General features: G+C 42.5%; 2 protein-coding genes across 2 annotated transcripts in view; both read left to right on the top strand.

The window, feature by feature from the left end:
• Positions 1–34,281: 34,281 nt before the first annotated feature.
• On the top strand, positions 34,282–55,664 carry LOC132321044 (ATPase family AAA domain-containing protein 2-like; the record flags this gene model as incomplete). The annotated part of the gene is made up of 15 exons (XM_059834651.1): positions 34,282–34,390; positions 34,614–34,729; positions 36,524–36,698; positions 37,338–37,426; positions 37,773–37,932; positions 39,276–39,366; positions 39,796–40,105; positions 42,972–43,155; positions 44,703–44,888; positions 46,162–46,294; positions 46,441–46,637; positions 47,899–48,058; positions 48,418–48,540; positions 49,355–49,420; positions 55,558–55,664. Coding segments are annotated over 15 exons (2,206 nt in total), but the record flags the coding sequence as incomplete, so codon positions are not given.
• A 15,079-nt stretch (positions 55,665–70,743) lies between these two features.
• Positions 70,744–72,089, top strand: part of LOC132321043 (syntabulin-like) — a 13,965-nt gene continuing 12,619 nt past the window's right edge. The window contains 1 exon segment of the mRNA XM_059834650.1: positions 70,744–70,749. Within this exon segment, the coding sequence (XP_059690633.1) occupies positions 70,744–70,749 (6 nt within the window).

Here is a 72,089-nt window from a genome sequence, read left to right as displayed (position 1 = left end):
TTTACTCTGGATGAACTCCTCTGTCCTGAGAAACTGCACAATCTTTTTCACTCTTTACTGCCTTTTTCTTTTTTATATTGTTCTGGGCCTTTGTATTCTGGTGAACTCCAATATGGTATTTTTAAAAGTTCTCAAATTAATGGTGGAATTGTAATTAGCTTATTAACTCCCAGTCTCTGTCTTAAAACTCATTATTAATTATAGTAATGTCTTTTATACCTCTGAAATAGCTAATCTGTTATTTCCCTCCACCCACCCACCCCACCCCCACCCCCCCAGGAAATAATATGGGCTATGCACGTGGCTTTTGACAGTTGCTGGAGGACTGGTGTTGCTGCTTGTGTCTCTGAAGACCTTTTTCCCATCTTTCTGGGAAGATCTGATCTACTTCTTGAGGCGCAAGAGCTTAAAAGCAAGAGCAAGAAGTGGGCAAGCAGTGGAATTCTCTCCATAATTGACCTTTTCATGCAGAGAGTGGGAAAGATTCCCCACAAGCTGTTCCTCATCTCCGAAGGGAAGGTGAACACCTACCAGGATGTGGACAGGAGGATCAGCAGGGTAGCGCAGGTCTTCCTACACTCTGGGAATCTGAAAAAAGGCGACACAGTGGCCCTGCTGATGGGTAATGGACCTGACTTCATCTACGTCTGCTTCGGGCTGGCCAAGCTGGGCTGTGTGGTGGCTTTTCTCAGCTTCAGCATCCACCCTAGATCTCTCCTGCACTGCGTTAACACACGTGCAGCAAAAGCAGCGGTGATAGGAGAAGGTAAGTTCTGTACTGTGTTTGACTTACTACTGACTTTCTACTGCTTCATGCTTTTGCTCAAAAACAGGAAATCAGAGCCATGCCAAGCTGCAAGCAGCTTCCTAGAGACATACACATATGCCGGATAAAAAAGATGGAAAGCGATAGTCTTGTTTAAATTTCAAATGCATAAGCACCAAAAATATGTGGAATTAATTAGTGTAATAAAGGACTCAGATCCGAAACTCTCCAATGTACCAGCAGAAACAATCATGCATCAGCAAGAGAACAGCCTGGCAGATGCTTCAGCATCATCTCCTTGCCGTTTCTATTTATTGGCTTAGGTAGCTACAACTCCACTGACTACAGGGAGACTCAGATTCCCTTTGTTAGTGGTGATTTCCTTCAGCTCAAGTATTTTCCACATACAAATTTATGGTTACTTCAGAACTCTTTTAAAGTGGTGGTCCCAAGGTAGCGCTGCTTGGTCGAGAGCAAAGAGTACAGCATGTTGAGCTGCAATTTTGGCCCTCTTAACTGGCGTATTAGGTAATACTGGGCAATTTATTCAACCTTTCTACTCCTCTTTTCCCATCTTTCATACAGGGTTGGCAATACTTCCATAACTCCATATGAACCCATGAGGGCTCATTAGTTGGTATGTGTACCAAGACATAAAAACAAATGTTCTAACATACCGACTAAATGAAATCCTGTATATTAGCATCACCAAGTAGGAACAGGGAGTTCCTCAGGACACATACCAGGATGTATGACACAGGTGCAGTTTCTGCTACTAAGGAAATGGACTGAAATCTAGGACTGCTAGGAAAGACCCGTAACCATATTACGCTCTAGGATAAATGTTTTCTCTCTCTTCTGCTGATCCTGTCGTTTTTATTTCAGCTGAGACTGTTCAGTCTTCTTGACCTCACTTTGTGCGTACTTCCCAGTGTTGTCCTTGCCTTCAAGGACAGAAAAACCCACCTTTAAAATACATTCCTTCACAAGGGAACAGCAACAGCAAAATCACACATCTCTACTTCCGTTATTAGAAATAAACCAAACCGTTCCTCTGCCTGACCCTCCTCCTAGCCATTAGCTTCCTGTTTTTCTTGCTCTCTGACAGGCCATTCATGGTTTCAGACAACCTACTCCATAGTCATGTGGGTCTCCTTACAGCTTCTTTAATCTTTCCTCCAGTCAGGGTGAGAGTCCAATCCTTCCATAATGTGCCAATGTACCATACGACCGGCCCAGAATTATGTCCTCCAAAACACAGCAAATGAAATGAAATATTTAGTATGTGAACGGAACAAAGTCTCTAAGCTTAATTAATATATTCTAATCAGGTGACATAATGTAATCTGTTAATTAGTCAGTAAAATGAATTGTAGGGAAAAAAGTAATGGCCTACAGCTTTTCTAAAATCCAAACACCATCATTATGCCTCAGAGAACATTCATACAGTGATAGAAGATACTTCTTATGAAAAATTAAATAGTACACAAACAGGAATGCAGCACACCCATGTGTATTTAGCAACCTTTTTCAAAAGCTGTTCAGCTTGTGATTTTGACTTTTAGAAATGAAAGGGCTTAGTCCATGTGATTTAAGTTGTTAGCCAACAGTGTATATGCCTTCCTGTATTCATGTAGTATTGCCTACTTCTTCAACCCATTAGGCAGCCAGTGGCATGTAGTATAGTGTCCTTTTTCAGCATTTACAGTCTGTAACAAGACTGTCCTCCAAGGTTTGTATGACTAAGCTTAAAAAATGTGTTTGTCAGAAAATACTCTTCCACCTAATGAGGCCTTTGTACCTACTGCAGAGAACATACGACAATGTGAGAGAAATGCTATGGAAACATTTGCTGTATACTGAATGTATTGGACTTAGGAGTACACAGCAACATCACTACACTTCTTCCATTACACTGAAACAGTCGTTTCAACAGAGTAGTCCCTTTCCTTTGGTACAACGCCCTGCCTTGCTGCTTATGGTCCTCTTAAGCATATAAACTAACAGAGCGTAATTGACTGCTTTCGCTTTTAACAATTCACTCTCATACAGCCAGCAAACACACTGCGTTCTAAGGTGCAACGTCCGATTCCCTTTCAGACAGATGCTTGAAGATAGCTGCAAAGCTGAGGAACTACAGAACAGGAGACCTGGGACATCCAGGAGACAGTGAGACAGAAAGGAGGCTTCAGCTGTATGTGTGGGCATGCAGTCACCAGTGAAACACTACGGGTGTGGAGCTTCAGGAGAGCATCTGCTTGGATAAAATGAGTATGTTCAGAGTACCCACGCAACCTTCCTATGAGTGATGCACAGGGGCAGAAAGGATCTAACCGAATACAGGACACTAATCAAAGTACAAAATCAAAAAGTTGGTAAGAAAATATCTGTTTACTTATCATTCAGATGCTGGAAAAAGCACTGGTTATACACTTAGCTAAATTATAATGTTCTCATGTCTTTTATAGGTAATTTCTCAGTACTTACACAGAACAACGTCCACTGTATGTAGCTGAAGTCAGATTAGATTCATTCCTTTCTTTGCTTGCCTTACACTTCTCTGAAGCTGTCTTCTGTGCCTCTCTGCCTTAATCAGATAAACTTCTTAACCTATTCCTATTAACGAGACAGTAGGGTGAGCTTCAAAACGGAACTTTTGCTGCCTGCTGATTAGATTGCTTTTAGCAAGGGTAGCATGTTGTGTAACTGAAAAAGCTGGCAGATGACTTGGAAAACAGAATCTTCACTTGAATTCTTAGTGAATGTTTGGGCTCACTGTGTTTGGAAAGCCTTCCTGTTTGTCATTAGTCCTGTGGTTGCCTAAATACTGGAAGATAGTTAATTGTGCATTTCGATGCCGTTGACTACTGTCTTAGCCTTTTGTGTTTTACTTCAAGCTCAGGCTCTGAACACCCAGAGATGCTTAAGAATCTCAGTTTTCATTACGAGGAAATGTTTTTGATCCTTGTGACTGCAGAGGAAAAGCTGAAAAGAAACAAAGAGGAGCAAAGCAGAGAGAGTAAGTAAACAAAACTCCGGGTTTCCCCACTTTCTGACTCTATAGCACCAAAAAAACCCCGACAAACCAAAGCCAGGGAGTTTGGTGACCAATTTTCTTGAATTCAATTGCAATTTTGCAAATTTTGCAACTTGCAATTTGCAAATTTTCCAAATTTCAGAGCAGAGGTTATGTAGCACCTGTTCAAAACACGAAGGCTATTAAAAGGCTATTAAAAGGCTAGCTCTATCCTGAAAATTTTTTTTCCCACAAGTGGACATTTGGGCAGCCTGATGGATCACTATTCAAAGTCTGCATGAGAGATCCTTGGTCTTGTACGCACTTCTAGGCTCGTTGTAATACTAACTACATGGGCAATTACCTAAAGGCTATGTACCTCAGGTATCTCAGGGACATCTCAGGTACCTCAGAGAAGTAGGACATGAACTTGACGTCGGGGCCAACACACACAGGGCTGTTTACATTTCCCTGGGACTGCAGAACATTTCTGGAGAGTCTTACCTGCTCTTTTACCCACACAACTTTACCTATGCTTTATGGTACATACAAGACCCTGCCTGCGGCAAAAAATCCACAAGTTAGTATAGTCACGGAACGTTGTTAAAAATGTAAGCAAGCTTGATGAACATACCAAAAGTCCAGCTTGTCAGTAAAATATTTCTAAACTGCAGAGTGGAGGCCACATCATTTAGAAAAGAGTCCCAGACTGCTCAAGTGTTCCTGAATCCTAGATTGTCACACAAGGTGTTTCAAGTATTTGTAGTAATCATGGCTGAAACTTCAAAAAGGAGCCCGGTCGATGTTACGCACGTCAGATTGTAGGGATCTTGTGTGATCTTCACAAGTCCTCCTCGATGACCGTTTCAAAAGATGGCAATTACTGGTTGCCTGAAATACGCTAACAAAGTTAATAACACTGACGCTAGAAAGGTTTTTTTCCAAATCATGCTTGTGCATGATGTTGTTTGAGACTTCAGGGTGCTGTTCTAAATACTGAAAAGATGATAAATAATGCAAAGTTATGAATCACCATGTATTGCAAATGCCAGAAAATCCTGAGGTGAAACCTGGCTATCTGAGAAGGTACACAGTGTAGTATTGCCTGAAATGTGTGCATGTTCATCAGACTGCTCAAACCTGTGGAGGATTAGATGATGGTCTCAAATTCCATGGGACCACAAAAACAACGCAGGCAGCGAAGAAGAGCATGTTGGGCGCATCTTACAGATGCACAATACTTAGCATACATCCATAATACACATACGATACCATACGAATTAACTGTTTGTTTCCAACTTTTTGGGGATTTGCCAGGGTACAAAAACAATCTAGACAAAATTATGACTCCAAGTTTAAAAAAAAAAAAGTGTCAAATTGCTTCCTGAATTCGTTTTGTTTCATTTGGGTTTTGGATCCTTTTTACATTTCTAAACTTCCAACTTGTTTTTAATTGCCAGTGTCTTTTTCATTCTACTGTCACCCTGGCCACATTCTTTACTCTGGATGAACTCCTCTGTCCTGAGAAACTGCACAATCTTTTTCACTCTTTACTGCCTTTTTCTTTTTTATATTGTTCTGGGCCTTTGTATTCTGGTGAACTCCAATATGGTATTTTTAAAAGTTCTCAAATTAAATGGTGGAATTGTAATTAGCTTATTAACTCCCAGTCTCTGTCTTAAAACTCATTATTAATTATAGTAATGTCTTTTATACCTCTGAAATAGCTAATCTGTTATTTCCCTCCACCCACCCACCCCACCCCCACCCCCCCAGGAAATAATATGGGCTATGCACGTGGCTTTTGACAGTTGCTGGAGGACTGGTGTTGCTGCTTGTGTCTCTGAAGACCTTTTTCCCATCTTTCTGGGAAGATCTGATCTACTTCTTGAGGCGCAAGAGCTTAAAAGCAAGAGCAAAGAAGTGGGCAAGCAGTGGAATTCTCTCCATAATTGACCTTTTCATGCAGAGAGTGGGAAAGATTCCCCACAAGCTGTTCCTCATCTCCGAAGGGAAGGTGAACACCTACCAGGATGTGGACAGGAGGATCAGCAGGGTAGCGCAGGTCTTCCTACACTCTGGGAATCTGAAAAAAGGCGACACAGTGGCCCTGCTGATGGGTAATGGACCTGACTTCATCTACGTCTGCTTCGGGCTGGCCAAGCTGGGCTGTGTGGTGGCTTTTCTCAGCTTCAGCATCCACCCTAGATCTCTCCTGCACTGCGTTAACACACGTGCAGCAAAAGCAGCGGTGATAGGAGAAGGTAAGTTCTGTACTGTGTTTGACTTACTACTGACTTTCTACTGCTTCATGCTTTTGCTCAAAAACAGGAAATCAGAGCCATGCCAAGCTGCAAGCACTTCCTAGAGACATACACATATGCCGGATAAAAAAGATGGAAAGCGATAGTCTTGTTTAAATTTCAAATGCATAAGCACCAAAAATATGTGGAATTAATTAGTGTAATAAAGGACTCAGATCCGAAACTCTCCAATGTACCAGCAGAAACAATCATGCATCAGCAAGAGAACAGCCTGGGCAGATGCTTCAGCATCATCTCCTTGCCGTTTCTATTTATTGGCTTAGGTAGCTACAACTCCACTGACTACAGGGAGACTCAGATTCCCTTTGTTAGTGGTGATTTCCTTCAGCTCAATATTTTCACATACAAATTTATGGTTACTTCAGAACTCTTTTAAAGTGGTGGTCCAAGGTAGCGCTGCTTGGAGCAAAGAGTACAGCATGTTGAGCTGCAATTTTGGCCCTCTTACTGGCGTATTAGGTAATACTGGGCAATTTATTCAACCTTTCTACTCCTCTTTTCCCATCTTTCATACAGGTTGGCAATACTTCCATAACTCCATATGAACCCATGAGGGCTCATTAGTTGGTATGTGTACCAAGACATAAAACAAATGTTCTAACATACCGACTAAATGAAATCCTGTATATTAGCATCACCAAGTAGGAACAGGGAGTTCCTCAGGACACATACCAGGATGTATGACACAGGTGCAGTTTCTGCTACTAAGGAAATGGACTGAAATCTAGGACTGCTAGGAAAGACCCGTAACCATATTACGCTCTAGGATAAATGTTTTCTCTCTCTTCTGCTGATCCTGTCGTTTTTATTTCAGCTGAGACTGTTCAGTCTTCTTGACCTCACTTTGTGCGTACTTCCCAGTGTTGTCCTTGCCTTCAAGGACAGAAAAACCCACCTTTAAAATACATTCTTCACAAGGGAACAGCAACAGCAAAATCACACATCTCTACTTCCGTTATTAGAAATAAACCAAACCGTTCCTCTGCCTGACCCTCCCTCCTAGCCATTAGCTTCCTGTTTTTCTTGCTCTCTGACAGGCCATTCATGGTTTCAGACAACCTACTCCATAGTCATGTGGTCTCCTTTACAGCTTCTTTAATCTTTTCCTCCAGTCAGGGTGAGAGTCCAATCCTTCCATAATGTGCCAATGTACCATACGACCGGCCCAGAATTATGTCCTCCAAACACAGCAAATGAAATGAAATATTTAGTATGTGAACGGAACAAAGTCTCTAAGCTTAATTAATATATTCTAATCAGGTGACATAATGTAATCTGTTAATTAGTCAGTAAAATGAATTGTAGGGAAAAAAGTAATGGCCTACAGCTTTTCTAAAATCCAAACACCATCATTATGCCTCAGAGAACATTCATACAGTGATAGAAGATACTTCTTATGAAAAATTAAATAGTACACAAACAGGAATGCAGCACACCCATGTGTATTTAGCAACCTTTTTCAAAAGCTGTTCAGCTTGTGATTTTGACTTTTAGAAATGAAAGGCTTAGTCCATGTGATTTAAGTTGTTAGCCAACAGTGTATATGCCTTCCTGTATTCATGTAGTATTGCCTACTTCTTCAACCCATTAGGCAGCCAGTGGCATGTAGTATAGTGTCCTTTTTCAGCATTTACAGTCTGTAACAAGACTGTCCTCCGAGGTTTGTATGACTAAGCTTAAAAAATGTGTTTGTCAGAAAATACTCTTCCACCTAATGAGGCCTTTGTACCTACTGCAGAGAACATACGACAATGTGAGAGAAATGCTATGGAAACATTTGCTGTATACTGAATGTATTGGACTTAGGAGTACACAGCAACATCACTACACTTCTTCCATTACACTGAAACAGTCGTTTCAACAGAGTAGTCCTTTCCTTTGGTACAACGCCCTGCCTTGCTGCTTATGGTCCTCTTAAGCATATAAACTAACAGAGCGTAATTGACTGCTTTCGCTTTTAACAATTCACTCTCCATACAGCCAGCAAACACACTGCGTTCTAAGGTGCAACGTCCGATTCCCTTTCAGTCAGATGCTTGAAGATAGCTGCAAAGCTGAGGAACTACAGAACAGGAGACCTGGGACATCCAGGAGACAGAAAGGAGGCTTCAGCTGTATGTGTGGGCATGCAGTCACCAGTGAAACACTACGGGTGTGGAGCTTCAGGAGAGCATCTGCTTGGATAAAATGAGTATGTTCAGATTACCCACGCAACCTTCCTATGAGTGATGCACAGGGGCAGAAAGGATCTAACCGAATACAGGACACTAATCAAAGTACAAAATCAAAAAGTTGGTAAGAAAATATCTGTTTACTTATCATTCAGATGCTGGAAAAAGCACTGGTTATACACTTAGCTAAATTATAATGTTCTCATGTCTTTTATAGGTAATTTCTCAGTACTTACACAGAACAACGTCCACTGTATGTAGCTGAAGTCAGATTAGATTCATTCCTTTCTTTGCTTGCCTTACACTTCTCTGAAGCTGTCTTCTGTGCCTCTCTGCCTTAATCAGATAAACTTCTTAACCTATTCCTATTAACGAGACAGTAGGGTGAGCTTCAAAACGGAACTTTTGCTGCCTGCTGATTAGATTGCTTTTAGCAAGGGTAGCATGTTGTGTAACTGAAAAAGCTGGCAGATGACTTGGAAAACAGAATCTTCACTTGAATTCTTAGTGAATGTTTGGGCTCACTGTGTTTGGAAAGCCTTCCTGTTTGTCATTAGTCCTGTGGTTGCCTAAATACTGGAAGATAGTTAATTGTGCATTTCGATGCCGTTGACTACTGTCTTAGCCTTTTGTGTTTTACTTCAAGCTCAGGCTCTGAACACCCAGAGATGCTTAAGAATCTCAGTTTTCATTACGAGGAAATGTTTTTGATCCTTGTGACTGCAGAGGAAAAGCTGAAAAGAAACAAAGAGGAGCAAAGCAGAGAGAGTAAGTAAACAAAACTCCGGGTTTCCCCACTTTCTGACTCTATAGCACCAAAAAACCCCGACAAACCAAAGCCAGGGAGTTTGGTGACCAATTTTCTTGAATTCAATTGCAATTTTGCAAATTTTGCAACTTGCAATTTGCAAATTTTCCAAATTTCAGAGCAGAGGTTATGTAGCACCTGTTCAAAACACGAAGGCTATTAAAAGGCTATTAAAAGGCTAGCTCTATCCTGAAAATTTTTTTTTCCCACAGTGGACATTTGGGCAGCCTGATGGATCACTATTCAAAGTCTGCATGAGAGATCCTTGGTCTTGTACGCACTTCTAGGCTCGTTGTAATACTAACTACATGGGCAATTACCTAAAGGCTATGTACCTCAGGTATCTCAGGGACATCTCAGGTACCTCAGAGAAGTAGGACATGAACTTGACGTCGGGGCCAACACACACAGGGCTGTTTACATTTCCCTGGGACTGCAGAACATTTCTGGAGAGTCTTACCTGCTCTTTTACCCACACAACTTTACCTATGCTTTATGGTACATACAAGACCCTGCCTGCGGCAAAAAAATCCACAAGTTAGTATAGTCACGGAACGTTGTTAAAAATGTAAGCAAGCTTGATGAACATACCAAAAGTCCAGCTTGTCAGTAAAATATTTCTAAACTGCAGAGTGGAGGCCACATCATTTAGAAAAGAGTCCCAGACTGCTCAAGTGTTCCTGAATCCTAGATTGTCACACAAGGTGTTTCAAGTATTTGTAGTAATCATGGCTGAAACTTCAAAAAGGAGCCCGGTCGATGTTACGCACGTCAGATTGTAGGGATCTTGTGTGATCTTCACAAGTCCTCCTCGATGACCGTTTCAAAAGATGGCAATTACTGGTTGCCTGAAATACGCTAACAAAGTTAATAACACTGACGCTAGAAAGGTTTTTTTCCAAATCATGCTTGTGCATGATGTTGTTTGAGACTTCAGGGTGCTGTTCTAAATACTGAAAAGATGATAAATAATGCAAAGTTATGAATCACCATGTATTGCAAATGCCAGAAAATCCTGAGGTGAAACCTGGCTATCTGAGAAGGTACACAGTGTAGTATTGCCTGAAATGTGTGCATGTTCATCAGACTGCTCAAACCTGTGGAGGATTAGATGATGGTCTCAAATTCCATGGGACCACAAAAACAACGCAGGCAGCGAAGAAGAGCATGTTGGGCGCATCTTACAGATGCACAATACTTAGCATACATCCATAATACACATACGATACCATACGAATTAACTGTTTGTTTCCAACTTTTTGGGGATTTGCCAGGGTACAAAAAACAATCTAGACAAAATTATGACTCCAAGTTTAAAAAAAAAAAAGTGTCAAATTGCTTCCTGAATTCGTTTTGTTTCATTTGGGTTTTGGATCCTTTTTACATTTCTAAACTTCCAACTTGTTTTTAATTGCCAGTGTCTTTTTCATTCTACTGTCACCCTGGCCACATTCTTTACTCTGGATGAACTCCTCTGTCCTGAGAAACTGCACAATCTTTTTCACTCTTTACTGCCTTTTTCTTTTTTATATTGTTCTGGGCCTTTGTATTCTGGTGAACTCCAATATGGTATTTTTAAAAGTTCTCAAATTAAATGGTGGAATTGTAATTAGCTTATTAACTCCCAGTCTCTGTCTTAAAACTCATTATTAATTATAGTAATGTCTTTTATACCTCTGAAATAGCTAATCTGTTATTTCCCTCCACCCACCCACCCCACCCCCACCCCCCCAGGAAATAATATGGGCTATGCACGTGGCTTTTGACAGTTGCTGGAGGACTGGTGTTGCTGCTTGTGTCTCTGAAGACCTTTTTCCCATCTTTCTGGGAAGATCTGATCTACTTCTTGAGGCGCAAGAGCTTAAAAGCAAGAGCAAAGAAGTGGGCAAGCAGTGGAATTCTCTCCATAATTGACCTTTTCATGCAGAGAGTGGGAAAGATTCCCCACAAGCTGTTCCTCATCTCCGAAGGGAAGGTGAACACCTACCAGGATGTGGACAGGAGGATCAGCAGGGTAGCGCAGGTCTTCCTACACTCTGGGAATCTGAAAAAAGGCGACACAGTGGCCCTGCTGATGGGTAATGGACCTGACTTCATCTACGTCTGCTTCGGGCTGGCCAAGCTGGGCTGTGTGGTGGCTTTTCTCAGCTTCAGCATCCACCCTAGATCTCTCCTGCACTGCGTTAACACACGTGCAGCAAAAGCAGCGGTGATAGGAGAAGGTAAGTTCTGTACTGTGTTTGACTTACTACTGACTTTCTACTGCTTCATGCTTTTGCTCAAAAACAGGAAATCAGAGCCATGCCAAGCTGCAAGCACTTCCTAGAGACATACACATATGCCGGATAAAAAAGATGGAAAGCGATAGTCTTGTTTAAATTTCAAATGCATAAGCACCAAAAATATGTGGAATTAATTAGTGTAATAAAGGACTCAGATCCGAAACTCTCCAATGTACCAGCAGAAACAATCATGCATCAGCAAGAGAACAGCCTGGGCAGATGCTTCAGCATCATCTCCTTGCCGTTTCTATTTATTGGCTTAGGTAGCTACAACTCCACTGACTACAGGGAGACTCAGATTCCCTTTGTTAGTGGTGATTTCCTTCAGCTCAATATTTTCACATACAAATTTATGGTTACTTCAGAACTCTTTTAAAGTGGTGGTCCCAAGGTAGCGCTGCTTGGAGCAAAGAGTACAGCATGTTGAGCTGCAATTTTGGCCCTCTTACTGGCGTATTAGGTAATACTGGGCAATTTATTCAACCTTTCTACTCCTCTTTTCCCATCTTTCATACAGGTTGGCAATACTTCCATAACTCCATATGAACCCATGAGGGCTCATTAGTTGGTATGTGTACCAAGACATAAAACAAATGTTCTAACATACCGACTAAATGAAATCCTGTATATTAGCATCACCAAGTAGGAACAGGGAGTTCCTCAGGACACATACCAGGATGTATGACACAGGTGCAGTTTCTGCTACTAAGGAAATGGACTGAAATCTAGGACTGCTAGGAAAGACCCGTAACCATATTACGCTCTAGGATAAATGTTTTCTCTCTCTTCTGCTGATCCTGTCGTTTTTATTTCAGCTGAGACTGTTCAGTCTTCTTGACCTCACTTTGTGCGTACTTCCCAGTGTTGTCCTTGCCTTCAAGGACAGAAAAACCCACCTTTAAAATACATTCTTCACAAGGGAACAGCAACAGCAAAATCACACATCTCTACTTCCGTTATTAGAAATAAACCAAACCGTTCCTCTGCCTGACCCTCCCTCCTAGCCATTAGCTTCCTGTTTTTCTTGCTCTCTGACAGGCCATTCATGGTTTCAGACAACCTACTCCATAGTCATGTGGTCTCCTTTACAGCTTCTTTAATCTTTTCCTCCAGTCAGGGTGAGAGTCCAATCCTTCCATAATGTGCCAATGTACCATACGACCGGCCCAGAATTATGTCCTCCAAACACAGCAAATGAAATGAAATATTTAGTATGTGAACGGAACAAAGTCTCTAAGCTTAATTAATATATTCTAATCAGGTGACATAATGTAATCTGTTAATTAGTCAGTAAAATGAATTGTAGGGAAAAAAGTAATGGCCTACAGCTTTTCTAAAATCCAAACACCATCATTATGCCTCAGAGAACATTCATACAGTGATAGAAGATACTTCTTATGAAAAATTAAATAGTACACAAACAGGAATGCAGCACACCCATGTGTATTTAGCAACCTTTTTCAAAAGCTGTTCAGCTTGTGATTTTGACTTTTAGAAATGAAAGGCTTAGTCCATGTGATTTAAGTTGTTAGCCAACAGTGTATATGCCTTCCTGTATTCATGTAGTATTGCCTACTTCTTCAACCCATTAGGCAGCCAGTGGCATGTAGTATAGTGTCCTTTTTCAGCATTTACAGTCTGTAACAAGACTGTCCTCCAAGGTTTGTATGACTAAGCTTAAAAAATGTGTTTGTCAGAAAATACTCTTCCACCTAATGAGGCCTTTGTACCTACTGCAGAGAACATACGACAATGTGAGAGAAATGCTATGGAAACATTTGCTGTATACTGAATGTATTGGACTTAGGAGTACACAGCAACATCACTACACTTCTTCCATTACACTGAAACAGTCGTTTCAACAGAGTAGTCCTTTCCTTTGGTACAACGCCCTGCCTTGCTGCTTATGGTCCTCTTAAGCATATAAACTAACAGAGCGTAATTGACTGCTTTCGCTTTTAACAATTCACTCTCCATACAGCCAGCAAACACACTGCGTTCTAAGGTGCAACGTCCGATTCCCTTTCAGTCAGATGCTTGAAGATAGCTGCAAAGCTGAGGAACTACAGAACAGGAGACCTGGGACATCCAGGAGACAGAAAGGAGGCTTCAGCTGTATGTGTGGGCATGCAGTCACCAGTGAAACACTACGGGTGTGGAGCTTCAGGAGAGCATCTGCTTGGATAAAATGAGTATGTTCAGAGTACCCACGCAACCTTCCTATGAGTGATGCACAGGGGCAGAAAGGATCTAACCGAATACAGGACACTAATCAAAGTACAAAATCAAAAAGTTGGTAAGAAAATATCTGTTTACTTATCATTCAGATGCTGGAAAAAGCACTGGTTATACACTTAGCTAAATTATAATGTTCTCATGTCTTTTATAGGTAATTTCTCAGTACTTACACAGAACAACGTCCACTGTATGTAGCTGAAGTCAGATTAGATTCATTCCTTTCTTTGCTTGCCTTACACTTCTCTGAAGCTGTCTTCTGTGCCTCTCTGCCTTAATCAGATAAACTTCTTAACCTATTCCTATTAACGAGACAGTAGGGTGAGCTTCAAAACGGAACTTTTGCTGCCTGCTGATTAGATTGCTTTTAGCAAGGGTAGCATGTTGTGTAACTGAAAAAGCTGGCAGATGACTTGGAAAACAGAATCTTCACTTGAATTCTTAGTGAATGTTTGGGCTCACTGTGTTTGGAAAGCCTTCCTGTTTGTCATTAGTCCTGTGGTTGCCTAAATACTGGAAGATAGTTAATTGTGCATTTCGATGCCGTTGACTACTGTCTTAGCCTTTTGTGTTTTACTTCAAGCTCAGGCTCTGAACACCCAGAGATGCTTAAGAATCTCAGTTTTCATTACGAGGAAATGTTTTTGATCCTTGTGACTGCAGAGGAAAAGCTGAAAAGAAACAAAGAGGAGCAAAGCAGAGAGAGTAAGTAAACAAAACTCCGGGTTTCCCCACTTTCTGACTCTATAGCACCAAAAAACCCCGACAAACCAAAGCCAGGGAGTTTGGTGACCAATTTTCTTGAATTCAATTGCAATTTTGCAAATTTTGCAACTTGCAATTTGCAAATTTTCCAAATTTCAGAGCAGAGGTTATGTAGCACCTGTTCAAAACACGAAGGCTATTAAAAGGCTATTAAAAGGCTAGCTCTATCCTGAAAATTTTTTTTTCCCACAGTGGACATTTGGGCAGCCTGATGGATCACTATTCAAAGTCTGCATGAGAGATCCTTGGTCTTGTACGCACTTCTAGGCTCGTTGTAATACTAACTACATGGGCAATTACCTAAAGGCTATGTACCTCAGGTATCTCAGGGACATCTCAGGTACCTCAGAGAAGTAGGACATGAACTTGACGTCGGGGCCAACACACACAGGGCTGTTTACATTTCCCTGGGACTGCAGAACATTTCTGGAGAGTCTTACCTGCTCTTTTACCCACACAACTTTACCTATGCTTTATGGTACATACAAGACCCTGCCTGCGGCAAAAAAATCCACAAGTTAGTATAGTCACGGAACGTTGTTAAAAATGTAAGCAAGCTTGATGAACATACCAAAAGTCCAGCTTGTCAGTAAAATATTTCTAAACTGCAGAGTGGAGGCCACATCATTTAGAAAAGAGTCCCAGACTGCTCAAGTGTTCCTGAATCCTAGATTGTCACACAAGGTGTTTCAAGTATTTGTAGTAATCATGGCTGAAACTTCAAAAAGGAGCCCGGTCGATGTTACGCACGTCAGATTGTAGGGATCTTGTGTGATCTTCACAAGTCCTCCTCGATGACCGTTTCAAAAGATGGCAATTACTGGTTGCCTGAAATACGCTAACAAAGTTAATAACACTGACGCTAGAAAGGTTTTTTTCCAAATCATGCTTGTGCATGATGTTGTTTGAGACTTCAGGGTGCTGTTCTAAATACTGAAAAGATGATAAATAATGCAAAGTTATGAATCACCATGTATTGCAAATGCCAGAAAATCCTGAGGTGAAACCTGGCTATCTGAGAAGGTACACAGTGTAGTATTGCCTGAAATGTGTGCATGTTCATCAGACTGCTCAAACCTGTGGAGGATTAGATGATGGTCTCAAATTCCATGGGACCACAAAAACAACGCAGGCAGCGAAGAAGAGCATGTTGGGCGCATCTTACAGATGCACAATACTTAGCATACATCCATAATACACATACGATACCATACGAATTAACTGTTTGTTTCCAACTTTTTGGGGATTTGCCAGGGTACAAAAAACAATCTAGACAAAATTATGACTCCAAGTTTAAAAAAAAAAAAAGTGTCAAATTGCTTCCTGAATTCGTTTTGTTTCATTTGGGTTTTGGATCCTTTTTACATTTCTAAACTTCCAACTTGTTTTTAATTGCCAGTGTCTTTTTCATTCTACTGTCACCCTGGCCACATTCTTTACTCTGGATGAACTCCTCTGTCCTGAGAAACTGCACAATCTTTTTCACTCTTTACTGCCTTTTTCTTTTTTATATTGTTCTGGGCCTTTGTATTCTGGTGAACTCCAATATGGTATTTTTAAAAGTTCTCAAATTAAATGGTGGAATTGTAATTAGCTTATTAACTCCCAGTCTCTGTCTTAAAACTCATTATTAATTATAGTAATGTCTTTTATACCTCTGAAATAGCTAATCTGTTATTTCCCTCCACCCACCCACCCCACCCCCACCCCCCCAGGAAATAATATGGGCTATGCACGTGGCTTTTGACAGTTGCTGGAGGACTGGTGTTGCTGCTTGTGTCTCTGAAGACCTTTTTCCCATCTTTCTGGGAAGATCTGATCTACTTCTTGAGGCGCAAGAGCTTAAAAGCAAGAGCAAAGAAGTGGGCAAGCAGTGGAATTCTCTCCATAATTGACCTTTTCATGCAGAGAGTGGGAAAGATTCCCCACAAGCTGTTCCTCATCTCCGAAGGGAAGGTGAACACCTACCAGGATGTGGACAGGAGGATCAGCAGGGTAGCGCAGGTCTTCCTACACTCTGGGAATCTGAAAAAAGGCGACACAGTGGCCCTGCTGATGGGTAATGGACCTGACTTCATCTACGTCTGCTTCGGGCTGGCCAAGCTGGGCTGTGTGGTGGCTTTTCTCAGCTTCAGCATCCACCCTAGATCTCTCCTGCACTGCGTTAACACACGTGCAGCAAAAGCAGCGGTGATAGGAGAAGGTAAGTTCTGTACTGTGTTTGACTTACTACTGACTTTCTACTGCTTCATGCTTTTGCTCAAAAACAGGAAATCAGAGCCATGCCAAGCTGCAAGCACTTCCTAGAGACATACACATATGCCGGATAAAAAAGATGGAAAGCGATAGTCTTGTTTAAATTTCAAATGCATAAGCACCAAAAATATGTGGAATTAATTAGTGTAATAAAGGACTCAGATCCGAAACTCTCCAATGTACCAGCAGAAACAATCATGCATCAGCAAGAGAACAGCCTGGGCAGATGCTTCAGCATCATCTCCTTGCCGTTTCTATTTATTGGCTTAGGTAGCTACAACTCCACTGACTACAGGGAGACTCAGATTCCCTTTGTTAGTGGTGATTTCCTTCAGCTCAATATTTTCACATACAAATTTATGGTTACTTCAGAACTCTTTTAAAGTGGTGGTCCCAAGGTAGCGCTGCTTGGAGCAAAGAGTACAGCATGTTGAGCTGCAATTTTGGCCCTCTTACTGGCGTATTAGGTAATACTGGGCAATTTATTCAACCTTTCTACTCCTCTTTTCCCATCTTTCATACAGGTTGGCAATACTTCCATAACTCCATATGAACCCATGAGGGCTCATTAGTTGGTATGTGTACCAAGACATAAAACAAATGTTCTAACATACCGACTAAATGAAATCCTGTATATTAGCATCACCAAGTAGGAACAGGGAGTTCCTCAGGACACATACCAGGATGTATGACACAGGTGCAGTTTCTGCTACTAAGGAAATGGACTGAAATCTAGGACTGCTAGGAAAGACCCGTAACCATATTACGCTCTAGGATAAATGTTTTCTCTCTCTTCTGCTGATCCTGTCGTTTTTATTTCAGCTGAGACTGTTCAGTCTTCTTGACCTCACTTTGTGCGTACTTCCCAGTGTTGTCCTTGCCTTCAAGGACAGAAAAACCCACCTTTAAAATACATTCTTCACAAGGGAACAGCAACAGCAAAATCACACATCTCTACTTCCGTTATTAGAAATAAACCAAACCGTTCCTCTGCCTGACCCTCCCTCCTAGCCATTAGCTTCCTGTTTTTCTTGCTCTCTGACAGGCCATTCATGGTTTCAGACAACCTACTCCATAGTCATGTGGTCTCCTTTACAGCTTCTTTAATCTTTTCCTCCAGTCAGGGTGAGAGTCCAATCCTTCCATAATGTGCCAATGTACCATACGACCGGCCCAGAATTATGTCCTCCAAACACAGCAAATGAAATGAAATATTTAGTATGTGAACGGAACAAAGTCTCTAAGCTTAATTAATATATTCTAATCAGGTGACATAATGTAATCTGTTAATTAGTCAGTAAAATGAATTGTAGGGAAAAAAGTAATGGCCTACAGCTTTTCTAAAATCCAAACACCATCATTATGCCTCAGAGAACATTCATACAGTGATAGAAGATACTTCTTATGAAAAATTAAATAGTACACAAACAGGAATGCAGCACACCCATGTGTATTTAGCAACCTTTTTCAAAAGCTGTTCAGCTTGTGATTTTGACTTTTAGAAATGAAAGGCTTAGTCCATGTGATTTAAGTTGTTAGCCAACAGTGTATATGCCTTCCTGTATTCATGTAGTATTGCCTACTTCTTCAACCCATTAGGCAGCCAGTGGCATGTAGTATAGTGTCCTTTTTCAGCATTTACAGTCTGTAACAAGACTGTCCTCCGAGGTTTGTATGACTAAGCTTAAAAAATGTGTTTGTCAGAAAATACTCTTCCACCTAATGAGGCCTTTGTACCTACTGCAGAGAACATACGACAATGTGAGAGAAATGCTATGGAAACATTTGCTGTATACTGAATGTATTGGACTTAGGAGTACACAGCAACATCACTACACTTCTTCCATTACACTGAAACAGTCGTTTCAACAGAGTAGTCCTTTCCTTTGGTACAACGCCCTGCCTTGCTGCTTATGGTCCTCTTAAGCATATAAACTAACAGAGCGTAATTGACTGCTTTCGCTTTTAACAATTCACTCTCCATACAGCCAGCAAACACACTGCGTTCTAAGGTGCAACGTCCGATTCCCTTTCAGTCAGATGCTTGAAGATAGCTGCAAAGCTGAGGAACTACAGAACAGGAGACCTGGGACATCCAGGAGACAGAAAGGAGGCTTCAGCTGTATGTGTGGGCATGCAGTCACCAGTGAAACACTACGGGTGTGGAGCTTCAGGAGAGCATCTGCTTGGATAAAATGAGTATGTTCAGATTACCCACGCAACCTTCCTATGAGTGATGCACAGGGGCAGAAAGGATCTAACCGAATACAGGACACTAATCAAAGTACAAAATCAAAAAGTTGGTAAGAAAATATCTGTTTACTTATCATTCAGATGCTGGAAAAAGCACTGGTTATACACTTAGCTAAATTATAATGTTCTCATGTCTTTTATAGGTAATTTCTCAGTACTTACACAGAACAACGTCCACTGTATGTAGCTGAAGTCAGATTAGATTCATTCCTTTCTTTGCTTGCCTTACACTTCTCTGAAGCTGTCTTCTGTGCCTCTCTGCCTTAATCAGATAAACTTCTTAACCTATTCCTATTAACGAGACAGTAGGGTGAGCTTCAAAACGGAACTTTTGCTGCCTGCTGATTAGATTGCTTTTAGCAAGGGTAGCATGTTGTGTAACTGAAAAAGCTGGCAGATGACTTGGAAAACAGAATCTTCACTTGAATTCTTAGTGAATGTTTGGGCTCACTGTGTTTGGAAAGCCTTCCTGTTTGTCATTAGTCCTGTGGTTGCCTAAATACTGGAAGATAGTTAATTGTGCATTTCGATGCCGTTGACTACTGTCTTAGCCTTTTGTGTTTTACTTCAAGCTCAGGCTCTGAACACCCAGAGATGCTTAAGAATCTCAGTTTTCATTACGAGGAAATGTTTTTGATCCTTGTGACTGCAGAGGAAAAGCTGAAAAGAAACAAAGAGGAGCAAAGCAGAGAGAGTAAGTAAACAAAACTCCGGGTTTCCCCACTTTCTGACTCTATAGCACCAAAAAACCCCGACAAACCAAAGCCAGGGAGTTTGGTGACCAATTTTCTTGAATTCAATTGCAATTTTGCAAATTTTGCAACTTGCAATTTGCAAATTTTCCAAATTTCAGAGCAGAGGTTATGTAGCACCTGTTCAAAACACGAAGGCTATTAAAAGGTTATTAAAAGGCTAGCTCTACCCTGAAAATTTTTTTTTCCCACAGTAGACATTTGGGCAGCCTGATGGATCACTATTCAAAGTCTGCATGAGAGATCCTTATTCTTGTACGCACTTCTAGGCTCGTTGTAATACTAACTACATGGGCAATTACCTAAAGGCTATGTACCTCAGGTATCTCAGGGACATCTCAGATACCTCAGAGAAGTAGGACATGAACTTGACGTCGGGGCCAACACACACAGGGCTGTTTACATTTCCCTAGGACTGCAGAACATTTCTGGAGAGTCTTACCTGCTCTTTAACTGACTGAATGCTTCATGTGTTCTTTCTCTCTCCAGGACTTCCCCTGCCTCCCTGCCTTCAGGGAAAGTACACCAGAGTCTACCGACTCATTGGAACAAGTAAGTTTATTTCTGACCACGCAGAGATACAAATCTGGATACACGTGCAGCAAAATGCCCCTTTGTGAAACCTGGTGAAAAGAACGCAAAGGAGAAGTAACACAGTCACATTGCAAGCAGTTACCTCTTACTTTGACAGAGGGCCTTGGCAAAAAAAACCCAAACCAAACCATGCCAAAACTTCACCGTTAGTCGATACTGTAAGAAGAATACAAAGGCTTTGCTGAGACTGCCAATTAAGCATGCACTGGGTAAGATGGGGAACAACTGAGTTGTATGCATTTACAGCTAAATCCCAAGTTATTCATCAGTGTATGAATAATTATTTTCTCCAGCGTGCCTTGAGTTTGTCTAGATTTAAGAAAATGCTTCACTGTCCTGAGCAGCTCCTTCTTATGGAGTGTGTTATAAATTCCTGGGCACGTAGCCTTTGTGAATGTTTTGGAGAATCCTGAAGTCCAGTAATCAGAAGCAAGCGAGGTGGTACCGCCAGGATACTGCAGCCAAAAGCAGGTATCAAGCTTGTCATTCCAGGCATAGGGGAGGTCATGGCAGTATGGCTTCTGGACTGCAGCTGACTGTATGCCTGTAGTCTCACTCAGAGAGACGCATACTCTTTCTTAGGAGTCACTCTTTCCTAATATTCCCTCCTTTTCTTCTCCATCTATATATCCTACGTTTTTCCTTTCATCTCCTCTGTTTAGCTTGTATTTAATGTTTCTGCCCCATAGACAGTACCTCGCTCAAACAATTCTGAAACAAGGAATTGGTGGGCCTTCCTGTGCACATTCAAGTGTGAAAAGGGTGAACCTAAATTAATCCTGAAACAACTCTGAAGACCAAAACTCTTTCATGTAGCCTGCTTTAGTCTTTTGTCTGTTTTAGAACAGGGAGTTTTACTTACTACAATTAAATCCACAAGATAAATAGAGGGACATTAAACCATGATTTTTTTTTTCCACTGTCGAATAGATGGGTTAGTTCTGCTGTACGCAGGTTCACTGTACGCAGCAGTAGTGTCTATCATTCCAATGCAGCTTATCGGGTCTGTAGTTGTTCTTATTTTAATAATAAGCATATAAATTCTTTAACTTGGCAGATTGTTTGGGATCAACAGAGAAAGACTTTCTTTTTCATCTCTTGGAAAATAATGTTGCTGTCTGGCTGATGAGCACTAGCTCTCCTTTCCAGCATCTTCACACTACGCCAGACAAATTAGACAAGGTGCCAGATCACCCCGTTCCATCTCACCGTAAAGTTTTCAGTAACACAAGAAACACTGCTTCATGTATCTTCACATCGGGAAGTACAGGTGAGGATGTGTGCTAACAAAGTACAACTGCAGCTCTCTGAAAATTTAGCTGGTATAAATTTAGCAACAAAACAGGCGCACAAAAAGACAGAACTTGAATTTTTAAGCCAAGATAGGGAGGAATTCATTTAGTTAAAAGCATAGTACACTTTAAACCATTTTTGTCTTGGCATAACAAGGGCGTAATTCCAGTTAGTGACCTTTCACATAGCTATTCCATGGCTGAACTTTATTTCTTAAACATAAGGCAAATAAAGTCAGTCTCTAACAGCTGCTCAGATTCCATAGTGACAGAATTTCACAGGTCTATACTAAAAAGAAATATGGGCAGTACAAGTGCTTGGGCCTTGGGAGAAAAGTGTTCCTCTGAGACTGACCTGAATAATGAAGCTTCACCTTACTTCCCTGGGAAGCAAAGGGGAATCCTTCCTCTTGTCAAGCCAATCAACTTTGTAAAAGTTTTTCCTATTGCAAATAGCAGCCGAGCAGCACAGCGGCTCTTCAGAAGCTTTCCCATTCTCGCTTTGTGGCGAGGGAACACTGTGTGCGTGGTCGGTCTGCACTCGCCTGTGAAGGGTATGGACTTTCTCCCACAGACACAGCAGATGAGAGGATTTAATAGACTTACAGGCAGAAAGACTAAAGAAGCTGAGAGACTAAGGAGATGTACTCATGAGGTAAAGACTAAAGGACGGGACAGACAAAGACTCAGAAGAAAAGACAATTCTCCCTCTACCTTCCAAACATAATTCTGTTTGCAGCAAAATTATTAATGCAAGCAGTACATTTATAATTATTTGCTTTTCTCCCATTGACAGGTTTCCCAAAAGCCGCTATCATCACTCATCTAAGAGCTCTATCTGCCTGCTTAGCATTTACTCAGTGTGATGCAGTTTCTCAGCATATTCTGAAGCTCACTCTTCCCTTGTACCACATGAGTGCTTCTCGGCATCAGTGGATGCACTGAATTAGGCAATCTTTGCCTTCTAGTGAATTTTCATTAACTTGAGAATGCTGTAACATTCTGTTGTTTGGCAAGTATCTCCGTTTGGTGAGTAACTCAAATATTATGTCTACCAATAGACTTGTGTCATTTTCTCATTTTTATCACCTTCTACGGTCTGCAAACAATATCTAAGATACATGCCTAGTTTTTGAAGCTTAGAACAGATGCCAATCGTTACATAGATCCACCATAACATGACTTGAGGTCTGCGTATTGCTCATACCACTGCGTATGTTCTGCAGGTTTAACTTAGAATCATATTTGTATCCTGTACCAAAAGTCTAAAAGGGCATTCACATAGGCATCTCGGCAGTCAGGCTTGATTTTTAGTGTCAGAAGGGACAAATGCATTGCGGAAGCTTTAACCAACCTTCAGAAGAAGGTCAACTAAATCTGTGTTGGAGCTTTTTGAGTCACATATTTGAGTAACACCTACAGAATTGGATTCTTTATATTAAAGGGAAGGAAAGGAAGAACGACGGAGCCTCCCCTTTTGATTCTGCTAAGGGGGGTTATTTGTAGAGAGCTAGCAACCAGGTGTTTTTTCAGGTATGTCCTCCTGTCCTGTCCTTAGAGTCTTGCCCAGATGCTGGTTTTTGGTATGCTAAGTATACACCTGGACTGTTTTAAAAGCCATTTCAGTGCTTTGTTTCTTAGGGAACAGCATGGGCAGGCATGCTGGGCTACAGCAACTGATCCCAAGACTGCTGCTGCCTAACCAAAACACAAAAGGGATAGGAAAAGGCACCTTAAAAGTGCAAGGAATACACCCCTCGTGTACTCCCCACAGGATGACCTTCTGCAACAGGTCAGGAGAGTATCATCTGCAGAGAGCAGGAAAGGGCCCCACATTACATCTTCTGAAAGTTTGAGCAGACTGTTTTGTGCTGTTAGGGGATGCCGAGAGGCATTCGGCAGTTTTGCCTCTCCCTAAATACTGACAAATTGCCTGAAAGGCACAAATTTGACTGCGAACAAGATGGGAACCTAACGGAGAAAGCACACAGAGAGAGTATACATTTAGAGAGAAGTGTAATTTTTAGATAGTTTAAAGAATTGAGGAAAGCTATTTTTTCACTAATAGGTTACTGTACTAAGTAAATGTATCTTCAAATGCAGTTAGCATAGGTTATCTACGGTGCCTCAGGACAGCAGTGCCCTCTTCTCGGAAAAACCTTTGGAACAGACTTATCTTTATGGTTCCATTAGATGGAGAAAATCTATATGGAGCTCTAGGGCCTATATATGTGGAACCGATTAAACCTGTTTGCATTGATGTGTTCTCTGACTAAAGCTTTTTTTAGCTAGCTTACTACCAAAGATACTATCACTACTAACTGATGAACATCTACACATGTGTAAATTCTTATTAAAGCAGATAAAAGCAATCTTAGGAAAAACCCTCAAAATTACAAAAAAACATATCGTTACTTTAAAAAACATCTTAGGGGAGGATAATAGGATGAATGCTGAACTCACAATTTTCTGAGTGGACAGATAATTCAGTCCCTTCTGAAAAAACCAGATGTGTCTTGAGAAAGAGTTCATCCTAATCAAGAGTGACAAACAAAAATATGAAATTCTCCTGCAAAATTGGATTTAAGATCAAATCAATCTTGAAAATTTTTCAGCAGTCCATACGTAGGCTCTTTCTAATATAACTTGCAACCATGGTTGACTGATTTTGTGAAAACCAGACAGGCTGAGAGTTGTTCTTCTCAACCTCCCTGACTTGACTCTAGAAGAAGAGCAGGGGCCCAGGGACAATGATGCATAGAACCAGTGTACTCCGAGGCTCTGAGATAGTAGGTTTTTCACTTGACTTTTGCTAGCTTTATTTCTTGTTTGCAGAAGGATATTAGGAAGAGGTTTCTAAGAGCATGCAGGGAGTGATTTCAGTTTTGCATTATTTGTGCTCTGGTTTGGTTTGAGGTTTTTAGGGGTTTTTTGGTTTTGTTTTTTTTTTTTTTTTCCAAAACTCGTCTTTCCTTGTAGAAAAATCTGACTTTATTAAAATAATATCAAGGGATCATTTAAACAGAAAATCTCAGCAATCTGTATTCATAACACACATTTAAAATATTTAGTACCTGTCTTTATTGAACTTTTAATCTTATCATTACAACTTTTTAAATAATTACCAAGACACATTCATGCTAGCTATTCAGTTTGAAGCAATCCCACCTGGTAATGACTGAACATTATTACCATCTGGCAGCTATTCGGTGCCTGTGTGAAATGACTTGGTGGTCTAAGCGTGGATCCTGTCCTAAGTGCTGCCAAAAGAGAGAAGGAGCTGGCAAACTTATTAGCAGTCTCAGCTCAGAAGCCAAAGACTAAATGATCTGGGAGCTGTGGAAATGGAGTAGCAGTGTGAAGAGGAAATCAGGCATGTTACAGATCATGTTACAGATCAAGACGGAAAAACAAGAACTGAAAAGTGGCCTGTTTCAGCAAGAGAAGTGAAAGAAAATGTTGGCTACATTGAAAACACCGTACAAGTAATAACAGTGCTTGAGAACAGTGTGTTTTGAGCTTTTCCCTTAATGTAAGCCACCTTTTAAATGAGATTATTTTATATACCACTTCTGCTCTCGTACACTGACTATCGTGTGTAGACCAACTTGTTCATGAATTGGCATTTGAGTCACTGCTGCACAGCAAATGCTTACACAGAAAAATAACACAGGAAGGCGTTTAGCATATTTGTATTTAATGTCTTTAAATGAAGTTTAACAGCTGGAAATGAGAGGAGAGCCAGTACCATAAAATCAGCCAGCTCTCTGCAGAGCATCGCCAAGTGTCCCATGAACTAGAGATTTTGTGATCAGCTGCACCAATGAAAGTTAAAGAAAATTCTTATTTTGAAACAGAAACTTCCAAGCTCGCATGTGGCTTTGATAGAGAAATGAGTAAGAAATAAATGCTGCATTTAGGCTGAGATTTCACTGTACCTGTGAATCAGATCATTCTGTCTAACTGAAGACATTCCATAGTAAAATGGTATGATTCATTTTACTCAGTAATTGCATCCAATTTTCACTGACACAGGCTGAAATGGAACATTGCATTTTACTTGAATTACTTCTTTGTTAGGATGTTATGCAAATCACTGCAACTTTCAAGCATCAGAAAATGCATCTGGTGAATGAAGGATTTAATCCAGAAATTATAGCTGAACCTCTGTACTTTATGCATCAGCCTGCACATTCCGATATTCCTTGGACAAGAGAGCTATACAAGAATGTGGTTTCCGGTGAAATACGTTTATAAAGCATACGTGTGGATGTGGCATTGTGGCATGTAGCTTGATGGACATGGTGCTGTGTGGTGTTGGGTGGGTTGGTTTTTGGTGTGTTGTGGCTTGTTGTTGTTGTGTGGTGGTTGGCTTTTTTTTTTTTTTTTTTTTTTTTCCAGGTTGGACTTGATGATCTTACAGGTCTTTTCCAACCGTAGTGATTCTGTGATTCTGTGAAATAAAACTACAATACAGAAAGTAAATGTCAAGTATACTCCTGCAATCATTTCAACAAAAGCCAGGATGCACTATTTGTTCTAAAAACACAAGATAATTTGTTCTAAAAACACAAGATAATCAAATTAGTCTTAATGTGATAGAATTTACCTCTTCATAAGACAGAGCCACAATAGTTACGTGCATTGTGTAAGCTGCGCTGCATCTGCTCATATTACTTCCAGTGCTCACACATGCAAATTTTTATTTTACACTTCTCACCGATTCAAATTATTTTTGCCTAAGCCACCAGTATCTTACCTTAGCTGAATATTTCACTCCTTTAGATCATCATACTGATTCTGCTTTTAGAACGCATAAATGAGTAGATGAATAATGTCATAGGCAATAATAAAATATAAAATGGGCAGTCAGAAACAGAAGCAAAATACTGCGCAAGCACTGCATGTAGACTTCAGTTCAATGTCTGTTAATTATATTATGTAATATTTATCGCAATATTTTATGTGATGCTCAATTTCAGATTTTTATGGAAAATAAACATTCTGTGTCAAAATACAGTTGTAGTAGTGGTCGTGATTTTTCACAACTTACACCACAACTAACACAGATTAAAGTCTCCCCAAAAATTCATCCCCGCTGACACATGACCTCTTCCTTTACTTGTCAATTGTCATATTCCTGAAATAGAGTTCTCATGAAAACAGGGCAGAAATGACTATAACTTCCAGCTTTTGCTGGAAGTGAACACCCAGAACCTGTTACAAGGTGAGGTGACCCCTGAGGCCTCTCCTGCCCACGCCCCTGGGGGGTCCCTCACCCTGGAGCCAGGCCTTGGGCTGACCCATGGCCTTGTGAGGAGTGGGGCCCGGCTGTTCCCCCCGCGCTGAGTTACCGGGGTGCCTCTGCCCGCCAGTGCTTCGCTGCTTTTTGTTTGTGCAGATTAGCCTTTAATCACGTCACCTAACATTCTAGGTAGTTCCCAGGCGTGCCTGTAGATTTTATAGGATGATAGAAAAGCCATAGTCATACCAGCTGTAGGAATACTATTGAGTGTGTTTGCAGGTAAGAGAACATCATTATTTCTTGGTCTAGGTTTTTTTTTCTAGTTGTCTCAGTGATGAACGCTGAACGTATTGGTTTAAGTCTTTATATGCTCCTGTGTGTGAGTGTGCACAAAGCCCTGCCTTCTTCAAATAAACCTAGGGCTCTGTCAAATTGAAACATAGTTGAAAGGCTTTCTGTTATGATTTCTTTCTTAAACCTTTGAGAGGAAAAATGTTAAGGGTGACTCTGACATATCAGACTGCCTCTTGTTAAGCTTTAGGTCTTGTTACATCCATCTGTGCTGGATCTGAGAAGCAGAAAATGTCTTCAGGGGTTTCATCTCAGATGCCCCAATTCAAAAGCCAGTTACGGGAGGCGTCTCATGAGGCCTTGCTCCACCAGCCCGGAGGACTGCTGGAAGGGAGGTGCTCCTTAAAACGAGCCATGAAGGAAAGGTGATGGAAATCCTCCTCGTGCAAAAGGTCTGTCTTATCATGAGAAGTTGTCAGGTGAACGGTGGGGATGACTTGTTCAAGGTTGACTGAGGAGAAGACCGTCAGACAGTTACAGGATTGCCCAGCTCTGTGGCTCAGGGCTGACCCCTCAGCAGCAGGTGGCCACAGCTCTCATTGCATGGCCCTGCATGGGCCTTACGCATGCATCACTGCCCTCCTGTAGTGACATTCTTCACGCTTCTGTCACCATTTCCATCAACTACTAATGGAAGTACCTCTTGGTAAAGTTAGTGTCAAGAAGTAGAAGAATCTGGTCGTTTTTCTGCCTTTTTCAGTGTGAGATGTAGTTTGGGGTATTCCTAATGAAACCTTGGGTTGTAAATTGAACAAGCCACCTCTCATGGTCATCACAGCTTTCCTCACATAGTAGAAGTGATAGTACTCATCCTCCTTGCAGAAATACCAATGTGAACAAGATCAATGGTAATAAAAGAAGTGTATCTTGAGTTCCCTTTGGCTTCCTGTGGATAAATGCCATCCTCCTGAAGGAAATCTTTTAATATCCCTCCAAATGAGGTCACAAATGGAACGGAAAGAGGAGAAAAACTCTCCTAACTAGATTTTAATCCCAGGACATGCAAGGTCAAGCTTGGCTGCTTCTCTGAACCAATGTTGAAATAAAAGGTGGGGGTTTTTTCATGAAACTCTAAGTTTATCTGAAAGGTTTTGCCGCAATAATTTTTTCAAAGGCTATTAAGCTCAAGTTGTCCACAAGAAAAGTGTGGCGGAGAGGAGCTTTAGCTTTGAAAGCTGGTTGGCTGGGTTTTTTTTTCTGAGGGCTACTTCTTGGTGCCGAAGTGGTTCAAGGCTTACCTGCCATGAGTTGCACCACTATCAAGTCATGAGACTTACAGAATAAACTTGCCTAAAGGAGGGAGAATTCCCTTCTTAGCTCAACATACATGGTTCAGATTAATATGTTCTTATTTCCTTCTTTCTTTCCCTAGGAATTTTCCTCTGGCAAAATTGAATGCTTCAGTGGACACTGTTTGAAATCAATGAGAAAAAACATGCCGCCCTGTTCAGACTCTAGCTTTGACAAAAGCATGGAAATATTAAGTGAAAATGTCAATCGAAGACACTTTACGAGGTATTGTATTTCTAGATGTCCAATCCCTGTTCAATTCATAGAATTAAAAGGAAAAGTGAAAGCATGCACAATGAGTCATGTCATGATAAATCTACAGCTAAAAATCTGCGGGGCAGTATGATTATGTTAATGTCAGTGTCAGTGTCTTAGAACGAGAATCACTCTTCTTAGTAAAAGTCTTCTGCTTGTATAAAAAACGTGCATCTTTTCCCAACTCTTTTGAGATCTCTCCTCCGCTTTGGTTACTGAGATGTTATTTGCACTATTGAGACTTGAAGATTAGCCGGTTAGGAAAGTTGCGTCCTTACCGAACTGTCTGCATATGGTACGCAGCAGACTTGGGACCTGAATCCTCAGTGTGGTCCACAGGCTTTTCTTTGCATGATGTGGAGCACTGGATTACAAACTTGGTCAGGTTCCCTAGTCTTGATGGGGAACAGTACAATACAAGACTTCTATACAATATTCTAATACAATCATTCTTTTCTTCTTTCTCTCCTCTGTTCTCTTTCTTAATGTAGGCGGTTGGCAAAGCCAAAGTCAGACCAAAAAAACGGAAGAATATAAAGAAGGTAAGTAGTGGTAACTCCCTAGGATTCCTTTTTACTCTGGTTTCTGAGAAGGATTGTGTTTGGTCACTCCATCTATTTAACTTGGCCACAAAAACTGCTGAACTTATCAACCCAAAGCAGCTGAAGTTGTGAAAATAGATAGTGAAAAGATAGTGAATTTCCTACGAGTTTTAGGAAAGAGGTAGGTGAGAATAGAAGGATATGCTATTAATTCCTGTCAGGCTTGGGGAGAACACAGCTTGAATTCCAGCCTGCTCTTAGGCACTAGTGCCTGAGAATCTGTTCCTTAGCTCAGGTTTCTTTGTGACACGGATTTTCTGGAGTCTGCAGGACACAAATTAATTGAAAATCGTTCTTGCAAATAGGAGGTAATATTTGAGTTAAAAAGTAATTCAGTCATGAGGCGCACAAACCCGCTGATGTGGGGAAGGTGTCACTGAAGTTCAGTGATTCACCTTGGAACTGAATCACTGTGCTGAGTACACAAGCAGGCTTGGTGCTGTGAGGCTGCTTGCTGGCAGCTGGGAAAATGTGTTATTTCCAGGCAGCGTCCTGCCAGCCATGGATGGGCTGAACGCAGGAAGGGGCCTGAAATGCGCTTTGTGTGTAGTAATTCAAGTTCTAATTGTGCACTACTTCCTCACTGACCTCTCTTAACTGTTTTAATGATAGTGCAAGTAACAGACCCGTGGCAAAGGATGCTGTGTGGTAAATACTGGGCAGATCGTTTTTAAAGCAGGCAAGCGTTTGAGTTCTTTGCTATTTGGGAGTTTATCTTGAGACGTTTCTTATCTTCTAGAGCTTTTGTGTCAGGATGCAGAAAATGAGTGATGCATGCTTAAACAATGGACTAAAACCACGCATCTTAAGAAGAGACTTCCCACATAAATAATTTTTTAAAAAAACTATTCGATACAATTTGACATGGATGGAGTAAAAACACCTTAGAGAGAGGTATTTGTTGCTTTCACTTTTCCAGAAAGAAGTAACTGGAATGAACTTGCTTCCTGCATGGAACAAAAGCTGCGTGTTTGTTTTCATCAGATTGGCTTCCCAGTCTATTAAAAAATTGCTATACAAGTCATGCTTTTAGGTAGGTAGTTTAAACATAATTAATTAAAGTTGAATGCTGTGGTCATGACAATAACTTCCAATTCGGTATTTAAAGAAAAAATCAAGCCACTGCAGATTTTTTTACATTTTACTAGAGCAACGGTGAAATAAAGGGAATAATGTATTTTCTGTCTCAAAATATTTTATACATTAATGCATTGTAGTCACCAGAACACTGAAGACCGGAGCTGATGCAAAAGCTGCACAACAAGTCCATGAAGAAAACGGGGATTTGGAGGTCCGCTGAAGCTGCAGACTTCAACAAAGTCATTACAACATTACAAATCAATCTGTTTTGTTCGACAAACTTATAACAAAGTAAGTGGGTTTTTTTCATGATCTTACAAAGCTACTAAAATGAGCCTTACTAGCAAGCCTTTCTGCTATGGCATAATATTGGCTAGGGACTTTCTCCTTCTTTTGACAACAGAAAAAGGTGTTGTTATTCCTGGCAGCAAGAGCTAAATGTATTCCGTGCTCAGGCTGAGACTTCCCTACGTGCCCTTACGTATACGGTACATCCGTGTGACAACTGCTGGGCTGCAGGTGCCTTCCATAGTAGAGTTCCAACAGGGTGGTGCAGCTTGGAACTTCTGGGTTGTTACTGGCAACCTCTGCTAACATTCCGTGGTCGTTGATCAGGTAGGGTCTCCTCCTCTTCCTCTGCCTGCACTGGTATGTCCTGCTCGCAGGAGCAGGCAGTGCCCCTGTGCCGTAAGAAGAGCCGGCGGGGAAGACGGCCGGCCTGGCTGAACAAGGAGCTTATGCTGAGGCTCGGGGAAAAAAAGAGAACTTACCACCTCTGGAAAAAGGGGAAGGCAAGTGAAGAAGAATACAAGGACCTCGTTAGGTCATGCAGGGAGGGAATTAGGAAGGCGAAAGCCCAGCTAGAGCTCAACCTGGCCACGGTCGTGAGGGACAACAAAAAAAGCTTCTATAAATACATTAACAACAAAAAGGGGGCCAAGGAGGATCTCCATCCTCTACTGGATGCGGCGGGGAACATTGTCACGAAGGATGAGGAAAAGGCTGAGGTACTTAATGCCTTCTTCGCCTCAGTCTTTAACAGCCACACCAGGTATCCTCAGGGTATCCGTCTCCCTGAGCTGGATGACAGGGATGGAGAGCAAAATAGGCTCCCCATGATCCAGGAGGAAGCAGTTAACGACCTGCTATGCCACCTGGAGACTCATAAGTCTATGGGGCCTGATGGCATCCACCCAAGGGTGCTGAGGGAGCTGGCGGAGGAGCTTGCCAAGCCGCTCTCCATCATTTATCAACAGTCCTGGTCAACGGGGGAGGTCCCGGATGACTGGAGGCTTGCCAACGTGACGCCCATCTACAAGAAGGGTCGGAAGGAGGATCCGGGGAACTACAGGCCTGTCAGCCTGACCTCGGTGCCGGGGAAGGTTATGGAGAGGCTCATCTTGAGGGCGCTCACGGGACACGTGCAGAATACCCAAGGGATCAGGCCAAGCCAGCACGGGTTCATGAAAGGCAGGTCCTGCTTGGCCAACCTGATCTCCTTCTATGACCAGGTGACCCGCCTAGTGGACGAGGGGAAGGCTGTTGATGTTGTCTACCTGGACTTCAGCAAAGCCTTTGACACTGTTCCCCACAGTATTCTCCTAGAGAAGCTGGCGGCCCGTGGTTTAGACAGGTACACTCTTCGCTGGGTAAAAAACTGGCTGGATGGCCGAGCCCAGAGAGTTGTAGTGAATGGGGTGAAATCCAGCTGGCGGCCGGTCACAAGCGGAGTCCCCCAGGGCTCAGTTTTGGGACCGGTCTTGTTTAATGTCTTCATTGATGATCTGGATGAGGGGATAGAGTGCACCCTCAGCAAGTTTGCAGACGACACCAAGTTGGGAGGGAGTGTTGATCTGCTTGAGGGTAGGAAGGCTCTGCAGAGGGATCTGGACAGGCTGGATCGATGGGCTGAGACCAACCGGATGAAGTTCAATAAGGCCAAGTGCCGGGTTCTACACTTTGGCCACAACAACCCCAGGCAACGCTACAGGCTTGGGGACGAGTGGCTGGAAAGCTCCCCCGCAGAAAAGGACCTGGGAGTGTTGATCGACACCCGGCTGAATATGAGCCAGCAGTGTGCCCAGGTGGCCAAGAAGGCCAACGGCATCCTGGCTTGTATCAGAAATGGTGTGGCCAGCAGGAGCAGGGAGGTAATCATGCCTCTGTACTCGGCGCTGGTGAGGCCGCACCTCGAATACTGTGTTCAGTTTTGGGCCCCTCACTACAAGAAAGACATTGAGGTGCTGGAGCATGTCCAGAGAAGGGCGACGAAGCTGGTGAGGGGTCTGGAGCACAAGTCTTATGAGGAGCGGCTGAGGGAGCTGGGGTTGTTTAGCCTGGAGAAGAGGAGGCTGAGGGGAGACCTTATCGCTCTCTACAACTACCTGAAGGGGGGTTGCAGAGAGGTGGGTGTTGGTCTCTTCTCCCAAGTGACTAGTGACAGGACTAGAGGAAATGGCCTCAAGTTGCGCCAGGGGAGGTTCAGGCTAGATATTAGGAAAAAGTTCTTTACCGAGAGAGTAGTGAAACATTGGAATAGGCTGCCCAGGGAGGTGGTAGAGTCACCCTCCCTGGAGGTATTCAAGGAGCGTGTGGATGTGGCATTGTGGGATGTAGCTTGATGGACATGGTGCTGTGTGGTGTTGGGTGGGTTGGTTTTTGGTGTGTTGTGCCTTGTTGTTGTTGTGTGGTGGTTGGCTTGCGTGGGTTGTTTGTGTGTGTTTTTTTTTTTTGTTGTTTTTTTTTTTTTTTTTTCAGGTTGGACTTGATGATCTTACAGGTCTTTTCTAACCGTAGTGATTCTGTGATTCTGTGATTCTGTGAATTATTGTTAATACATTGATTTGTGTAAGGTGTGGGGCTTTGTACTTCGCAGCAAAACTGTTTAACCTGTTTTTTGGAAATAGGTGCTTGTGGCTGCTTAAGACTTCCAGGTCTGAGAGCATGTGCGGGAGGATGTATTTGGAAGGTGTTTCATGTGTAAAGAATTTGGGCACAGCCAATGTTGAAATTTGCCACTGGTGTCTCTGTTTTGGGATTGCCAGTTGCAGAGAGGTCTTCATACCAGAGCATCTTTTATGTACTTGCCCTCTAAATGAATTTTCTTAGCATCAGAACTGCCTTCACTTTTAATTAACTTTTCTTCCATGCTTATGAATGTTCTTATAATGCTTGGTTGAGTTAAGATACTGAGGAAAGTTGGATAAAGCCAAAGTGAAGTAGTCCCAGTGTTTCTGCCTGTCTGTCCATGGCTTAATTCTCTTTGTGAAGCCCAAATGGACATTGTTTTCAGAAAGGTTTGCCAAGTGTAACAGCAGTGGGATGTTTTTTCCAGCATGTCTAGTCATGGAAAACCAGTACAAAACTTAGATTACAGTTAAGAGAAGAACAAGCAGCCTGTTGTCTGAGGAAGGCTGTGAACTGAAAATTACTTAATGCTATCATGCAGAACAACTTAAGTGCTATTATAAACTGCCATAATTTCTTTCTGTTGTCTTACTATGATCTTTAGAATTCTTATTTTTCTCTTGCTTAAATGGATTTTTTTTACTGTGCTCACCGAGAGGGAAAATAAACCTGAAAACAGTGTATTTTTGCAAATCTCAAATGCTTGTTCTTAAATCTATAAAAACCTTGAACATTTGATCTAATTTTTAAGTAGTGAGAGCTTGCATTCATGTATGTGCTGTGTTGACTGGTGTGGCTATTCGTAAGTGCTAAGAGTTGTTAAAGTAAACCCAGTTTAATGCCTGCAGTGACCTTTTTCCTTTATTTACTCACAGACATTAAATAGAAAACAATTTGAACACGTATTTAACTATTTAGGAAGTTTAAGCTCATTTGTAAGGTTTTCTGCATTCACTTGCCTTGTTATAAAAGCAAAAACCTTCTAGCTGCATTGTAAGTTAGAAAGCGCTTTTCTCTTTCTCCTTAATTCAAATCAGGTGTCTTCCACTAAACTTTTGGAAAGACGATTTGAAGGGAATTCACAAGGATCGAATGAAAATTGGAGCACGTCTGGCTGACGTTGATCCAATGCAAACAGATTGTTCAGTAAGTATTTTTAGTTCATTGTGTCAGTGAGATGTTTCCAGTGTTTATGAAAGCTTTCAATAACGTGCTGTCTACAGCTACCTTGGTTTACAGTTTTCTCTCAAGCAGTTTGAAAATTGCCCAGAGCATTTCCTTTGTGCTGACATACAATTTCTGATGGAACCTTATCAAGGTTGCAGCTTTCTTTAACATATAAAATGTGTTCTTTTGAATTTCTCTTTAGGTACGCTTTGATGGTGTGGGTGGTCTTTCTGATCACATTTCAGCTTTAAAAGAGATGGTCGTTTTTCCTTTGCTTTACCCAGAAGTCTTTGAGAGATTCAAAATTCAACCTCCAAGGTAACAGACATTGTTTCATAGAATCATAGAATGGTTTGGGTTGGAAGGGACCTTAAAGATCATCCAGTTCCAACCCTCTTCCATGGGCAGGGACACCTTCCACTAGAGCAGGTTGCTCAAAGCCCCATACAACCTGGCCTTGAACACTTCCAGGGTTGGGGCGTCCACAGCTTCTCTGGGCAACCTGTTCCAGTGCCTCACCAGCCACATGGTGAAGAATTTCTTCCTTATAGCTGATCTGAATCCACCCTCTTTCAGTTTTAAAGCCATTACCCCTTGTCCTGTCACTACATGCCCTTGCAAAAAGTCCCTCTCCAGCTTTCCTGTAGGCCCCTTTCGAGTACTGGAAGGCTGCTCTAAGGTCTCCCCGGAGCCTTCACTTCTCCAGGCTGAACAATGCCAACTCTCTCAGCCTGTCTTCATAGGAGAGGTGCTCCAGCCCTCTGATCATCTTTGTGGCCCTCCTCTGGACTTGCGCCAACAGGTCCCTGTCCTTACGTGGGGGGCCCCAGAGCTGAACGCAGTACTCCAGGTGGGGTCTCATGAGAGTGAAGTAGAGGGGAAGAATCACCTCCCTCAACCTGCTGGTCCCCCATTTTCATGAGAATATTCAACTGAGGTATCAATATGTTTCCATGCTTCAAAATTTTCAGGAGTGTTGATGGGGTTTTTTAGCAGTAGTAAAAAGTAATTTCTTAAAAATGGATAGAATCCAGAATATATGTAGGTTCAAAGATGTACTGTGTGGGGAGAATATACTTTGAAAGTGTCTTGCCTTTAAAAGGCAGGGTTGGAGTGTTTTTGTTTTGAGTTCTACGTACAAGTCAACTTCATTAGTTTATAAGCAGGAAGAAGGAATTACCTACTGGTAGTCAACTGTAATTTGTTTCTTGGAAGTCCAGTTGTCTCTCCCACCGACTCTCTTTTTTTTCAAGTGCTCAAGTATCAAGTTTACAATTGATAGGACTTGCAACTAGAACCTTGCAGCGTTTGTTGTACTTAGTTATGAAATGAAATTATTAGAGATTTAATTGTTAGCTTTACATATTCTTGGTCAGCAAAACTCAATCATGGTATATTGAAATACGACTTTTAATCCTTTGCTTTCAGTAACTTTAAAAGTATTACAAGGAACAACAACAAAATCTGTGTTTTGCTTCTTTATTCATTTAAATTCTTTTTGAAACAGCAGTGTATTGGCTTTTCTAGCTGATGGCTATATTTATCTGATGGCTATATTTATCTGATGGCTATATTTATATATCCCAGCTTTAGACTTCCTCCTCGTTTATCATCAGCAATGGGAGACCAAGTCCACTAACTTAAAGCTTTTTACGGGAGAATTAAATGCTTTACTATCAAATCTTGCCTTTTGTGAAAACAAGAATGAATGTGCCGTGTATCACTGAAGAATGAACTGGTGATTCGTAAGTTAGCCCAGTCTTAGATTCTGTGCTGAAGTTTGTTCTTGTTTGGCTCCACTGTGCTGTAACCACCCCTGTTAGTTTGTCAGCAGTTTTGGAAGTGTTGTTCTGGGACACTACGATCATTTCTCAAGGTTCTGTACATCTGCATGATCCTCTTTATTCATGTTGTTTACTGCCTTGTTGAGTTGTGTAGGAACACAAAACTTCCATCTGGTTTGACTTTTCTCACGCTTCAGCTGTTACCGCTCTCTTACACGTCAAGTGTAAGCTAGAGAGAAGAGTTGTGTGTTGTAGGGATGAGGGTTGTAATAGGTACTTTGCCATGATGTTTTTTTCTTATGTGAATCTTTGGTATTTTTAATTGCAGAGGCTGTCTCTTCTATGGCCCTCCAGGGACTGGGAAGACACTGGTTGCTCGTGCACTTGCTAATGAATGTAGCCAAGGTGACAGGAGAATAGCCTTTTTTATGAGAAAAGGTGCCGACTGCCTGAGTAAATGGGCGGGGGAATCTGAACGACAGCTTCGTTTATTGTTTGATCAGGTAAGGTGGAAACGTGCCACGTGTTCTGTCCGAGTTGTAACTGTAGTTTTCTGTGGTCAATATTTTTAAGAACTCACTCTTTTTTGGGTTTTGTCAGTTCCTTCCACTGAAACGGGATTGTCAGAGTTTCTTTTTTCAGTGGGTTTTTTAAGGGCTTGAAATCTTGAGATGTATTGGGAAAGATTAATAAAACAAATGAGAGAACCTCACAAAGCAACACCCCTCCCCCCCCCCCCCCCAAAAAAACATCAAACAGCCACAAAAAAGGTTTCAAGAGGCAAGAGACGGTGGCTTTAGATCAGAGGGAAACAGATGCAGGCTGCAAGCATGGTCATTTAAATTCATAACAGAAGCTTGCTTCCAGAACCTCTAATTGAATTAAGTCCTGGCTCTGTTCTCGGTGGTTGCCAAATAGCTGTAAAAACTACTGGTATGATTTGTTTCCTGTCACCCAGTCTCAGTGGGTTGACATAGCTGCTGTCTTCTGTTACTCGTGCCACTTACTCCATTAGCTCAATTAGTAGAGATCGCTGATGCTAGTTGGAAAAATCTAGCTCCAGTGACTTTCCAACCATGACGTTTTTCTCTTTTAAATTGTGCTGCTTTACTTATGTCAGTATTCCTGTGTTTTCATTCTAGGCCTACCAGATGCGACCTTCAATTATTTTCTTTGATGAGATAGATGGTCTTGCTCCTGTGCGGTCCTGTGAACAAGACGAAATCCATAGGTAGTACATTTTTTGTACCTACATAGAAGCTGCTAGATCTTTGTGAAAAGAAGACCACAACCTATTTAACTTCATGTGACACATTCATTTGTCCTGAAAACTAGTAATTCAATGCTACTAAACTTCAGATGGTTTTTAAACAATAATTGAAAACAATTCACTAAGCTTGATAGCAGCACAAGACCTGTGTTACCTTGTCTGGTTTTTTATGTCTTAAAACGAGTCTTTCAGTAAGGAGCATCTCATCAATAAAAGCTTGTCCTTTTTGAGTGGTCATTGGAGAAGGTCATGTAAAATGTAACAAAATTTACTAAACCAGTGAATGAAAATTACATTTTTCTGTTAGCTCTATTGTATCAACACTTCTGGCACTTATGGATGGGTTAGACAGCAGAGGAGAGATTGTGGTAATTGGAGCCACCAACAGGCTGGATTCTATAGATCCTGCTTTACGAAGACCCGGACGGTTTGATCGAGAGTTCCTCTTCAGCCTGCCAAATAAAGAGGTCAGAACTTAAACTCAACCCTAATGCTAATGTGGCAAAGTCCCTCTTTGTAACAAAATCACATAACAGTGCAGTATCACGGAGCAGTTAAAGTCGAAATCAGTGTTGTACAACTTGGACAAAAGAGGGATGTCTGGAGAGAGCTGCGTTGTGCTGTGGAGGGCAGACCTGGTACTGAATATATATGACTAAGATGATTTCAACAAGTAGGTAGTTCTAGAATTAATTTTGGTTTCACTGTGACCAGCCAAGAAAAGGGGATGCTGCTAGTCACTGAAATGTTTAAGTAAGGATCAATGTCTGAATTAGCTATAAATTACTGCCATCTCATCTGGAAAATGACAGAAATGGTGTGCACGCAAGAATTCCTTTTTGCTAACAACAACTTTTACCAAGGCTGGTGCTGGAGCAACTTAAGATTTTTCATTCCCAAAGTGGTTCATGTTTGCTTACTTATTTAATCCAGTTAGGCACTTTCACCCTGAAGCACTCTTGCTCTCAGTTCTTGGTTTATGAATGGATAGTGGACGTACCTGTGTTGGACTGTTCCCAGGCTGGGTATCCTGGGCGTTACCTATAAGTATTTGGGGATCTGACATTCTTACTGGTACTCGTTAACAGCGACTTGGACAAAGATGTGAAGTACACTGCACAGGTGCAGGGCTTGGGAAGCTTCTAGTTCAATGGCAATAGCTAAGCAATGAAAAAATAGGTATATAGCAACAAAAACATATTGGGGGGACGATAGTGTGCAAAACTGGAACCCTGTTTTTGTGGTTTTTCTCTGGCTACCGCTGATATTGCTTTTTCTTTTAGTAGCACTTTTTGGAAAAAGGATAAAATGCTTATTGGAGTGAAGGCTAATAAAAGTGCACTGAACAGCGTAGTTAACACACACATTTGCCTCCAGTTTCTATCTGCTTTCAGGAACAGGAGAGGAGGTGCCATGAAATGGATGTAATACACAGTTCCCTACTGTGGAAGAATTCTAGAAATCTGCCATAATTAATCTGTGTACCAGGAAATACTTAAATGAAAGTCTTGCTAAGATCAGACACGAAGACAGGCAACATTTGACATTTTCTGGATCAATGCCACGAGTTTGAGTCATAATTATTGTTCTTCGTAGTAACTGTAGCAATTTGAAAGGTAGTGCTAGGACTGTCTTCCTTGAATGAACTGGCAGAAAACCAAATTTGATGAACTAATGAGCCTGTCATCATGAGATTTTGCTGAATAGGAGAGAAAAAGTATTTTTATTAATGTGAGGTGGTTTTGTGTTTTGTTTTTTATTTTTAAGAGAAAACTTAGGACAAACCAAAATGCAACCATTTTGTTTCCAGGCTAGAAAAGATATTTTCAAGATTCACACACGAGACTGGACCCCTAAGCCACTGGACATGTTTCTTGAAGAGCTAGCTGAAAAATGTGTTGGTAAGCTTGAAAACAAAGTCAGTCCCTGCACGTGACTGAGTCCTAAGGAATCTGAGCTTGTACCCGGCAGCACCCGAGCTCTTGTGCCTTGCTGCAGAGTGAGGCAGCTGACACGCCTTGGGAGCAAACAAAGTTAGATGCTTCTTTTCTTTTAATTTTCTTCTTGTCTCTCAGAACATTAAATAGCTTTGGGGCATCTTCCTCAGGACTAAAGTTCTGATTAGGAGGCCACTTCATAAGCGCAGGGTATCAGGCTGTGAGCCACATAACAAAACTTCTCTGCAGTTCGGTAACGCTTTGGATTATCTCTTAGCCTGTTAATTTTTAGCTGCATACAAAGTCTTTCAGTGTTGCACTTTGGAAACCTTGGCCTTGACTTCTGTGTTGCCTGAGACTGACACAACATTTCATTCTTGTTTTGTTTATTAGGATACTGTGGTGCTGATATTAAATGCTTATGTGCTGAAGCTGCCCTCTGTGCTCTGCGCCGCCGCTACCCTCAAATATACAAAAGCAGTGAGAAACTGCAGTTAGATATTGCTTCTATTAAAATAACAGCGAAGGATTTTGTCATGGCTATGCAGAAGACTGTTCCAGCTTCACGGAGGGCTGTGGCTTCACCTGGGCGAGCACTATCACCTATTTCAAAACCACTGCTTGAAAACACACTAGCAAGAATTTTACAAGCCTTGCAGAGAGTATTTCCCCACGCAGAGCTTGCTCTAAAGAAGGACCAACAGCAAGGTATAACAACAGTAGCCGCTTCTTTAAACTTCTGCCAAAGCAAAAACTTCCGATTTGTGCAATCAACATACAGAAACCTCTCAGCCATAATGACAGTAGGATTTTATAATATGCACATGCACGCCTTTATTTCAGGAATATCGTGCATAGTTTTTATTCTGGATTCTAAACTGAAGTGCTGGATGGGAGCTGTGAATGACTCGCAATACATAGGAGAGAACTACGCATTCTCTCCTAGAGCACCCTGTTTCTCACAGTAGCTAATATCGTGTTTATCATTCATAGAGATGGATTTAAGGTTTAATGTGTGAGGCACCTCTTTCAAAATAAATGTTTAAATGGGGGGAGAGGGCATTTTTACATGAATGCTTCTAATTCCTGTGAAGAATGTCAGAACCACAATACAAGTATAAGTGGTTTAAGCTAAATAGTGTTACAGCTATTGTGATTTTTAACCATAGCCTCTTAATTTGAATGTTTGTGGATCACACTGTACGCCTGCACATGAGATCAGAATGTTTCAGTAACGTATACTCTGGGGCTTGGCTTGCATAGCGTATGTGAGCTCACACTCCTGACTGCATCAACCCTGACCAAGTTGTCTGTCGGTTGGTGACAGCAAATAAATTGATAAACTCGCTGCACTCCTGATTAACGGAGATCCATGAATAGTTAGTTATTATCCTAATCCCTGGAGAATATCCTATCAGTATTACTCCCAGTAGAGCTGGTAGATTGTTTGCATTGGTGAAAGAGGCAGAAACCCACCAACAATATAAAAGCAGAGAGGCTAAGGGATTGGTAATTGCATCCCGTCTCCGTTGTTGGCCTTTCATGATCTCTTCCTTCGGGGATCTTTGAGGAGCCTTATTTAGAAGATGTGTTGGTCTGTATATTCTGACTCACTAGTCCTAGACAAAGGGAAGGCTGTGGCCACCACGTTCACTTAATTTCCCCACATCCAGTGGGGGAACCTGCTCCAGAAGGAAGTGGCCTTGTTGGGTTTTGCAGGTGTCTAGGAACTACAGAAGTTCCTAATCATCTTTATTCTAAGGAAGAAACCTCCTGTTGTTTTCACCAACAGAGAGAGAATACCTTATGCAAATCATGCGATGTAGGACAGCTTTGTAGAGACTTGTGCAATCTCCTTAGATCTGTGGTAGGATAAACTCTTCATAAAATAACATTCTGCATGTGCCCTCAAATGAAGAAATACAATATAAGGGGTCTCCAGCACTGATTTAGAAGCTGTATTAATGTGAGAGCAAGATATGGACTATTCAGGAAAGTTAACAAACCTCTCTTGTCTTTCAGACAGTTTAAATCATATTTTAAGAAATTATGCGATTGACAGTGATGAGGAATCACCATCAATCTTTGAAGATAAGCCAACTCCTGAAATGCCTGGTAGACAAAAGGAAAAATTCCTCAATTTTAGCAGGTACATATTTGTCCCTTTATGTTTGCATTATTAAGATGGCCGTGTCTGTAAACAGTTTTGGTGTGAGGGGTGGTAGCTGAAGAAGTAGAGGGGAGGGGTGTGGGGGGGTGATCAATATTTGCAAGAAGTAAGCGTGAAGATCCAGCTGGGTACTGAGGTTCTAATGGAGTACACTGCCATAACCCATCAAACTGAATGGCCCAGCCCTCTTTTCCTAAGTCAAAGTGGTCCACAGACTATTAGAATGTGTTGATTTAATCCATGGCATTCCTTGAAAGACTCAAGACCAAAGAAACGTGCTGCCTGTCCTTTTAGCTAAAAAAACCCTACAGATCCGTGTAGACATCTTTTGCCCTTCTAATTTCCAAGATTGTTAAACCAGTAGCGAATTATGTAGCAGAAACAGAACTGAGAAATGGTTTGTTAAAACACTGTGAGAAAAACTTAAACAATGTCTGCATTTTGTACCTTTAACTGACTAAGTTTATGTTAACTTTTTAACATTTTAATGTGGAAGTCATATAAGCTGACAGTTGAAAAAACAGATTATTGTCGTCACTGGTGGGTCAGTTATTTTTCTCACTTTCTATTGCTGCGCTGTCCAGAAAATCTTCTGACCTGCTGAGCTTGGTTAGGTCTCTAGATCTTTGACTTCAGCCAGCAAAGGTACAATAGTATTGTGGTGGAAAAAAACGAATGCTCTTCACAAATGTGTTTCATGCTAGTAAAGCAGGATTACTAGGAAATTAATAGACAATTCAAAGATGAAACATTAGAATGACTGAATAAAATAAATATACATCTTAATACATATTGAGTGTACTGCTGTAATTTAACCAGTCCATTTGTGTACTTCTTCAGATACAGCTAATGTGTTTCAGTGCCCACGTTAATTTTTTTCTAGAAATGTTGTTCTACTCCTTCCTTCCCACTATCTCCAGTAACTATGGCCAAATTTCAGCTAAACTAGACAGATGTAGAGATCTCACAGCTACTTAAACTCAAGACCTACTGAAAATCAGTGTCTACGGGCAGTGAGGAGATCCAGATTGGCGTGTGCTGAGAGATAGAGTTGTTATTCTCCCCCATATCGGGTTACTGATAAGTTGTCACACGTGTATTTGGCTGGACAGTCCCCCTGTATGATTTAAGAGCCGTTACTTAACCCAGCCAAAGGAACAGCAGACATGCTGGGGATTGGCAGGATTTCTTAAGGGAGGTATGGTACAAGTTTTTTAAAAAGAAAATGGGCTTTGACAGTGTTCCTGATCACAGACCAGCTTATTATTTGCTGGAACATGGAGAGTATTTACCGGAGAGGGAAAAAAAAAAGAAAGAAAGGTGTATAGGAAAAAACCTTATCATCTGTGTGCCTATTCATCACCTCATTTTTAAACTTATTTTCTTCTTCCTGTTCTAGAAATGCTTATTACCAGCCAACATCTTGCAGGCCACGGTTCTTACTAGTTGGAGAGCCAGGATACGGGCAAGCTTCTCATTTGGCACCTGCAGTAATACATGCCCTGGAAAAGTTTCCAGTCTATACACTAGACCTATCTGTTCTGTTTGTTAGCATCACATCATCGGAAGAAACATGTGCACAGGTACCGTTTTTTCTCTTTAATCTCATAGGATTCATGAACTGTATATAAACTAGTAAAGTAAGCAAAATTCATTGTTAATGGAGGTGGCCTGGTTTGAATGTGCTGTTAGGTTTACTTCTGTCTGAAAAGCCACTTTTCTGCTAGATCAAATGATACCAAATGAGGATGTTACATGTGGCCCTATCTTTCATTCCAAAGGAATGGAAAGTGAGGATGTTGCTAGCAGCTCGGGAAGCTGGGAGGTGCTGCTAATAAACCCCTCTTTATAGCAAGAAGTCCTCCCCATCTCGGTGGGATCCAGAAAGTTGTTTTCATTGCTGCTTAAGAATCTGTGTTCCCAGTAGATGGCTCTGCATCAGCCTGACTGCCTGTCATGCACTTTTTGTAACCTTCATTTTCATTATATTTGTAAGGCAATCAAGCTTTTGGGGAAAAGAAGTGTTTCTTTTTTTATATATACCTATACAGCTTGTACTGCTGCAGTATATGCAGTAAAAGCGTTAAAATTCATGGAACGCTTACGTTTGTTTTTCTTATACTAGAAATTAAATATAAGCAGATTTAGTGCTGTTTTCCTTTTTACTTTTAGGCAGGAAATCTGTTTCGTTGTTTGACATCACTGTATTAAAATATTTTCACCTTTAGTAGCAGCATTTGAGAGCTCTACAAGTAAGGATGGACATGTTACATGACTGGAGACTCATTTGTCACATAAGAGGAACAATTCCTTTTGTGTTATGTGATGGTTGCACCTGCGGTCATATAACTAGCATGTCTAGTCACTGCCCGGATATACCACGTGCACTTCCCATCTTGTGACAGGAACTCCCTGAATATTGATAATCTGAAAGGGTGCACGGAGAAATTTGTCATGTGAAAGGACTGTTGCCGCTTCCCTCATGTGGTAGATGCATGTCCTCTTCTGTGATCGAGGTACCATCTGTAGGCAATGGCTTGTGGTCTTCCAAAGCATGTAATCTGGTCTGATTGATAATGAGAGGCTGTGAGTGATTTAGCTATTCAGGCAGCTATTCAGACTGGTCACCTCTTATAAAATGTACGTGAAGTTATGAATTGTAACCAGGCTTCTTTCACAGTGTCAGCCCTCATCTTTTCACATAGGTCTTTGCTTGTTCAAACTGTGCTTCAGAGTGACTTGGATATGTGCGCACTCTGAATTGAAAATGGTGCAGTCAGAGTCGTGTAGTGATTTACCCAGGCTAATACATCTTGCTCAAGGGTTAGTCTTGTTTTTTCAGGCACACCACCACAGCAGCTGAGTTGTAAGGCTCTTTAGGCATTACCTTACACCTAAGTAGTTTTGAAATCAGGCAGAGATTCAGGTCAGTTTCTGTCTGTGTAGCAATGTCCATATTTGAGTAAAGTGAAAATTTTACCTTATTGTTAAGGAGTTGTTTTTTGTTGGATTGTTTTGATGTTTTGGCTGCATGTGCTCCTATTTCATAAGATAGTTTGACTGACACGTAGTTATTTATTAGCCTGTTCTACATGGTTTAGTTTTCTTATCCAAGCTTTCATTTTACCAGTTGATGCGAGAAGCACAAAGAACAGCACCAAGTATCATTTATATTCCACATATCCATTTGTGGTGGGAGGCTGCTGGAGCTACATTGAGAGCTACTTTTACAACACTACTGCAGAACATTCCAGCATTTGCTCCAGTTTTGCTGCTTGCAACATCTGATGTGTGTCATGCAGATCTCCCAGAAGAGGTATTTCTGTTGATACTCTTCTTACTTTTTTTAGTCAGTGTTTTGTTAATTTATAAATCCTTTAAACGTTGGAGTACTGTGCACTCTTAAGCAAATTCATACTGTTATTACTCAGGCACCCTAACCAGGTCTCTTAAAATTTGCTTAGACAAAACAATGCTTGAAAGCATTTGCCTAAAGTGTTTTCTGAGTAAAGAGATTGACTTTGACCCAACTTTTTCCCCCTTCTCACACACTCATGCTCATTAGACAGACATAAACATTTACTTCAGACAATAATTCCAGTGACTTCAAGATTGTTAGGTACGTACTTAGTCAAGAATATACGGTGCTTGAAATGTACATGGGAAAAAGATACTTTTGCTGAAAAGTGAAAGATAGTTTTACAGAGAAAGTACGATGGTCACACTCTTAATGATGGAATGTAATTTCAAATTTAAATTCTTTATTAAAAATTTCAATTTCTTTCTTCATATCGGTGAAAGCTTTACAAATCAGAAAGCTAAGTTCCAACTTCTGTTTAAGTAACTTGGAAATCTATTTTTAGTTGTATTTCTTAACAAAATTCAGTAAGAGTATGTGCTTAGCTTTCTAGGTATCTGAGAGTGTGCATTAAAGGAAGGTGTTCAAAATGTGAATATGCTGCTCTGATTATTTTGTCTCATTTACTGGGGGGGAGAGAGGGGGTTGCCTAGATGTGTTTATCATCAAATGCTTTGAAAGGGCTTAACTTTCTACAGAAATTCTTCTACGGTTAATAAATTCTTTCTAAAATAAGTATTGAAATTCCTTCCATACTTTCTGGTAGTAGAGATTGAAAAATGGAGTAAAACTTGGAAGTGTGCAGCTTTAGACACCTCATTTAAATTAATTTAAAAAAAACCCACAGCACCTTACCAAAAAAGCCCACACTTGTCTCCTGAATCCTGCCTGTTCCTTCTATAGCTGCCATAAAGATTCAAACTAAAGGACAGCAAGGCAGGTAAATACAAAATAAGCAGTCTAGGAGGTGCTGAATGTCAGCACTTTATCAGTGTACCATAGGGTCCCTTCATTGAGCTTTAACTCTAGAGGTGTTCCTTAGAGAAGATACTTTAATTTGCCATGCTAACCTATGAAAATCCAGCCTTTTAAAGCCAAGAAGATACCTTTTCACAGTTTGTCTTATCAAGGTGATTATTCAGTTTAATTTGGAAAGGCACTCATCTTTTTGGAACAGAACATGAATTTGTGTGACCTTACATCTGAAATATCTTTTCTCCTCGTGCTTTAGATAAAAGAATTGTTTATTAATGATGATGAAGTGTTCAAAATCCAGTTGCCTAATGAGGAAGAAAGAAGAACATTTTTTGAGGACTTAATTGTAAATCAAACTGCTAAACCTCCTGCATCAAAAACTAAGACAGGTGAGGATATTCTACATAGAAAACTTTGCTAACTGTAAGTTAACAGCTCTACAGCATTTGCTTTGGTGGTAATTTTCTATCAATAATTTTTCATAGGCTTGTATTTGAGTACCGTAAATTGACTAAAAGTTTCTGATTCTTTTAAGCTTGGCAGACATTGGAAGTACTGCCTGTAGCACCACCGCCTAAGCCTCCACAGCTGACAGAGGAAGAAATAAGACAGCTGGAGGAGCAGGAGGAGGATATATTGCGTGAACTTAGGATTTTCTTAAGGGATGTGACTCGTAGACTTGCTGGTGACAGACGTTTCAGAGCATTTACAAAGCCTGTCGACCCAGAGGAGGTAAATTAGTGTTGATCTGTAATACCATTTTATCTGGGTGTATTCATAATTTCTGCGTGTTTATATTTCTCAGAGTTTGTGTGCTCTTTATAGGAAGGTTTGTCTTTGTTTTTAGGACCGTACTATTCTGATTTTTCAAGAAGCAGGAAGTTTGCTTTTACTTTTGCTGACTCCTTGAGGCCCTCAAATGTCTGTTATTTGAGTTTCACTGAAAGCCCCGGGTTCCTTCTGCAATGCCTTCAGAACTTTAGAATATTTCAGTTGGAAGGGACCTATAATGATCATCTAGACCGACTGCCAGTTAGACCAACTGCCAACACAGTTCACTCATGAAAAGGCTTTGACATGTAGGCATGTTACAGCACTGAAAAGCAGAGAGATCTCTTTCTTTATAATTATAAACAGTATCTACAGGACTGTTTTAATAAAGCCTAAAGCTCTTTAATTGACTGTCAGTAGTTTCTGTGAGAACAGGAGTAAGAACAGCAGTTTTTAAAATAAATTCTAAGATTCTATTCTCTGTTTCGTCTGGGGCTCCTCCGTATAAGATCAACCATAAGGGCTGTGTGGTTTCTTCTTCCTCCCATACGCTTCTGTCTTTTTTTTCTCATGTAATGTATTGAATAAGTCTAAGCCAGGGGCATAAACTTGGAAGTCAGCTGTCGTTTTAATAGAGCTTTGCATTTCAGCAAAGTCCTATTCCCCTAAACATCCACTGACTTGTCTTTCCCTTTACTTCTAGTTTCTGAGATGTAAATAACCTAAACAAACCTAGATGTCCTCATCTCTACTAGTCATTAGGCTCCTTTTATGGTCTGAGTAAAGAAATCGGCACCTCTCGGTCCAGTTATCTCATGCAAAAGTAGATGCCTAGGACAGATACTTCAAAGGTGCATTCCTGCACCTTTTTCTTCCCGCCAACAACAAAGAGAATCTCGGGTGACTCTACTGAGAAAGCTTTCTTTGCTGTGATTTTCTGAAGCAAAGTGAAATGAATCACACTCTGGGTGTCTGCTCCCTTCTCTGCCCCACACGTGCTTCTGGCCTCCCTGCTTCTTGTTTTTCCCTCTTCTGGTCTGTCTCTTCAAAGCCAGTTGAAATAGCCCTTCTATTTTCAAGCAACTAACTGGTTAATTTCCATATCTTTGGATGTGTCATAAATATTTGGGGTTTTGAAGAAGTCCTTTATTTTACGTTATTAAAATAATTAATGTTGGTAGATACTGTGTTAAATCTCTGAACACGCATATTTCATTTGTAGGTACCTGATTATGACGCAGTCATTAAACAGCCCATGGACCTTTCGGCAGTTCTCTCGAAGATTGACTTGCACCAGTACCTAACTGCAGGAGATTTTCTAAAAGACATCGATCTAATCTGCAGCAATGCTTTACAGTACAACCCAGATAAAGACCCTGGAGGTAAGAATGTGTTTTGATCCCTAATTTGGAAAAATTAAAAATGTATAAATTGATAAACGTCGTCTGTGGACAGTAGACTTGGGATTAGATCATTTTAAACATCCACAGAGAGCATTTCTTGCCAGGTTGTAAATGTTGGAGCATTAAACTACTTGGACAAGAAATTGTGATAGAAGTGTTGATCAGTAACTAGTGCTTTTGCTTTAACGATTAACTTTTATGTTGTTATGCTGAAAATATTCACTGAGATAACCCTTCAGAACCTATCTATGAAAAGAGCAAAATCTTTCGATAAGTAATCAAAAGAAAGGATTTCATCGGCTGGTAGAAAAGACTCAGTTCTGACTGTAAAATTTCAGATCGTCTCATTAGGCACAGAGCTTGTGCTTTGAGAGATACTGCATATGCCATCGTGAGAGAGGAAATGGATGAAGATTTTGAACAGCGCTGTGAAGAAATTCAAGAATCTCGCAAGAAAAGAGGTATGGTTTTTGACGCTAATGATTTTAAGACTTGTCTCGGTATTTGTAACCAACAATGCAAGACACAATTCTTTGCTATCTGTTCTTTGTTGCAAGGTTGTAGCTCTTCAAAGTATGCTCCGCCTTACTACCGTGTAATGCCAAAGCAGAACTATGTTCCTGGCTGTGAGAAAACAGACCCAAAGTGTAACGAAAAGATGAAGATGCCAGCAGCGCCTGTAGATTCCAGTACACCGTGCTCTGAAGGCAAGTTGCATTTTATTCAGACTTTCTTGGAGAAGGTGCTAAAGTCACTGATACCTTCTCTGGTTTTGTGACACAACAGGTTTCTGTGATGCCTGGTTCTTCGTGCCAGAGGCGTTCAGTGTTTTTAATTTGCTTCAAAACGTGAGATAAATCCAGAGGTCATTCATTCGATAGAGTTATGAAGTTCAAGTACAGTGGATGGTTTACATTGTAAGACACTGGACTTGATGACCCAACTGATGTTTAACGGCTCCTAAATTGCTCTCTCTTGAAGTCAAAAATGTTGTACATGGCAGTTTCTGAATACTCAACTAGCTTTTAGTTATGAGAAACAGGATTTTTCCCTTCCCTGCCCTCAAATGCTAAAATCTATGCCACCTCTTAGTGTGATTTCCAACTGAAGGGGGAAAGGGCAGAAAAATAGGGGAGCAATAATAATAGATATGTAAAGGAACGACAATTATTTCCTCACTTTTCCTGTGAAAAGGACATGAAAGAACAAAGGGACTTGGGTCTCTTTCGGCTAAAACGCATGACATGGTGTGAACTTTCCTGGTCTCCGTAACAGGACTAGGAATTTTGCCATTGACTTCACCCATGCGCTTTGTGCAGTACTCCGTCGATACAAAGAACGGTGGGTTTTTCTGGAAGGCAAAAATGCTAAGTTTGTTTTAAACAAGGTTAACAGAAAGCGTGTGAGGTGTAAGTCTTCACAGGCAAATTTTTCTCCAGCAAATATTCCCTTAAAATTGTCTCTTTAACTCTGCCCAACATGTGTTTAGCTTCTGAAGTTTACAGCTTTATAACCGATTTGAAGAAGGGCTCGTCTCCAAATGCTTTTCTGTTCATCTATATTAGTTCACGTAGTAAGACAGTAAGCAACTTCACCTAATAACTTTGCTTTCTGGTCATACTTCCTATCTAAAGTAAGAATTTTCTGCTCATAAAATCTTGAAGCTGATGGTTTTGTGAGTGAAATTCTGTAGCTGGCTTTTTAAACTCTAATAGCAAATTGACCTCATTAACTTGCAACTCTTTCTCTAGACATATGTAGGGAGACAGACAATGTTACCTGAGCTCCTTTGATAATTTTCCTTGTAAGTCAAGTAAGATGAGGATGCTGGATTTTGAAGGAAGAACTGTTTTGGTAATGTTTTGGCTTACTTTTTCTGATATCTCTTTGTAGAGATGTCAAAAAGGAAACGCAGAAAGAACAAAGCGTCTTCAAGTATCGCAGCAAAGAGGAGGAAATTTTAGTTCAATAAAGAGAATAAAGTTCCAGAAGACCAAAATGAAGTAGAGAGTGCAGAAGAGTCTCCAGCAGAACATGTTTCTAACATGGATTGCACGGAAGTTGAGTCCACACAGGATTCTTCTATGGAAGAAAATGGAAGCGTACTTCAAGAACAACAGAAAAATGGGAATGAAAATAAATGTGGGTCAGAAAATGAAAGAGAGAGGGTTCTCCTTGTGGCTAAATCTGCTTCTGAAAAGAAGAGTGTCATGCTTTCTGAACATTCAGACCTAAGAGGGGACAGTGAAATGCCAGATTGCCAAATAGCAGCAAGTTCTGAAGACGGAGATTCAAATGGTAAGTGAAAGGTCAAACAGGTCCTTTAGCTCCTTTTTCTTCCTGAAGAGGATTACACTATTTATTAGGAGGGGGGGGGGGGGGGGGGGGGGAGAAGGGGAGGGGAGGGGAGAGGAAATATTTCCAGTCGGAAGGGACCTACAATGATCATCTAGTCCAACTGCCCAACCAGTCGAGGGCTGACCCAAAGTTAAAGCATGTTGAGGGCACTGTCCAAATGCCTTTTTTTGGGGCACTGACAGGCAGGGGGCATCGACTACTGCTCTAAGAAGGACTGTTCCAGTGTTTGACCACCCAGGAAATGGTGGGCATAGCCCCAGGAAAAGGGGGAGAAAGCAGCACGGGTGGGGATAGCAACGCCACCTGCACTGTGAGAAACACCAAGACTTTTTTGGCAATTTTCAAGCCTTTATTTTCTTTTACTGCCTGATAATTAGACTTAGAGGGCTGGCAGCCCTTGAGGGCCGGCACATGCCCCAGCTGCTGGCCCACCCCGGTTTCGGCAGTGCCTGGGGCATTCTTCTAGTGCTGCCGGCGGGGTGGCCTCTTCTTGGCTGGAGAGGAAGCCTCGGGGCTGCCAGCCCTCCTCTTCGGGGGTCGCCGTGGCCCCCCAGGGGAGTGGTCCCTGCCCCGGCTGGGAGTAGATGGATGTGCCATGGCCTCCTCGGGATCCTCCGGGGGCTCTTCTTGCTCCCCAGGAATAGGAACGGGGGCAGAGGGAGGGCTGCCAGGACCCCCACGAAGGGCAGCTGCTGAGGTGCTGGGGAGGTCGTCCACGTTGGTTCCCTCGGAGCTGCTGGAGGGGGCCGGGACAGGTGTGGGAGACCCTCCTCGGGAGGCAGCGGGGCTGGGGGCAGCCACGGGGCTGCCCTCCCGCTCCCCGGCAGCATGGCCATCCTCCAGACCCAGCAGATGGTGGGCTTCCCCACTGCACCATCGCACAGCAACATTAATAAGTTGGTGCACAAATGTTGCCGCACGGTTTTGGAGGGAGGCCCCCAGCAGCTGGACCAGTAGGTCTTCATCTAGCCCAAAGAGGACCAGGAGGGGCATGACGAGGTCCTCCACAATGGCCGCCAGCGAACGCCGGTTCCCAAAGATCCGTCCCAGCTCCTGACGCACCCAGGTCAGAAGGGGCTGGAGGAGAGCTGGGTGGTCCCGGAAAAGGGATGCCCAGGTGTTGGGCTGGAGGCCACCCAGAGAAGCCCTGGACACCATCCCCACAGGCTGTGGTTGTGTCGCTGCAGGGCTGTGGGCAGCTGGATGGCCAGGAACTCCTCCTGCCTGGTGGCTGACGACGGATGAAGCCACAGGTGGGACAACATGTTCCTCAAAGTTGTCGTCTGCCCGCACCGAGTGCACGATGGAGAGGATCCTCCTCTTGCAGAGGGGGCACTCGGGCTTGCTCTCAGCCCACCGCAGGATGCACCCGTAACAGAATTGGTGGAGGCATGGCATCACGTAGGCAGCATTGTCCCAGCTGTCCAGGCATATTGGACAGCAGTTCTCCAGCTCCGTGGCCATGCTCTCCACGTGCTGCGGTGGGCTGGGGGGAGCTGGCGATGTCAAGAGGCTCCCTCGCACCGGTGCTGCAGCAGCGGGTGTCACACTAGAAAAGGAAGAGAGGCCACGGTCATTGGGTGGCCTGGCGAGGGGTGGAAGAAATGCCCAGGTCCCTCAAGAAGGAAACCCTCCCAGCTCCCCAGGGTGAGGTGTCCCCGCACAGCTCACCGCTGCTGCTGTGAGGGTGCCTCCTGGGTGCCCCGGCTGCCTGAAGCTGGCAGGGCCGGGAAAATCCTTTGACGGCTCTGGGGTTGGACACGGAGAGCTGCAACAAACAACTCCCTGAGCACGACACCAGCACCAAAGGCCTCGCTTAACACTCCAAACCTCGCGAACTCGCTCAGCTGGAGTGCTGGCACGAGCTGGCTGGGTGCGACTCGGCGCCCAGATATAAGCAGTGGGGGACGCCTGGTCACAATCCATCGCTTGGGAATATCACAGTCCGTCACTAGGTGACATCACAGTCTGTCTCTCGGGGACGTCTCAGTCCATCCCTTGGTGACAACAGAACCCATCGGTTGAATCGCGGATTCAATGACATCAGAACCCATATCTTGTTGATGACACTGTCCCAACGGGCCATCCTCGCCCAAGGCGCTCACCCTGGCAGCGCTGCAGCCCCAGTACACACATCTGGGGTTACTGCAACACCAGTGCCCACTCCGTCCCCCCACCTCTTGTCTTGTGCTCGGCATCGGTGTTTCACACCAGTTACCGAGGTCTCAGCCATGTCTTCCCAGAGCCCTGTCAGGTCGCTCTGGCCATGGCAGATGTCTCCAGGCACATACGACAAGAGGGTTCATTGGGTAACACCCCGTGCCTCCCTGGGAGGCTGCGGGACAAAGTCCCACAGGCTCTTCCCACACCCCAGCATGCTGGCCAGCCCTCGGGGCTCCCCTGCTTCCTCCCACAGGGATCAAAGGCAGCACTTGGCTCGCTCTCACAGTTTTTCTCCTGTCTTTCTCCCCTAGCCAGAAGGCACAAGGGTGATGCCCTCTGCTCAGCACCCATCAGGCCTCATGCCGGTGCTATGTCCCATGTGGGATCCTGGACAGGAGGGAGGCCGACATAGCAGAGGGGCTCAGGGGAGGCAAGGAGGGTCTGTGGGGCTGGGGCTGGTTCAGCATGGACCAGAGAAGGTGTTGGGGCACCTCACAGCACACGCTGCTGCCTATGGGGAAGGTATCAAGGGGATGGGGACAGGCTCTTCCCAGCACTGCCTGCTGGGAGGGTGAGGGACGGTGGCATTGCCTGAAACTAGAGAGGTTCAGGCTGGAGGTAAGGGATCAAAACCAAAATCCCTGTGAGGATCATGAAGCACTGGAGTGGGATGCCCAGAGATGAGGTAGGATCCCTGAGCCTGGAGGTCTTCAAGACCTGAGTGGCCACAACCCAGAGCACGGCGGTCACAAGCCCGTGAAGGGGGGCTCGCCAAAGTCCCAGAAGAGAAAGCACTGCCTGTAGGAAATACAGCAAAGGTTTCCAAAGGTGCAACAGCTTCCAGAAGCTGCAGTGTCAGAAGCCACTTTCTGGTTTCCTTCGATTCAGCAGCTTTCACAAACATTGATTTAAAATGGAATAGAATAGAACAGAACAGAACAGAACAGAATAGTTCCAGCTGGAAGGGACCTGCAACTATCACCTAGTCAGACTGCCTGACCACGCCAGGGCTGACCAGAAGTTAAAGCATTAAGGGCATTGTCCAAATGCCTCTGAAACAGTGACAGGCATGGGGCATCGACCACCTCCCTAGAAAGCCTGTTCCATTGTTTGACCACCCTCTTGGTAAAGGAATGCTTCCTAACATCAAGTCTGAACCTCCCCTGATGCAGCTTTGAACCCTCCCCACGCATCCTGTCGCTCCCTCTCCACTTCCCCTCCTCAGGAAGCTGTAGAGAGCAATGAGGTCGCCCCTCAGCCTCCTTTTCTCCAAACTAGACAAACCCAGAGTCCTCAGCCGCTCCTCATAGCACATGCTTTCCAGCCCTTCCACCAGCTTTCTTGCCCTCCTCTGGATGCATTCAGGGACCTTAACATCCTTTTTCAACTGTGGGGCCCAGAACTGCACACAGTACTCAAAGTGAGGCCGCACCAACGCTAAATACAGCAGGATAAACCCCTCTTTTGACCGGCTGGTTATGCTGTGTTTAACGCACCCCAAGATGCGGGTTGCCCTCTTGGCGGCCAGGGCACACTGCTGACTCACACTGAGCTTCGTGTCAACCAGCACCCCCAGATCCCTTTCTGCAGGGCTGCTCTCCAGACACTCTGCTCCCCATCTATACTTGTGCCCGGCGTTCCTCCATACAAGGTGCAGATTGCCCAACGCTCCAATCTATCCAGGTCCCTCTGCAAGGCCTCTTGTCACTCGAGAGAGTCAACAGCACCTCCCAGTTTGGTATCATCAGCAAACTTGCTAATGGTGCGTTCAACTCCTGCCTCCAGACCATTGGTAAGAATATGGAACAGAACTGGCTCTAGGACTGAGCCCTGAGGAACACCACTGGTGACTGGCCACCAGCCAGATGTAGCCCCATTCCCTACAACCCCTTGAACCCTGCCGTTCAGGGCCATTATTTGAACTTAGTATTTTAACAAGACCACAAAAGTTATCTGTCTCTCCCATCTTCTCCCATGTCCAGTTAAACAAGTGTCCTCTAACTCTCAAAGAAAGGACATAGAAGTAGCAAACTTCCAATAAAGGAAAGAACATATAACTAACATAAAATAAACAAGGAGTGGAGAAATATGACAGGGAATTAAGTAATACATCACAAATACAAATAAGCTTAAAAATGTTGACATAAAAAATGTTCTTTTTTCAATAGCTATTGCTTGAGCAAGGCACTCGAAATTTCTTGCCAATTATGTTTTATTCCTCTGTCTTAAATATACATGTATAGTTCTAACTTTTCACTGACTGTTTTTGAATGTTTTACTTTTTTATATTATCTCTTTCATATTTTTCCCCTCCGTTACTCTGCTTCCTCAATAATTTATTTAATTGATTCTTTTCGTTCAGTTTTCCTTCCTTCATTTCTTTTCATTCTCCTTCCTCTGGGTTCTGGATAATCTACATCATCTGTGTTTCTAGTCTTTCTTTTTTTCCTCTGCATCCATTTGGTGATGAGTCAATGCCCTAGCTGGAGCAAAAGGAAATAGGCTATCCCAGGCATATTCTTACGGAAGTTGTCTAAGAGAAAGCATAGTTAACTACAGTTCTACATTTTTAAGCCTGTGCTTTGTAAGTGTCAAACTTACGTATATTTAATTTAATGTTACAAGTAACCTATTGCTACTAGAAAGTAGTGCTCAGAAACAATTTAAAGTCCGTTTATGGAAAAGCTTTACAAGGCAGCAGCTATTCAACAGAGTCATCGAATCTATCAGATATATTTAAGTAATACTTTCCTGTCACATTCTGATTATCTATTCTCAGGCATGCAACTTTTTGCATCTTAATCCCGTAAGATTAAGGTGGGCAATCTTATTTGCTTACCTTACTATAATCATCTACTTATAAAAATGCACTTATCATTGGACCCTTTAAAAGGCAGGATTTCACTATTTTGACACTCACCTGCACCCTCACACACCCGCCTCCCCTCCATTTTCAGCCAAGATCATCAACCACTGCTTCAAGAGGAGTCAGTTAAACCCTGCCACTGAGGCTGAAAGCAAGCTGCCTAGGACCTTCCAGGAGACCTCCAAGAAAATGCATTAATAAAAAGAAAGAGGAGGACCTTTGCACTGCTGTTTTGAGTTTCTCCCTCAAATGACACTGGGCTTCCCGGAAAGAACATGTTAACAGTTTTAGGAGATTGTATGTCTTCTCTGTGTCAAACGCATGGGAAAACCATAGGCAAAGCCATGTGCTTTTTTAGTGTCACCTACCATAGTTTCTTCTGTAGGTTTTATTAGATCCAACAGCAGTAAGATTCAGATTTTTTGGAATGATTCTGATAGCCTTTGATAATTATTTTCTCTAATTGTAGATAGTAAGAAAGAACCTAGCAAATTACAGAATGATTCCCTGATTGTTCGCCCACCTGTGGTAAGGAATGGCAAGCCCTGAAATCACATGAACAAAGCTAACGAGAAACCTTTAAGGACATGGGAGGCATGAAGTAGATCCTGGAAATCTTGGCAATCTGCTGTCTGTGGGCTGAGGGGTGCTGAGGATTCTCAGGGCTCAATGAGGAGAGTGGCAAGCTAGTAGAAACAAATGTGAGGGGTTGCTTTTTTGGGGTGTTGGTGGTTTGGTTTGGTTGGTTTTTGCCTTGCTTTTGCTGCTCTCTACGTTTTAGTCTAGGTTTATGTAAAATTCTGTTGCTAAGCCAGGATAAGTCTCCTGGGTCCAGGACCCTTCAAAACACCTGTCTTGCCCCGCAATGTGTTGCTTTCAGCATCTAGCTGTTGTTTTAGTCTGTTAATATGATAAGACACAGATGAGATTGATAGAAATACAGAGGAAATGGGCAGTACGGAATATGAATTGGATGTTTAAGAGGAAATACTTATGGCAAAAGCTACAGATAACAGGGGGAAAATTACATGTCATCAGTAATTAGAAAAATCCTGGCAATATTATAGACATGACTGTCCTTTAGGGGGAGAAAAAGTAGAGATGATATGCAGTGACAGGGTATTGTTCACTCAAACAAAACCTAAAGAGATAGATATTAAATATCATTTGCTAAAGTAGTTTTTCAAATCAGACGTTTCAGACAAGATGTACCTTAAAGTTTCAAGGTGGTTAGCCCTGGTAATTTCTGCTACACTGAAAGAGTGGGGAAAGCCCAGGTATGTGGGAAAAAAATGAAGTCAATACTGCTAAAAGCTCATCAGAGCACACAATCCAGTGGATTACAGGTTTAACCTGAGAGTTAACTGAAAGTAAGCAATGTAAGAGATGATACAGGTTTCAAATAACGACGACTTTCTCAGTGACATGGTTAATAGTTAATATATATTACATATACTCTACGTAATTAATTCTAATTGAAGTATTTATGTGGAAAAGTTACTTTGTCGAGCCCCGTATCTTGCAGAACTGATGGATAAAAGTAACTGCATGTGTCATATTTCAGCACCTATAAGGCATCTAATGTCACACTGTGTAATCAAAAAGATCAAAAGATTTAACAAAATGTAGTATCCATGAAGCATAGTACATGGATTAAAGCTGGCCAACTGAAGGATCTCAAATTCCGTGTTAATGGGACTTTTTTACTGAATGTTACTCTGAAGTTTATTTTTCCTAATGAAGCCCTGCAAAGACCGGTACCTCCTAAGGACTGGTACTGATACCGTCACAGCTCATCAGGTAACAGCCTGGATTTCACGTGATCAGACGCTGCGTAACATCTAGATACAAAGCATCTATGCCATACAGCAGGATGAGAATTGTACTTGGGAGAGCACAAATCAAAAAGACGGCGGGAGGTAATCATATCAATATACAATTTCTGTGTGAGCCTGCACACAAAATTGTTGTGAGAACAGGGAGATTCTACCACTGTTCAAGTGGCCCAGCTGAGGTGCCTGAAGACATAGCTTACAATTTAAGCAGCCTAGCAAATGGAAAGCTGGGAGAGAGAGGAGTCCTGTCAGTATAGTACTGACTAATTTCATTTTAAAAAGGGCATAGGGTCTTGAATGAGACTAAAAGTTTGATGATACCTGTAATAAACTCCAAGAATGTTACAAATGTGGGGTAGAAATTTCCAGGATACAGACTACAAGTTCCCTTTTTTGAGGTGACAATGCAAGTTATAATGTACTTATTTAAACTGTCCATGAGCTGATGTTTGTGTCCTTTGGACTATTTACTTTATTCTCTGGACACTTTTTTTTGTTAATGTCTTTACTTTGCCTTAGTCATTCTAATCTGGTATAGCTGCAGTTTTTTGATGGGCTTAATTAGGAGAAAAGAAGATTTCTTTTTCTTTAAAAAGAGATAGTATTGTAAAGTGACCAAAAAAAAAAAAAGAGTAGAGATTCAGGAATAGTTCTAATGTCTGAAATTAAATACATTTTTGGAAAGTGTATTAGATCTCAATGTGATAAAAGAATACAACCACCAAAATAGTTTAGTATAGACAAAGTGCAAGGAGAACAGGTAGAGAGTGAAAGATGCATCACATAAAAAGCCAGGGTCTGAACACGAATAGATTTGTATTTCCTCAGAAGACGTTATTTCTTTGTCACACTTGGAATATGGCTCTGGATTCATCTAGCAGCTGACCAGCAGCATCCCTGTAGTCCTTAAGAAAGTCTTGCCGACCTAAAGGGACCTTGCCTTCCCCAGTAAATGAAGTTTCCTTCCTGTAAAATATTGCAGGTCGTTGTTAGGTGAGTGATAGGTAAATAAAAAAAGTGATTGCCCTGTCTTACTACCAAAAAACGTTTCTCCTCCACTGCAGGAGGTAAAGCAAAGGTAAAAATCGCCAAATTAACTTTACATTTGTGTATAACAAACTCAGAGCTATGTTAGCTCTATGAACTTCGACTAAAAGGATGAAAAGATTGCTCTGAATACACCCAAATAGGGATGAAGTCTGTCCTCCCTGAACTGTATAAAAGAGAGACCATTGGGTATAAGGATATGCTATCCAAAAAGCGCTATTAAAATCATTAACTTGAAGACACAGAAAAACACCCCCAAAACCTAGCATTTAAGTTATTTACTAAAGCAACAACAATAACGCTTTAATACAAACTAGCTATCATTTCTTTATGTACTGCCTGTAGAATCATAGAATGGCTCAGCTTGGGCAGGAGCTCAGGAGGTCTCCAGCCCAACGTGCTACTCACAGCACAGTCAGCTCTGAGGTCAGACCTGCTTGCTCAAGGCATCCCCCATCCAGGCCTGAAGCCTCAAAGGATGGAGCCTGCACAACCTCGCTGGACAACGTGCTCCACTGCTCGGCTGTTCTTACGGGAAAAATGTTGTCCTCATATCCGTATCAGGGATCAAAGCAACATTATGCTAATAATCTGCATGCAAATAATCTCTGATCTGGAAAGCGCTTACAGCCCGCTACTGTAATTCTCACAGCGAGTTTAACACACGTTGTCTCTGAACGCAGAGGACCAAAGCTGCTTATGCTGGTTTGGACAGAAAAGGATCATGGCAGCAGACTCCGTGAGTCTGAAGCTACAGTTCGCAGGTGCAACGGCAGCACAATCGTTCCGGTAAGAGCTGAAGTCCACGTCCGGGATCGAAGCACCGGTGTACAAATCAACTGAAGAAAGACAGTCTCTGGTCTGGAGAGTTCCTGGGGGCTGTTACTACAAATGAGAAGAGGGAAGGATGCTTAAACTGAATGTGGGCCCTCACGGGAAGCCAACAGTAGTAGGGAACCGTACCTTTTAAAAGGATACGGTGTGACTGGAGAGTCGGTTCCTCCCTTTCCTTTTGTGGAGAAATCCAGTCTTGCAGGAAGCAGGTAGCTATGGGCATCCTTACTTCTGAGGGACTTCTGAAGAGCACGATTTATCAGAAGTAGCCCCTGCCCACCTCTTTTGTTAATGCCTGTTGTGTCTTGTTCCGCTACTGCACAGGCCTCTTTCTTTAAGAGGTCAATACGGACTCTTGTCTTTCCCTTTACAGTCAAAATTTTCAGTGCTGCTCTCTCGATTAATGCAAAGACATTTTCTACCCAGATATTACTATTTGTTACTCATAAACCGAGAAGACTGTGATTTGATTTGTCCTGACCCACCTAAAAGATACTTAGGTTTATGTAATGATCATTTATTGAGAACTTTAACCAAATTTCCTCTTCAGTTTTATTTTGATTAGTGTAATAAAGATGACCAAAAGAGCTGGCCAGACTTTTTCAAATACTGAATTGGGAGTCCATTAGAGCATCTCTTACTGCCCTATTTTTTTACTTCTTTCTGTGCATGATGAACAGCCTCCTCGCCATCACTGTGTTTTTAGGTGCCAGAGTTTCCTTACAAGTAAATTTAGTAGACTGACTTCAAACTCTCTACAAAACTACGAATTCAAAATATTAAATGTGTAATTCCAATTAGAAATAGTGATTCCACATTGTCAGAAAAAAGATGGTATTACCCAAGGGGAAAACTGAGGAAAAGATTGGACACATGGGTGTTCTTACATTGTTAGAAAAGCAAGACTGAACTAGTTTGTAATAGCTGCTAATTAAATTTGCAGTGCTTAGAAAAACATTTTAATTTGCTTGTTGAAGCATAGCCATCACAGCCGAGATCCAGTACACAGCACGGAAGGATGAATGTTTTGAACAAAGAAACGATGTTGAAATCTGCCTCCTTTCAGAATTGGACTGTGATACGCAGAGGTGACTTTTCAATTTGAAAAGTTTATAACAGGTTCACACAAACAAGCACATTCTGCCCTTCCTCTATTATTCTAGTCATTCCCATCTCTGGCTGCGTCTATGAATTTTCTCAGCCTGCGAAGATGGATATTGGATGTTTTCTACTGTCACATTCACATATATCTGCCACTACCGAAAGTCTCTTTGAGGCCTGTGCCAACGGAAATCAGTGGAGAACGTGGCTTAGTTTTAGCTGCCGGTCAGACAAGCTCTGTCACGGTAGTCTTACAAGTCTTTGCTCTTATTGTGTGCAAAGTACTTTCTAGGCTAAGGTAAATATCGTCACATTTTCTTTGTTTTGTTGTCTTTGCTCTAGCTGGGAAGTTGATACCAAGTCCTTCTAAAAAATATTTACATTTTACATATATAAAACCATACTTGCATATTTGCACATAGCTAAAAATATAAATATACTTTCTTCCTTAGCAAAGGAGAACATCTAAGAGAATAAAGGTGTTCACATTTTCACGTGTGCATGTTGAAAAAAAATCTGAGACCCAAAGGCTAGGCTTCCTATATTGTTAAAAAATATATAGCTCATAGATATGATGCTTGAATTAGCAAACACAGGGTTTTGATTTTAAAACGTCAATGACAAGTTAAAAACAGAGTCTCTGGTCAAAGAGATCTAGGACTAGTTTTCTCTGAATGCAAAACACATAAGCAATCTGTGAAATGTTCTACTGTAGGCTGAAGGGGAAAGGGGTGTAACTAGCATTTCCTTTTCAGCCTGAAAATTTACAGGAATGCAACAGCACATCTGTATGGAATTAGCATGGCTTCTCTCCCTAATACGTTGAGATTCATGTGACTGCAACCCTAGAGCCTACGATCTTGAGTCCAGATTTGTTTTACCTAATAAAAACAGCAGAGCTGATTGTACCTTAGGGTCTAATATTTAAAAAGACTAAAATTATATTTTTAAGAAAACAAAAATAAAAGCAGGCCGTTTCATAGGATTTTTAAGCCCTTACATCTTTAGATACCTGTTTAAGAGGCTGGGTGTAGCAGGCTATATACCAAACCATGTACCTAGAGGTGCCGGCACTACAGCTGGATTGGAGACCATCAGTACACTCAGAGAAATCCTCCTTTTTGGAAAGCTGCATTACAAACATCTCTGCTGACTGCCAGTTTTCTTATGGAATTTGCATCGGTACATGACCCATTCTTTTTCCTTCCATTAGTCTATGTGAAGGGCATGCTGTATATAACATGCCATAATTACAATATGCTGGCATCGTGCTGCTGAAATTAGTCAATGCAAAGTTTTGAATTGTTCTTAGTATATGTAGTGCCATCACAGATTTTTCACAGAATCACAAAGGTTGGAAAAGACCTATAAGATCATCACGTCCAACCATTAACCCAACACCACCGTGCCACAATGATAATATATATTGTAGATATAATATTCTATATAATACTATATATTTGACTTCTATCATAGAATATATAATTGATATTTATTTCTCTATGTGTTTTGAGCATGGACCTTTTTGAAATCTCCTGCGTAATGATCAGAGTCTTATATATCAAGATTCTGCTGACTGGAACCTTACATAGATTTGGCACCCATCTGTTTCAATTTGCAGCCGAGTGAAAATTACCAGCTTTGCATTTCAAAGGTGTGTGCCTATATGAAGGAACGGCCATGACAGCAGTTTAGCAGCTTCACATTTGCACGTGTTTTACAGCATGCAACGAAATCAAAGTCCACCTGTATTTACATTCCAAAAACCTATTTTAATTTGGTAAAAATGAAGTTTGGTTCTAGTATGCAAAACCAACGATGTCATGTCCATCAGAGAGGAAGAACACAAAAAAACGCAGCAGAAAATTGTTATTAATTTCTCGTTAAGAATTCTTTTTGATTCGTTAACGCCACTGCTTAGTTTGGGGCTTATCAGAGGTTCTTGGGACTGCTGTCAAGGTCGCTTTACTTCGGTGATTCCACAGGTGAAGTAATACTTCCTACGAAGAGAGAACAAAGGCTTTAAGCAGTGACACAGCCAGAGTATCACCCGGTACAAAACTGCACCATTGACGAGAATGGGGGAATGCAGGTGAAACTTGGCTGCAACTCTTAAACACCCTCCCAGCTCACCCTTTTAGTCTGTAGTTGACACTTTCTCTCCATGTGGGCATGCAGAAGCTTTGACATGTAGAACAGACCGTGTTAAACTTGACCCCAGTTTTTCAGATTCCTCATTTCCCGACTCCCGCCGGGCCCGACGCAGGCGGCAGCGGGGGCTGGCGCCGGGACAGCGGGAGAGCCGCCCCCGAGGAGGGGCCCCGCCGCGGAGCGCCGGTCCCGCCGCAGCCCCCCGGAGCCCCCCGGCCCGCGCTGAGGGCGGCGGGGCGGAGCGGAATGGCGGCGGGGGGCGGGCGGTGCGTCTGCGCGGCGGGCGCGGGCGGGAGCCCTTCTTCGCGCGGGAGGGGCGGGCGCGGCTCAGCGCCGGTGCCGGCGCTCACCCGGGGCGGTCCGGGCCGGTCCGGAGCGGCGGGGAAGGCGGCCTCGTCCGCTTCGCGCCCCGGAGCCGGAGGGAACCTCTAAACCCCCTGGTCCCGCCGCTGCCGCGGGCAGGGACATGAGCCGCTCGGGCGGGCCGCGTCCCCTCGCCCCCCGCGGGGAGCTGAGCTCCGCGCTGCCCTCCGCCCTGCCCGGGGCGAGCGGGCCTGAGGGGCTGCGGGGCTGCGGGCAGCGCTCGCCCGGAACGCCTTCCCGCGGGGGTTCGGCTCCGCTTCTTCCCCGGGTGGACGGCGTCGGGGAAAGGTCTTCTCCGGCACGGAGCGGGGCGGGCGGGCGGAGCAGACGCGGGCCCGGGGAGCGGCTGTTTCTGCTGCGGAAGAACCCCCCCTCCCCGGCAGTGCCTCGGCCCAGGTACGGCCCTGCGCCTCCCTCGGGTCACCCGCCGGTTCGCTCGGGGGGGTGTGCGCAGGAGCGGGAAGCCCCAGTTCGAGTCCTGTTCATACAGTCACCGTTTGATTATTTTATTTAGTTTCTGACGGCTGTGGTTCTCATTGGCAGTCATAGATTCTGAAGTATCCTTCAGCCAGATATGTTTTCAATGCTTTTTTTTGTGCCATTTTTAAAATGGCTTTAAAATTGTTTTAAATAGGTGTTCTGCTGGCACTGTGCATAGATGTGTATGTGCACCACCACCCGCCCCAAAAAAACCCCACCCCACAGGCACTTCTGTGTTCCAGACCGTCGGTATCACAGCCTCATCCACTTCTTGTGGTATCTGTCCCCTGCGCCTGCACTTTCTCTTGTGTCAGTAATACTTCTGCTGTCTTTGAGTCAGGTATTTTCAAAACAATATCCCCTTCCTTGAAAACTATTTGTGCACTCGGTTTGGATAACAAATCCCGTCCCAACAAGGGTATTGGACATTCTGGCATATACAAAAATTCATGTGTAATAATTTTGTTTCCAAATTCCAGATCTAGGGGTTGAAGGAACATCCTGTTTTCCTGCTTCCCGGTTGCTCCAATTATATTAGCAGTTTTATTTCCCAATCTTCGCTTACAGGTATTTAATACTGAATGCATTGCCCCGGTATCTACCAAAAACTCAACTTTAGAATCTCCCAGCCTGATTGTAACCAGAGGCTCAGCTGGGTTCCCCTCCGGTTCCCTTCATTCATCCAAAATCATCATTCTCACAGCTTCCTGCTGGTTTGCCTTTAGTTTAGGGCAATTCTTCTTCCAATGCCCCTCTTCCCTGCAGTACGCACGCTGATTTATCCCTAGTGGCGTGTTGAATTCTCTTCCTCCAAAATTCCTAAAAGCTCCTCTTCCCCTTGCTTGTCCTCTCCCTATTCCCCTTCCAGAATTTCCCATTAAACCAGCTATCAGGCGATTCTCCCTAACTTTTTCCTTCTTGTCCTTCTCCTGTTCTTCTTCTCTTTCCCGATTATTGTAAACTTTCTGTGCTACTTGAAGCATCTTACTTAGGTTCCTTGAATCCTCTCCTTCTAATTTTTGAAGTTTCCTCCTGATATCTGGTGCTGCTTGTCCCATAAAAATCGAAGCTGACTGTTGCTGCTCTGCTTGTGTTTCCGATTTCCTATCAGTATATTTTCTAGCCATCTCTTTTAATCTTTCTAGAAATACCGAGGGGGATTCATTTTTATCCTGTCTCACCTCATATAACTTTGACCAATTGATAGCTTTTGGCATTGCACGTCTAACTCCATACCATACCCATCTTTGGTAATGAGTCAGCTTCTGCCTGTGGTCCACAACATTTGGATCCCACTGGGGGTCCCCCGAAGGGAAGTTCTTTTCTATAGTTCCTGTAAGTATACCATTTGCACCTGCTGCCTCTGCCTGTGTTTTCGCACTTTTAACACCATCTTTTTTTCCGTGCAATCTAAGAAATTGTCTAATACCACTTGCAAATCATTCCAGGCAGGGTCCTGAGTCCTAATAATCGTTTCCACAACTCTAGCTACTCTTGTTACCAAAAATCGTAACGAAGAAAACTCTCCAAACCAAATGATAGTTTAGAAAGCCGACATTGGTTTATTGCAGCTGGGGGCATGGGGGATTTCTCCTAACATGCACAGCCAGTTAAGATCATGACAGGTATTTAGAACAGCTAACAAAGTTAGTTATGCCTACTGGTGCTACCCCTTAATTAACTCTTGGTTAATACTTTTCTTACTTCATCTTAAAGGTACAGTTCTCTTTGAATTCACTACGCATGCTCAGAGAGTAGGGGGCTTAGTTGGGTTGGGGGCTTTTCTAGCTAGGAGGTGTGCTCTTTAACGTTATAATGACATTATAATGAGACAGGTTAACTCTAGCGCACTATTTTGGCATTCCATTCTATTTTTCTACGATTCGTCCTTGTGTTAATCATTATTGCTAGTTAGTAGAGAGTTAGTGGAGACAGTTTTTATCTTTAATATGTCTAAGTGCCAGGTGCATTTGTTATGAAGTATCTTCTTTCCATTCTTCTCATTCTTCTCACTTGTTTTTGACCTTGTTTTTCAAGATGTTCTGTAACACTCTCCGGATCTTCTCTATACGTTCCTGTGGCCTGTTTCCACGCCATTAAGTCAGTAACAGAAAACGGAACTTTCACATATAGCGGTCCGTACTGACCAACCCCTTGTCGCAAAGGAGCTAACAATTGTGTCTGGTGTCTGATTCTCCGCGATACCGGTGTATGAACCGCTACTTCAGGTGGTCCCGCCACATCCTCTTCCATTCCACTACTACTGTCTGGTTCCACCCTTTCTCCTGGTCTAATACCTCCCTCTTGCGCCTGATACGGGGAAGAATTTCGCTCACGCGACAGTGGGGCTATATTTAATTCTAGCTCCATTTCATCCTCTCTTGGAGTTGTGCATTTTATGCATCTCTTTCCAATAACACAAGCTGAGCAACAACTTTCAGATTTCCTGTTTTCAGAGGTTAAAGCCATCACTAAATGACCTCGACTTATCAATTTACACTCCTTCTGCCAGTCAGTTCACTGTCTCAAGTAAAAGAACAAATCCACATAAGGTACCTCATTCCATTTGCCATCCCTCCTACAGGACAACATCAATTGCAAAATAGTATTATAATCTAAAGTCCCATTAGTTGGCCATTTCTCTTGATCATCTAAAAGATATAAAGGCCACCAATTATTACAATACTCAATCATTTGACTTTTATGCAAATCATCATGCAACTCATTCCAGTGTGTCAATAAATGTCCCAAGGGTGACGTCTTTGGTATCTTCTCGTCAATGGCTAAATTCCCCGCGCTCTTACTCTTAAACAATTTTGTTAACGCCATTATGTTTATTATTCTTATTATATTATCAAATATCAAATTACCAAATGACAACTGTCTCAAATACACAAATGTCCAACCCAGCAATAGCTTTCGCTTATGACTTAGGGGCAGATGCCTAGGCTTCCAATGCAAACAAAGCCCCAACCCTGCGAAGCTCTCACTGCACCTTACGGGCAGGCTATCCAAACAAATTCCCAAGAAGTGCCTTACCCTTTTCCAGGGAACGTTGCGAGGAGCTCCTGTGGGTCGAGGGCGATGGTCCTCGCCAAGAATCCCTCGGTGCCGGCTGGAGTCTGATCAGCACTCGATCCCTTCCAGTCTCACTCGCAAAGTCCCATCTGGGTCGCCAAAACTGTTACCGTAAGTCAGCAAAACCAAGAACTTTCTAAGACTTAATTTGAAGTTTAGAAAGCAGGCACTTCTTTATTGCAGCGCTGGACGCACAGGGGATCACTCCGCCTAGTGTTGTGTCGAGTTACTCTGCTACAAAAGTTATATACAATCAAAGTATACATATTCATCATATTTCCAGGAAACAATTAACATATCCATACAACTTCTGAGACCTCATTAATATATGTAAATGTTCATAACGCATGCGCCTTCAGGTACACTGGTGGTTGTCCAAAGTCCTCTGGTGGTCATCCACAGTCTCCCTCATTGTGTCCGCTAGTTGAACCCAATCTTTGCGCATGCTCAGCTTAGTTGCAAAATTCCGTTCCCCTTTAATCTTGGAACCTCCAGAAGATTTTCTCGGTTTACTAACCAGGCCTACAACTTACCATTCTCTTGACAGGAATATCCTCCTTATCGACAAAGCTACATTGTTTAACAATTAGTTCATAATCAAAGCATAGATAAATCACACCTAGTTGCCATTACACAAATTATTTAGCACAAAATATATCATGGTTTTTAATTTTCGTTGATTAGTCTCTTGATTATACAATTCGATCAATATCCATACCCAAAATAATCAATGGTTATTTCTCTTAATGTCTATTGATTGGCGTTCTTGATATTCAAATCCAGATGGGAAGGGTAAGGGGATTTCCAAGCAGCATCACTGGTGCATACCAGGTCCCCATAGTTACGGGACTCAAATGAAACTTCTCTATTCGATTCTTCATTGTTCCATCTCGTTGCGATTAGTTTCTTAATACAAAACAGTGACTCCCTGGTGAGGTTCCTATGGTTACGAGTCTCAAAACACACCAATATTCTAACATTCTATTTCTACTTACAACTAAATTCAGTGATTTTACAACAGCCCCACCTGAAACTGAAGTCCAGTTCTGGACCTGTTGTGTGCATTTGAAGGATGAGTCATTTTCTTGTAGGTGAAGTGGATCCAGACGTGTATCTTGTGTCACTTAAGTGTTCAGTGCACAGATTTCTTGTGAATCTCAGCTACTCAGGTCACGTTCTCTGTCAGTGCTGGAATAAGAATTTTAAGTAAGATGGACCGATATCTGCATGCTGGTGGATTCTTATTTGGGAGATGGCAAATGGCCTTCAGCTTTAGGGTCCAATTTAACCATGATTCTAAATGAGAAATAGAAATACCTTTTTTATTTTCCTCCCCTTGACCGGCTGCAAGGCTTTTAAGTGAATTGGCCTCTGTATTCCTCGTAATCAGAGTAATGCCTCGGTCTCTGCTGGTGGGGTATGTGGGTGTTGAGAGCTCAGCTGTGCCTGTGATGTCTGCTGCTGCTGTGGTTCCTGGATTCACACGTGGATGAGATCTGAACACAGTCTCTGTTAACAGCTGTTCTCAGTCGGCAGGAAAATTAAATGCTGAGACTGAACTACTTAACCTGAACCCGCTTTTTCTTCCAGGGAAAATGCTGCATGAGATGAAAAGCCTTGTCCTCGAGGAGCCAAAGTGTTGGCTGGATGTTATCTGTATTTGGAGAAAGCTTCATGGGCATGAGGGGAAAAAAGACAATGTCTCTCAAGAAAACGCATCGCTTCTCAAGAGCAAATCAGAAGAAGAGACAAATACTGCAACCGACAGGCAGAAACCAGAACCAGTGAGAGAGACCGTGTCCGAGCAATGTCAGGCTGGAGAGAGGTGTGTGGTACTAGAGAGGCAGAGATCCTGTTCCTGCCACCCTCTTCCTCACGTGCAGACTCTCACCGGACTTTCCCTTTATTTTCTTCAGACTAAGCAGCCCCCAGCGCTTCAGGCCCGAGGGTGGCTGTGGGGCCACCAGCCCTGCAGCAGAGATGCTCGCCTGTGGGGGGAAGCTGCTGGCTCCCAGTGTTGTCCCAGAAGTTGGGTTCTTTACCCACTGTGCAAGAGGCTGATACACACGCAGAGTGGAGATCCTTGTTTATTTCATGTCTGCACAGAGGTGGGTGCTAGGTGGTAACTCCACAAAGCTAGCACCCCTCGGTAAACACACGGTTAAGCATTTCTACGTTCCGAGCAACAGTTACAAGTACTTTTTACAGTTGAGCTTAGTTGCCCTCGTTCCCATTGCCTCTTAGGTGCCTCATCTTCACTTGAAGTCACAGGATCCTCTCTTTTTACTGCGCATATCCTGTGAGGAAAAAAACTGGGAGGAAGGGGCTTTTCTCTTTCCTGAGTTGTGGTTATCATTAGGGGTGAGGATCGTGACATTACAGCCCGAACAATTATACTCTCGATACATCCAAAAACGATACAAACTACTACAATCAGTATTATAAACATAATCAGAGTTTGAAGTAAGCTCTGTGACCAACCTGTTAAGGAGAATCCCATCCCGTGAAGTATTTTATTTAACCATCCACTTTTCACACTGTTCCTCATTAAAGCAATTGGTAAAACATCCACCCACGAAAGTCGAGTTTCTCGGCATAATTTTGAGATGTGCCTCTTAAGAGTCTGGTTCATTTTTTTGTTTTTTACTTTCCCACTCGGCTGTGGCCTCCATGCGGTATGTAAATCCCATTTCAATTGGAGAAATTTTGACACTCCCTGGACCACCTCTGAAACGAAATGAGGCCCATTGTCAGAAGATAGCCCTTCAGGAATCCCAAATCTAGGGATTATTTCCTTTAATATAATGCTTTAACAACCTCTCTAGCCCGATTGGTGTGGCAAGGGAAAGCTTCTGGCGATCCTGGAAACGTATCTACTAACACTAGTAGATACTGTCTACATTTTGGTAACTCAGAGAAATCTATTTGCCAGCGTTCCCCGGGCGTTATTCCTCTTTTCACATCACGCACAGGAGGTTTTCTTTGTATTTTGGGATTGTTTACACAAAAAGTTCAGTATCTTCTTACTATTGCATCTGCATTTGTTTGCATCTTTGGTCCTAGAGCGTATCTTTTCACGCTGCTTATCGTCGCATCTGCTCCCATTTGCATTTCCCCGTGGAAGTTTTTGAGGAGGGCTTCCATCCTTTTGGCTGTGGTGAGAAACTGTTGACTTGGTATTACCTGCCATCCTTCTGAATGTTTCGAACGCTAACGTCTCTGCTGATCGGTCTTCTTTTTCAGAATACTGAGGAGGTTTCCTATCAGTTTCTGGGTATCAAGGCTCCACTTACACATGCACATAAGGCAGCTTTCTTTGCTGTTAAAGCAGCTTTTCTGTTTCCTTCCATTATTTCTCCTTGTCCTCTATTATGACTACTTCTTGTGGTTAATTTCCTGTAAACTTGTTCAATGGTGGCTGTGCAGTCATGCTGTAAATGTTTTTGTTCCGCAGTGGGAGGCTGTCCCAGGGTCAGTTTTCGAGCTCCCTGGATCAAGAAGGCGGTTGCAGCTACAGCTCGTAAGCATGCTGGCCACCCTTTGCTTACTTCATCCAATTGCTTTGAGAAGTCAGCAACGGGTCTTTCCCAGCTTCCAAGAACTTGGGTCATCACTGCCAGGGCCATGTGCTGCCTTTCACGCACATACAAGCGAAAAGGTTTTGTCCTATCTGGCAATTCCAATACTGGGGCATCCATCAGACTTTTCTTTATCATTTCAAAACTTTTCCGACATCCAGAAGTCCATTCTAGCAATTCTCCTCGTCCTTTCACCGCCTCATATAACGGTTTGGCCATCGATCCAAAGTTAGGAATCCATGCTCGACAGAATCCAGCCATCCCCAGAAACCCTCTCAATTGTTTTCTTTTTGATTTTAGTTCTGCAGTTTTACAGCTTGCTTCTTTTCTCTCTATTCCCAAGTCTCTTGATATTTCGAAGAGCGGGTATCGAACCTTTTCCTTTGCAACTTGAGCCTTTTTCTGGGAAACTCGGTATCCTGCTAATCCCAAATAATTCAGCAAACTAACCGTGGCTTCCAAGCAGCTTTCTTTAGTGTCAGCTCCTGTTAGTATGTCATCAACATATTGTAACAGGGTTATTTACGTTGTCATATTTACCTTGCCACTGTTCCAATTCCTTTGCCAGTACGTTACCGAACAGAGTAGGGCTGTTGTTAAATCCGTGAGGGAGCAGAGTCCAGCACAGCTGCGCCTTGCTTCCTGTTGTGGGATTTTCCCATTCGAAAGCGAAGATTGTCTGCCTTTGTTCGTCCACTGGGATACAAAAAAAGGCATGTTGGCTACGGCCCGTGCAAAAATCCTTGTCACAACCTGAAGCACGCCACAGATGTGACATGGACGGTCCCTTAGCTCCTTTTCAAGACAGGCATGGCGGTAAGTGCAGGAGACAACTGAAGCCAGAAAACACTGACAGGAATGGCATGAAGGTTTAAAGAAAAAGAAATACTGGGCACTGTTGTGAATGAGTGGTTTAGGCTGCTTAAAGAATCGCCATTCAAGGTATTGGCAAAAGTGATTTTAATAGAAGTTTATAAATATGCGACTTAATAGAATGAGTGGGATGCCCGTGGAGCCGTGCTAGCGACCATTATTGACTTGCATCAATGATTTTAGTGTTCATTTCATCTTGACTGAATTTTTAAATAATTGCCTCATTTTCCCCCTATGCTTTTCTTTTCTTACTTTTATTTGAAGTGAAACTGCTAGAGAAAGTCATAAAAGGCTAAGAAGAAAAGAAACACATAATTCTGGTTAGCACTTTTTTGTGTGATCACAGTGAACCCAATTGCAGAGTTTCCTTCAGGCAAGCAAAACTCTCCTCTGTAGGGCTGTTGAGAAAATTGGCAAGTGGCCCATGCCAACCGAGGAGCGATGCTGGGACACAAAGTATAGAACTACAAGGGTAACTATTTATTCCTGTGCATGAGGTGTCCCAGCCAAATGGGGGCACCGCAAATGGGGTTTGACGCAGGGTTCTTCTCATCTTGGAGCGTTCATGTACAACACGATTTGAGTAATCACCAGCACCCAGATGATGCTGGGAGAGTTTCAGAGATGTGCTAGAGGGGCTGGGATGCTGGCGTTGTTTTGGTTGCCCAGGGGTGTCTTTTATCCTGCTTAGTTTGATGGTGTGATTAATTCCTTTTCAAATTCTTCAGAGCCTTGCATACTACTGATGTCAAACCCGTTAGGCTATAGCTGCGCAGCTGCCTGACTCCAGTTCTTTGGGGAAATGTTTTCTGTAGCTCAGTAACAAACCTGCTAAGTCAGAGGTGGATGATGTCAGAAGTTCTTGCTCTGAGAGAGGGCTTCAGTTTCATGGGTGAGTTCTTTCTGAATTCTGAAAGAAGTTCCCTGACTGCTTTGATCCAGCCTGCTAAACTCAGTCCTTGCTTCCTCGCCCCACCTGCTCGAGATCATAATTTTTGTGAAAACGGAGACAAAGGATTTGTTTGAAGATCCTCTACGTACAACTCAAAACGGGAAATCTCCCTGCCTGCCTCCTGACTTGCCTCTTCCTCTCCATTCTTTTTGTCTTTCTGAGGCTGAAGACTGCTCTAGTTTGATTTCCCTGGCTGTTTGTGGTTCTAATGCTTGTCATTCTATTCCTGCAGTTCTTCTCCCTGTGACACGGCTACCTCGTCCCCATTCCCGACTGCCTTCCTCTCCACCCGCTGGAGTTGCTTAAAGAAGACTTTGGTTCGGAGATCTTC

The sequence above is a fragment of the Gavia stellata genome, unplaced genomic scaffold (assembly GCF_030936135.1).
Source record: "Gavia stellata isolate bGavSte3 unplaced genomic scaffold, bGavSte3.hap2 HAP2_SCAFFOLD_72, whole genome shotgun sequence".
Classification (NCBI taxonomy): Eukaryota; Metazoa; Chordata; class Aves; order Gaviiformes; family Gaviidae; genus Gavia; species Gavia stellata.
Note: the sequence above shows the minus strand (reverse complement) of the source record. Positions and strands in the feature narration are given on the sequence as shown.